Below are 72,089 nucleotides of genomic sequence, written 5' to 3'. Positions count from 1 at the left end.
ACTTGAATTGAAAGAGTCTTAACAGGTGTTGAGGAAACATAGATATTCAATCTGGCTCTGGGTTAGGTTTCTTGAAGTGAATGTGGAAGCAGAATAGTAAAGCAAAAGACTACAGGAGATGGTAGGCCCCAGGTCATAGCACACATAGGAGGATATTAATATCATCACCCTTTCTATTTCCAAGTTGCTTAGGCCTGCAGTCCTAAAACCGAACTCTTTTACCTCTTACTGCAGTTGATTCTGGGAATGGGGGATGATTTAATAGGAAATGTGGAGAAGGCAGAAGGGATAAAATAAGCTAATTAATGATGTTTTTTCACTTTGTAGAAAACACTTTTTTTTAGATGGAAGGTAGGTTTTTCTAAAAACTAGAACTATCTCTAACAAAAGGTGATTATTACTTATTAAGACTCTTCTTTCTTCTAAAGTTGCTCACTCCCTGTGCTATATGCCCCAAATGATATGGATAGCAAAAGGAATCCCTCTAGTTCTGCTTCTGCACTCTAGGCATACTGCACTTCTCATACTTTCCAAACTTATTAGTTTCTTACCAATGGCAAGGAACCAATGAATTAAACTTTATTTGCCTACTACCCAAAAGAATAAATCATTGTACAGCTAACTCTACAAAAGAACATGGTACGTGTTTATCAGGGTTATTCTTTCTTCTATAGCTACTCATTTCCTATGCTTTATTGTCAAAAACTACATGGGTATTAGTATCTCTCATGGCCCAGGCTAGCACAGAAAGAGGAAGGGAAAGGAGTTCTGGTACAATTAGTCCAATTTATCTAAATTCATACAAACCAAGTATGTACCTCTGACATTCCCATTCTGAAGAAAAACAAATTAAGACATTGATCCTGATACCAAAGAGTTCACTGAAAGGTTGGAGAGAATCTTAATTCATCCAGATATGGAGAGAAATGAAGTTGTTTTGCTACAAGGATGGATTAAGAGCACTGAACTTGAACAAGCTTCAGAGTGTTAAAATTTTAATGGTTTTTCAGAAACTCATTCTGGCTATCTGTTGCCAGATTGCTTTCACTTTTAAAAGCAAAACATTAGGGAATGGTTTGTTGATATTTTAATAAGTTTGGGTCCTGTAAGATTCCCTGGTCTTTGTCTTATATCATTTTGTAGAGTGGTGGTGCTGAATGGATAGCAACCAAATCTGCACACAAACCCAGATCCTACAATTCACATAATTATGCTACTTTTCTAAGCCACCTACCACTCTTTCAATGTCTCACTTTTATGTGGTTTATAACTCTTTTAAGCTGAGAAAACCAACAGAGATGCATTTAGAAACAGTAGCAAAATTCCTTGACCATTCATTATATATAAATAATATGTATATTTTATATATATATACATACACACATTGAAGTTTGAGATAGGAAAAAGTACTCAAAGTGTTGGGTTGGGGATGGGTGCTGTGGCACATTCAGTTAAGCCACCATTGGAATGCCCACATCTCTTATCAGCGTGCCCGGGGATCCTATCTCAACTCTACTCTGATTCAGCTTCCTGTGGATACATATCCTGAGAGGCAAGAGATGATGGCTTGAGTATGTGGGTTTCTATTGTCTACATGGGAGACCCATGGAGTTCCCAGCTCCTAGTTCAGGCCTGGCTCAGAACTTGCAGGCATTTGGGGAGTTTACAAGCAGATGGAAGATCTCTCTAGCTCTTTCTTTCAAATAAATTAAAATAAACACATTTTTATTGTTATGCCAAAGCTTCATCATGAAAAGTACTTGCTGAACAGTGTCATCTTCCATAGATTTTCCTTTCTATCTCATTATTAGAATGTGTTTGATCAACTTTTCTCCCTACTCATCCTCAATTTTCCTTTGCTCAATTTTATCTAGTTCGTAGATGCCGTGTATTTCAGACATATTTTTTTGATTTGCAGAGATAGCTTCATGATAACAGGTGATCTCAACATTTCACTGAAGGATTTGTCTCTACAACCCATGTGTTCTATCTCCTAAGTCATCAAAAAGAGACATTTTGGAATCTTTCATGAACAATACAAGAGTACGTAGACAAATTTATGAAATGTTCATTTACAAATAGCAAAGAAACATGTATCATATTACAGAAGAATTTTTATTTGTAATGTACGTTTGATTTTTAGTTCACAAACACAGGCTGCTAAATGCTTGCTGTATATTGTTCTAAGTGTTTTAAAAATGTTGATCTTTCAATCCTTATCACAGATTTCATTTTTACAAACAAGGAAGCAGGGACACTGAGAGGTCATGTAATGTGTTGAAGGTCACACAGCTAGTAGGTGACATAGCTGAATTTGGAACCTTTTTTCTCTAAAGTACTTGTTTTAGCCTTTAAATGCGAAGAAATTCAATTCCCCATAAATTCATATCTGTACTAATTTACATTACAATATAATTTGAATTTTATAAGGAATATTCAAAAATTTTATAGAAAACAAATCTTATGAAGAAAATGTTGTGGATTTCAAAATTTGTAGACACAAAAATAAACTTATCTTTAAACTCCATTTTACCATGAACTTTTTGAAGTGGCCTCATGTACCAAACAGTCAAGAAATCTCTGTAGATAATGCAAAGTGAACTCCGAGAAATGCTCATTTTATGATAACATAGAATCAAATCCTACCACCACCATCCTATTCTATGCTTCTTCTATGCTTCTTCCTATTGATTTACTGAAGTATTCTCTTTTGCACACCAAACATTTTAAATTACTCTGTCTTTCTATAGGCACTTAAAGTATAAAAAACACACAATTCAGACATAGAAAAGATATGTATATTTTATTTAATGAGTAGAATCCTAGATAGCCCAGCACAGGGATTTTTCATTTTCAACACAGCTGATAAACACAAATAAAACTTAAATGCTGATTGCACGTCATTGAATAAGTTTAATAAGTTTAATATCTAATCTAAGGATGTAATGCTTCATTGTTGGGGAAAATTCAATCATTCTTTATGGTCCTAATGACATATGGAATTTTGTTGACTTTAATATCAAATATTGAACAGTGACATAATTTGTTTGTGCAGGAAGTTGTAGCTAAAAATAGAGCTCAATGGACCTCCACAGCTTTTTTAGTATAGAATAGAAAGTCTCTCCTTAATTAATTCAAGACAATTATTAATATGTGAGTATGATTTTTAATTAGAAATTATGTCTGATGACAGGAAATATTTATAATGAGAGCTTATATGATAAAGTAGAAGCAATTCAAATTTTATTATTTATTTCAATTACTTAATAAAGAGTAGTCATGATATGAAGTCACCTATAAAATATTGTTTGCCATTTACTGTGCAACAAATTTTGTATTTCATTGGTTCAAAGCATATGTTACTAGAGAGAACATCAAGAAAAAGCCAATAATCAACACAAGAAAATTTTATCTTAAGTGTAAAATATTTTCAGTATTCTGTGATAGAAATAAAACCACATTGCCTAGAGAAGAAAACTATTAGCACTAAATTTGTATGGTTCAAAAATAATTACATCAAAATGATTACCTATTGATAAGTTTTCAACATTAGTTAAAAGAATTCCTCTTTAAGAAAGAAATGGCATGTATGCACTTTAAATTATAAAAAATACACTATGGGAAAAAAATCTAGTGATTTCTCCACCCTAAAAACTATTAGTGCATTCATCTTGAGATGAATGAACTTCTGAAGTTTCTAATAAACTTCTTTGTTGTGTTTGGCATTTCCTTTTACGTAGTCTCAGCTTTTAAAGCAAAGATTAGATCACTCTCTGGTGTATTTTTGTTTTTCTTGTTTTGTTCATCTTCTTCTCTGATTTGGTTCCTAAAGAAAAGAACAAACAACATTTGTGGTAGCACTTTGAGGCTAAGCAAAATCTTTTACATCAATTGTCACATTTTAGCTTTAAAATAATTAAATGAGAGTAGTGAGAGTTTAATAGTAGGACTCTTTTTGCAGTGATGAAAACACAAGTGATTAGGTAAATTAAATGAGGTGCTAGTACATGGCAGATACAGGAGTTCAGACCCCAGGTTTTTTATTCCAGTATCTGTTTCTCTTGGGTTCACCATCTATAAGCTACTCCTTTCCCCTTCTATTTAAGTAGAGAAGTCCTCAAATGCCTTTTCAGTGTAGCTTCAAAATGTGCTTTAGAATCATGCAGACCTAGGTCTTAATCTAGACTTTACCACTTCTGAGCTGTGTGGTTTTCAAAGTGTGGTTTGGATCTAGCAGCATCAGCATCACCTGGGAACCTGTAAGAAACAGGCATTCTCAGGTTGCACCTGCAATCTGATTTCTTAGTAATTCTGGACATAGCCTCTTGCAAATCTGTTTACAAATCCCCCCCGTTGATCCTGGTATCCATTCATGCTTTAAACCACTGGTCTAGGCCAAGGCAGTTGACTGCTATAAAACTTCTGTTTTTATCTTTAAGTTGGGTCCATGAGACCCACAATATAAAGCTCATAGTAGGTCCGGGATAATGAATCTGAAGCAACTAACACATGTAATGTATTTCAAAAATGGAAACATTCCTGGACGATTGAAATTTCTTGGCAGAGTAATTTCAAATCATTCATTTAGATGGGTTCTCTATGGGAAAAGAAGCAAAAGGTTCACCTTTCCTGGGTGGGCAGCACTATTTTTAAGTTTGGTAGACATAAATAATTCTACTGGTGGGAAACTTATGGGTACACTTTGGCTACATGGGTATTTCAAAAAGTTTGTACAAAATGAAATTCAAAGATAAATTTATTTTTGTACAAAAAAACTTGAAATCTATGCCTACAAAAATGCTCAAAAAGTCCATGAAAATATATATTACGAAAAAAAGATACATTTTTACATCAAAATAGACAGCTCTCAATTCCATTCTCCACAAAGTTTTTGAAATACCCTTATATATTCAAGGTCGTCAGTGACAGTCATTGAAAATAAAGTAAATGGAAATTGGAGAGAAAAGGTTACCCTAATATACTATTGGTGGAAATGCAAATTGGTACAACCCTTGGTACAACAGTATGGAGATTCCTCAGATCATAAAAGTGAATCTACCATACGACCCAGAGATCCCACTCCTGGGAATGTATTCAAAGCAAGTGGAATCAGCATATTGAAGAGATACTTGCAATCTCATGTTTATAGCAGCTTAGCCCTCTCTTTTTAAAATTTTATTTATACAAATTTCATGCATTTCACAATTACAGATTTGGGAACATAGTGATACTTCCCACCCTACCTTCCCTTCTGCCCACATTCCCACCCTTCTTCCTCCTCCCTCTCCTATACCAATTCTTAATTTTTATAAAGATCCATTTTCATTTTACTGTATAGTGTATGAAGAAGAAAACACTGTTCCTCAATAGTAGAGACAAGGGCTGTAAGCAATCATTGAATCTCAAAATGTCAATTTCACACCACAATTCTCAATAGCAAAAATGTCCATCAATTGCTGATCGGATAAAGAAAATGTGGTGTTTATAAACAACGGAATATTACTCAGCCATAAAAAGTGAAATCCTCATATGTGTAACAAAATGGATGGATGTGGAGATCATTATGAAATAAACCAGACCCAGAAAGCCAAATATCATGTAATTTCTCTTATTTGTGGATGTTCATATATAAAGTACAAAAATTGTATAGTTGTCATATCATTTGGCATATAATTATAAATATTGCCTCATGGAATTATACCATGTACATAACAAAATACCCTTTTTCCAATGTTATGATCATTATAATAAATCTCTCACATTATGATATTAATATCTCTATTTTTAAGAAAAATAATATATATGTTTATTATATAATACTTACAAATGGGGCTGGCTCCGCTGCTCACTAGACTAATCCTCTTCATGCAGTGCAGGCACCCAGGGTTCTAGTCCCGGTTGGGGCGCTGGTTCTGTCCCGTCTGTTCCTTTTCCAGTCCAGCTCTCTGTTGTGGCTCAGGAGTGCAGTGGAGGATGGCCCAAGTGCTTGGGCCCTGCACCAGCATGTGAGACCAGGAGGAAGTGCCTGCCTCCTGGCTTCAGATTGGCACAGTGTGCGGTCGTAGTGGCCATTTGGTGGGCGAACCAACGGAAGGAAGACCTTTCTCTCTGTCTCTCTCTCTCACTGTCTAACTCTGCCTGTCAAAAAAAAAAATTTACAAATGAAGTAAATGTGGTAGAATGTTGAAAACTGATAAATCTTAAAACTAAAAGAAATAAATTTATGAAAAAAGAAGTCAAATGAAGCAAATGAAGTCAAGTTAAGTTTTTTTTTTTTAATCTAGGAATTTTAGGAATATTTTGGAGAGTACACAACCACTTATCTGCCACCATCATTTTGTTTGCTGTTCATGTATGTTATTCTGACTGTTGTATCACAGTAGTTTTATGCAATGGCCAGTTCTTGTCCCAGGGTTTAAATTATTTAAAATGTGTATATCTGACTATTTACAGTAGGTTAAAATTCCTCAATTTAAAAAGTTTATATATTGAATAAAAAGACTCAATTACATATTTTTACAAATCTTTTTTTCACCAAGACATTTCAGAATTTTATTCTGTTGTCATTTTAAAGCAGCTGCTTTGTCCTCATGGTGCTATATGAAGGGCAGAGGTGTGCACAGGAAATCAAGCCAATTTCTCCTTCAGATCCCCATTTTTTTCCTCTTCTTGGACCTACAAAAAGCTTCAGAACCACAGCAGGTGTTAAATACCTTCTGTGTGCTGAGCACTGTGCTGTATGCTTGGAGCCGCCCTCCCCTCACTTATCCAGTCTTTTAATGGAGTCTGTTCTATAACACAATTAAGGGGCGGGGGTGGTCTAAGCACCAGTATTCTCCACCTGAGCTTTTTTTTTTCCAGATTGCATTAGGAATTGTCTCGTTTCTGTGTTGTAACTGCTAGGAAAGCAAGCAGAAGTGTGCTTGCTTCCATGCAACTTTCAGAATGCCCAGACTCGTAATGCTAGAAGGGAACCACCCAAAGTCCTTTTTGATTTATTTGTTTCAAAAATTGGGTTTCTGACTGGAGGAGCCAGTGGGGAAAAACGTAATGCCTTAAATTCCTGAAGTGTAAAACTACAGGGTCTCTGTAATTGTGGCAGTCTATAACCCAAGGACACACTCTTAAATAAGCTTAACTGACTGGGAAGGAGCAAAAATATTTAGCTATAAACTAGACTAACAACCCCATGTAACATTTTTCGAAAGGTTAACACATCTCTGTTTACGAAATACACATGTAGATAAAAAGAGTAAAAGGAAGTCACTCCAATATTTACAGAGAACACAGCTCTGACTAACTGAATCTCTAATTACATCACACTCGGGGTAAAGCCAGAATGGGAGACTGCTTCAATACTTCCTGACCCTAGCAACAACTGCTGACATCACCCTAGGTCTGGTCCTGAATTCTGCACGGGTGTTTTAAACAAGGAGACCTTGACAGGGGAACTGGTAGAAGCCACTTCTGTCCAGCCTCAGCTGCCTCATTGCTCCACAAGAATGCTGTTCAATCATTTGTCCAAGCATTCATGCTCCAGGCTCTACCTCGGATTTAATCACTGACTTATCTTCCTGCCCAAGAATTTGTGCTGGTACAACAGAGCAACCTGATCTGGGCACAGCCTGCTGCTTCTGCTTCTGTCCCAGGGGTCAGTGGTAGAAAGGCTGATGCAGTGATTCTATAATTGAATGGGGGTAATTGTTCTGGGTTGTTGTTTTCTTTTTCCCCTTTAAAGAGAATTCTACAGGTTTGAAAGCTCTAAGATAAGAGGAAAGTCTACCTAAAAACATTGTTGGCCATCTTACAAACCTTTACCTAGTAGAAAACAGATGATCTTTGTTACATGTCTGCCGGATAAAATTGCATTCTGTATTTGGGTAATGGAGGTCAATGAAAATACGTGCACATTATTTTCCTAGGGACTTTTCTTTTCTGGCCTGAATTAGGGATTTCATTCAGGCACACAGCCCTACTTTCAGACTGAGTTACCAATTCATTGGGTACATTTAGTATATTCATAAGAGAAACATTTAAAGTCTGTAACTGTTGTTTTGAATTACCAGGCCCTACATCTTCTCATTAGTATTCTGTGATTGATATACCCAGGTGACTAGGAATGTGTTCCTGCATAATTTTGCTATCCCTTTTAGACACAGCACCTGTAAAATGCAATGTCTTCATTTTGTTTAACTCATTTCCTCAAAAATAGCAGGTGACTACTAAAAACTTATTCTGCAGCAGGCATTGTGGTGCAGCAAGTTAAGGACCACTTGGGACATCTACATGTGTATTGAGTTCAAATCCCAGTTACTCCACTTCTGATCCAGCTTCCTGCTCATGAGACCCTGGGAGGCAGCACATGATGTCTGAGTGAATAGGCCCCTGTCACCTGTTTGGAGACCTGAATGGACTTTCAGACATCTGGCTTCAGCTTGGGCCAGCACTGTAAGTTGCAGGCATTTGCAAAGTGAACCAACAGATGGAAGATCTCTGTCTGTCTCTCTCTCTGCCTATCAAGTAGGTGAAAATAAAATAAACATCTTAAAAATATTAAGTGTTAGGGCTGGCATTGTGACATAGTGAGTAAAACTGCCACCTGCAGTGCCAGCATTCCATTTGGGCACTGGTTTGAGTCCTGGCCGGCCCTCTTCTGATCCAGCTCCCTGCTAATGCACCTGGAACAGCAATGGAAGACAGTCCAAGTCCTTGGGCCCCTTAACCCACATGAGACACAGGGAAGACGTTTCTGGCTCCTAGGGTAATATCAGCCCAGCTCCAGCAGTTGTGGTCATTTGGGGAGTGAATCAGCAGATGGAAGATCTCTCTCTTTCTCTCTCACTCTCTCTCTCTCTGTCACTCTCTGCCTCTATCTCTCTAATTCCTCTTTCAAATAATTATAAAAAAAAAACTGTTAAGTGTCTACTATTGTAGGGCATTCATAGACACTTAGGTGCGTGCTGCTGTGCTTGATCTGAGCCTATTCCCTTGAATCATCCAGATGCTCTATTCCATCAAGACTGTTGAAAAGTTGTCCAAATCCTTAACTAGGCAGGTAGAATGCTTTCAGTTTGGATCCAGATGTCGCTGCTGCCACATCTCTTAGGTGACTCCAGCTTTCCCATTTTATAAAAATGTCTTCTTCTCTCCCATCTGTTAGAATATAATTCCCCTTCCAAATGATTCACCCATCTAAGCATGTCTTTCAGAGTTATAGCCAAACCTACTTTTTACATCATGTCTTCCCAGATGAATTAAAACAAGGTATATGTCCTCCACTGAATTCATTCATGGTATCTACTTCCCCTCCTGTTAATACTATATTTTCTTGCAACCATCTGCCACTCATTTGACTGTTATCTACAGTAAAACCAAAATGAAAATATAATTTAGATGATAAGATAGTTTCTGTTTTTTGAACCTTGTCTTTAAATTGCTTACTAACTTCCTGTGTACACAGATCACTTCTGAAAACTTGAATTTTGTAACATCATTACCTTCCTTCAATATAATGGGGAAGTCTAATGAATCACATTTCTTTGGGGCAAAGAATAAAAAATAAAACCTAGGAATGACATATAATAGGATTTTCTAATTGACAGCATATGCTGCAAACAAGTTGAAAATATGCAATATTCATTCGGGGCCCTTCTTTCTCTCAAGAAACCTAACCCCAGTATACACTGAAACACACATGTACACACTATCATACACACACACACACACACACACACTGCCCTCCTTCTGATGCGTCTATTCCATTTGTTCTGCAGTTTGCAAGACTAGTTCTCTGCAATTGTCCTGGAGGGCGTTGAGTCCCTACTATTACTCAGCAGGGCATTAGTAGACAGTTAGAGGCTGCTGTGCTTGAGCTGAGCCTATACCCTCGAATCGTCCAGATGCCCCACACTATCAAAACTCTCCTCTCCTTTATTCACCTTTCTATGCACTATATCCATTTGACTTGAGGGTTGGGGGACATCAATCTTTCAGTGAATTGATGACAAGTGTGTAGCAGAGAACTTCAAAAGGTTCATGGAAAATGAAATTAAAGGTATCTTTCAGTGCAAAAAACTTTTTAAAATTATATACAATTGTCTTCAAAAAATTTCATGGAAATGAATATTGGAAAAAATTATCTGTGGATTTCAACATTTTTTGCTTTAAAATAAACCTATCTTTTAATTCTGTTTTTCCACAAAGTCTTTTGAATTACCCTTGCACTACATCAACCTTGATGAGAGATGAAATTTAGGATAGGTAGGAAAGAGTGTTATTTGCATGATTCATAAACCAGAAAAATGAATAATATAAAAAGTCTAAAATTTGTTCTTCACTATAAATTATATAATTCTAAAATATCTACCTAGAAACACATTGGGATGAACAATAGAAAACCTTTTATTTTTAATTATATTGTTTTAATCATTTTATTCATCTTAGTTTTCATATAGGATCAAAATAACTTAAACAACATCTTTAAGGTATGCTTTTGCTACCATTAGCCTGCATATTCAGAATGTGGAATAAACTATTGGTTTATTCCCCAGAAATACATATCCAGTGATCAGTAGAAAGTGCATAAGGTCAAAGAGCAATATTTTAACATCCATCACCTCTTTATAATGTGACATCTTAAGACTAAGCCAAATACCTAGAGTCATATTTGTGGAAAACAAACCCAGAGTATGAGTTACATACTTGGACATCTAGTTTTACAGTTGGAAGTAATTAAAATACATACTAGTCAATCATATTATAAAGGTCTTCCAGAGAAACACAGTAGGATAGATAGGTGAATGAATGGATAGATAGGTAGGTAGGTAGGTAGGTGGATTGACAGACGGATAAGATAAAGAGGAGATTTATTATGGAAACTGACTCATGCAATTATGGAAGCCAGGAATTCCCATGGGACACCATCTGTTGCTTGAGAGTTAGGCAGGCCGGTGAGTAATTCAGTCTGATTCCAATGGCCTCAGAACCAGGGGAGCCATTAATGAAATATTTAATCTGAGTCCAAAGCCTTGAGAACCTGGAGCTCTGATGTATGGGAGCAAGAGAAGTGGGGTTTCTTAGCTCCAGAATAGAGTGAATTCACTTTTTCTCCGTTTTCTTATTCTGTCTGATCCTGAATGGATTGGATGAAGCCCACTCACATTGGTGAAGATGATCTTTTCCATCAGCTGACTAATACAAATGCTAATCTCTCCTGGGAACATCCTCACAAACAGCTGGAACATTTTATCAGCTAAGCACTCTTTAGCCCAGTCAAGTTAATGAACTAAAATTAATCACTACACCCATCAATTTGCAAAGGATGGAAGGTAGTAAAAGATTCTTCAGAAAGGAAGGGGTAGCTGGAATAAAATTTTAAAAATGTAAAATAGCCTTTCAACTTCAAATACGTATGCCATACTAGTTTCCTAAGGCTGGTATAGCAAAGTACAACCAACTGGATGGCTTAAGAAAGGAGAATTTCTTTTTCACTATTTATTTCAGTTTATTTATTCAGTTTCATCTAGTTGAAAGGCAAAATGGCACAGAAAAAGAGAGAGAGAGAGAGAGAGAGAGAGAGAGAGACGATATCTTCCATCTGTTAGTTCACTCGCCAAATACCCACAATAAACAGGTCTGGGCCAGGTCAGAACCAGGAGTCTGGAACAACATTTAGGTCTCGTACACAGGTGACAGGGGTCCAAGCAGTTGAGCTGACTTTGCTGTCTCTTGGGATGCACATTAGCAGGAAGCTGAATCAGAAGTGGAGGTGCAGAAACTCCAACCAGCACTTTGTCACGAGAGGCAGACATTCTAAGCAGCAGCTTTACCTGCTGTACCACAATGCCCATCCCAGAAGTTTATTTTTTGAGAATTTAGGAGACTAGAAATCTAATCCAGGTGTTGATGGGGTCATTCCTCCTCTGGATGGTCCTTTACACCTTCTGGCGTCAGGTAGCTGCAGCTATTTCCTGATTTTTGGTTGCTTAACTCCAATCTCTGCGTCCAACTTCATGTGGCCTTCTCTGTCCAGATTTTTTCTTACAAGGATGCCAGGCACATTGGATTGAGGCCCCACACCATTGACATGACTGTACCTTAATTACATTTACAAAGATCCATCTCCACATTCAACCTGTAAAAGATGGTGATGCAAAGAGATGGGAGACTCAACATGTTCCTCAGTAAAGAAATGAAGAAGGAATTTGCATTCATTTCCATTCTAATAATTCTTTTTTTCTGTTCTTGGGTTTTCTGAGTTCTTGGATTTTATGGGGTGCAAGACAATACTAGACAAAAACACTTGTTTACTTATTTATTGTATGACTCTTTTATTAGCATGCTGACTGTTCTGTAACTTGTCACTACTATTTGAATTTGACTAGATGGCAGTAAGTAGGCAATCTTAGTATGTATAATAAATGAAATGGAAGAACATGTCTCACAAGAGAAAGACCAAATAAAAAGAAAAAAAAAAAGGAACAATTAACCATGGATTTGGATAAAGGTGAAAGGCATACCACATTCTCAAAAATAGTTATCCCATAAACATGGAGAAAATTGGGATTTGGATATTGACGCAACAGCTCTGACTCAGGTTTTCTTCCATAACTTCTCTTGGGTCCCAGACAGCCCTGTGTTCTGAAGCTTCCTCTATATTTTCCAGACTTCCTAGCCTAAAGAGAAATAACAATAGGAACATTTGCATTTACTTAAGGCTTTGGAAAAAGTCAAAGTGAAAATAAAAGAAACCTTAAGGAGTGTCTCTGTGGAATAACTGACTCAATTATTTTGGCCAAGACTACCTTTTGGTCCTTATTCTCATGGCAGCAATAGCAATATTCTCAGGCAGTGAAGGGAGTTAGTGGTTGGAAAAGTAGGAGTATCAGTTGAATATTCTATGAGAAAACATGTTCTAGCTGAAAAGATTATTGATTAGTCAGTCAGAGTTGCATTTGTTAATTTGAAGTTGAAAGAATTTGAGTGGCTAGCATTAAGTGAAAGTGTGTATTGTATATTCAGATGCCTCTTAGGCTGGTAAGATATTTAAATCACTGTAACAATCCAATGACTCAATAAGGCAATAAGGAAGGAAATACAACCAGCAAACAAGGTGGCAGACATAGTAAAATACCTTTATGTAACATCTTTGTGTTTTAAATAAATTAGAATTGGTAGATTTAACAAGATTGAAATGTATTATACCAATGTCCCCGTAGATACTACAAGAAGTCACACTTGAAAGTAAATACTAAGTAGGAACAATGTCATGTTTCCCGAACATGGTGCTTATGACTTGCCACAGGTTACCAGTTCCAAGAGATGGCAGGAAATATTGCTCCCAAAATCCTTGTATTGCCATAGAATTTGTCCACAGAAAATTGTCATCACTGAGCATTTGTTACAATAGGTTTCATTGAGATCAGAAGGATTTGGGGCCGGCTTTGTGGCACAGCAAGTAAAGCCACTGCCTGAGATGTCGGCATCCTATATGGGTGCCAGTTTGTGTCCTACTTAATGTGCCCCAACTGATGATCTGGGAAAAGCAGTGGAAGATGACCCAAGTGCTTGGGTCCCTGTGACACACATAAGAGTCCTGAAAGAAGTTACTGGCTCTAGCTGTGGCCTGACCCATTCCTGGTCAGTGCAGCCATCTGGGGAGTGAACCACAGATGGAAGATCTCTCTCTCTCTCTCTGTCTCTACTTTTTTTTTTCCCTATAACTGACTTTCTTTCTTTTTTTAAAAAATATTTATTTATTTATTTATTTTGACAGCCAGAGTGGATAGTGAGAGAGAGGGACAGACAGAAAGGTCTTCCTTTTTGCCGTTGGTTCACCCTCCAATGGCCACAGCGGCCGGCGCATCTCGCTGATCCGAAGCCAGGAGCCAGGTGCTTCTCCTGGTCTCCCTTGCGGGTGCAGGGCCCAAGGACTTGGGCCATCCTCCACTGCCTTCCTGGGCCATAGCAGAGAGCTGGCCTGGAAGAGGGGCAACTGGGATAGAATCCGGGACCCCAACCGGGACTAGAACCCAGTGTGCCAGCGCCACAAGGTGGAGGATTTGCCTGTTACGCCATGGCGCCGGCCCTATAACTTGACTTTCACATAAATAAATGAAACTTTTAAAGAGAATATCAGAAAGATTCGATTATAATTACATTCAATACTTGTTTTTTTGCTTTTGGCAGCTCCTGAATAATTTATTTTTTGTTTTATTCAAAAATAAACAAATTTATAAGTATTTGTGTTCAAGAAGTATATATGTGTAAAGTAGCTGTGTCATACTTCGTTTGCCACCATATTGTGCTGTTTACTTGAGAGGCTGAATGATGGTCAGACAAAACAATTTGGACCCACAGTTCCTTTCTTTCTTTTTTTATAATTTATTTGTTTGAAAGAGTTACAGGCTGAGAGAGAGAAAGACAGAGAGAGAGAGGTCTTCAGTCCACTGCTTCATTCCCCAAATGGCCCCAACAGCCGGGGCTGAACCAGGCCAAAGCCAGGATCCAGGAACTTCATCTGGGTTGCCCACTTGGAAGGCAGAGGGCCAAGCACATAGGCTGTCTTCTCCTCCTTTTCCCAGGTGCATTAGCAGGGAGCTGGGTCAGAAGTGGAGCAGCCTGGACCAAACCAGTGCCCATATGGGATGACAGCATTGCAGGCAGCGGTGGCTTAACCCTCTGCATCACAGCACTGGTTCCTTGACCCACAGTTTCTGAAACAACTGTCTTTGGAAGCCCCCTCACCACATTTGCAGCAACTGGCCCCAAAATGGTTAACATTTGGCTGTGATTGCCAGCTTCCATAATTTTTGTCCCCACTTCGAAGTCAGAACAAACCAGAAAAGGAAAACATGCTGCTCCAACCAACCACAAAGGACACTCTGCTTCTGGTTAGCTCAACTTCCATTTCCCATGCCGACAGTTTCTGAACGGGTCACACAGGAAGCCTTCCTTTGTTTCCATGACAAAGCCTTCCCCCTCCTCTGCCTGCTTTTGTGTTTCTGCCAAACTAGATGATAGTACCTGACTCCCTGGTTGCAGCAAGCTCTGAAAAAATAACTTCTGCTTACTCTGATTATGATTGCCTCTGTCTATTTCTATTGCATTTGTTATTATCTCTACACAGATTTTTTAAATAGCAAGCTTAGCCCTGCTCAGGTTTAGAAAATCATTTAGGGCCACCGAATATCAAATGCAACGTCAACCATTCTGGAAGGCAGAAAAATGGTTAGAACAGATTCAACCTGTGTCAAGATTCCTTTGGTCTAACTCAGAACTGTGATTAATTGACATTTGCATTACTCAGTCTTCATTTCAGGTTATCTCAGGAAGAATCGGCGCTTGTGAGTCTCCAGCATACACTCTGGTTGGATGTTCTTGATGTGGAACTGCTCAGAGATGATATGACATTCATCTGTAGACAGTTCACCTTAACTCTACTTCTTTAAGATCTACCTTGCCTTTATTAACTGAGAAGTTCTTGTCTGATATTTAGAGAGTTTCCATTCAAATTCTGCCAACATTTGTTCATCATGTAACTTTAGAAGAATATGTTAACATATTTATCTCAATTTGCTTATTTAAATATCACTATAGTGACAATAGTACCTAATAGGATTGCTTAAGAATTAAAATTCTGTAAAATTTTTACTGAGGTTTTAATAGGTAATACCTATTCAATAAGCTATTACTATAATTATTACTATTATTATTGCATAATATAGAACCAGATAAGCAATCTTTTGTACATCTGACCAGACACAGCATTCAAGGTAAAGATTTGAAAATGCTGAAAGCATGATAATTTTTCAGATTTTATTAGGCATTGCACAGCACTGCTAAAAGAAAATATAGACATTAAGTGATGTGGAGGATGAGGCATCATTATAATTTAGTAGATGGCAACTTTCTACTACTGGAAATCAGGCCTCTCAAAACTAGTATGGTTTGACATTAGATAATTAGGAACATATTTTGACTTCAGCGTTTGCAATGACTTCTACTGATTAAGCAGGTTACAGCTAGTTATTTTTTCACAGTTTTGAGGTATAAAGTATTTTTGAAGACCTAGACTAATCTACATTTAAAAACCAATGCTCATTAAGTGCAGGAAGGTTCATGACACAATCAACCAAAGAGGTAGCATGTCCTAAGGTATTAAATGCTCTTTATTCTCACTTGAACCTCATTGCAGTCAAAGAAATAATCTGAAGTGCTCATTTTGCAGACATGACGTATGCAAGCTTAATTTGTGAATCAAACAAAGGAAAAATTCCTGGACAATTTATGTGCATTTTTGTTAATGTGATCATAGATACAGAGTTAGCCATTCAATCCCAACTGAGACATGACCTCACTGGGGATTTGTTCCTTGACTAAATTACTGGGATGCCCACAAAGGGCAGTGTCAATCGCGCTGCCTGTGTGCTCCTGTCTCATCTCTGACGTCAGTGATTTGTTCCAGGTGGTCTCCAGCAAATGTTTTGGAAACAAATATTTTGTGGGAATTTCACTGTTCCTTGTCACAAAGGCTATTTAGTGATCAAACCGGAAACCGAGAACGGACTGGAATGAGTTACCATATTAAAATTCTTAACTCAAAATAAGTTTATTATGTTTGGTTGGTCTCAGTAGTAGAAATTCATAGAGCAGCTCAGCCATGGTGAGGCATCTCAGGAGCACCAGGAACTCTTTTATAAACATATTCTATTACATTATTGAAGAAATGCAACCAAGAACAAACCCTCAAAGCATTCCCATATAATCTATTTTTCATCTACCCTACAGTGACTATTTAAAATATTTTCCATTCTTTTAAAATCTTTACTGTGTCTTCCAACCACCAACTCTTTCTGTTAAACAACAGAAATTTCATGTCACCCAACCTAGGATCGATTACATCTGAATCCATTGCTTCTTCAGAAATATCCTTGGCACTTTTCCACCCTCCGCTTGCACCTCAGCCTGCTCCCTCCACTGTCCACCCTGAACCTTGGATTCCCTCCCTCCACTGACCGTGCCCCACCTCGGATTGTGGATTGTCATGATTTATTCCCTGAGACTGCACAATGTCCTCCTTACCACCATCCCTATCTCTCATCCAACCAATATATTTTCACCAACAGAATCAGAATGGTAGATGCTGCTTGCTCCTCCATCTCTTTCTTTCAGAGTTCTCTACATTTTAGATCCCAGCATCAAGCCAAATAAACATTTTTATTTTTCTAGCTACCTCCTATTCAGTGCTAACAGTTTATCTGAAGCAGTTTCATTCAGTATGAATAGAGTAGGGGTGAAAATAACACCCTTGGGAAAATGTGACTCAACCACTAACTACTGTAGAATGCATTCAGTAGGGAACAAAAACAAACATATTCATGGCTTTTAAGAAATTAGGAACTCATCCAAGAGTGGAAAAGGTTAAACAGGAAAGTAAGTTTTTTCATTAGTAGGGTTTAAGTAGAATATTTATAGAATTTTCTTAATATACGATAAAGATTTAAATGATTACTGGATTATAAGAAAATATTTAGAAGCTAAAACAAATCATTCTTAATAAAACAACAGTTTAAACTCAGTCTGTTCTCTTTCATGAAAAAAAAATTTAATTATAGCTTAGTGGTGTAAAATAATTGCTCAGAGGTATGCACAATTTAATGAGCCCATACAGTGATGTATTAACTCAATCCAGTTTTATTTCTTGTACTGACAGCAAAGACCATTTTTATCTAATCCAAAAATTAGAAGCCAGAGGCTCTCTGTGACTTTAGATATTTCCGCTCTACATAATAGCTTTGTATTTGAATTTTGAGCTTAACTGGACCTTTTCAGTGAAATTTTGATTGGAATCTGATCTGATTCTGGCATAGTCAAAGAATAACCTAATAATTATGAATTAAAATATATCTTATCTTTTTTTAAAAAAAAATTATTTATTTATTTGAGAGGTAGAGTTACAGACAGTGAGAGGGAGAGACAGAGAGAAAGGTCTTCCGTCCATTGGTTCACTCCCCAAATGGCCACAACGGCTGGAGCTGCGCTGATCCAAAGCCAGGAGCCAGGTGCCTCTTCCCGTTCTCCCATCCAGGTGCAGGGGCCCAAGCACTTGGACCATCTTCCACTGCTTTCCCAGGCCATAACAGAGAGCTAGATTGGAAGAGGAGCAGCTGGGACTAGAACTGGCGCCCATATGGGATGCCAGTTCCAAGGGCGGAGGATTAACCTACTCCGCCATGGCACCAGCCCCCAATATATCACATCTTAAGAGAGCCTTCCTGACAACAACAAGGATATTAAAAAAATGCTAAGACATTACATAGCTTACAGTGTTGTGCCAGCTCCAGTACTAACCCCCAGAGCCAATTGTGTACACTTCTAAGACTTTTTATCAGTAACTTGAAATCAGCCATGATTGGATTATTTATACCCCAGCAATAGGAAACTACAAATAAGCCCTTTCCTCCACCCTAGACAGTCAACTTCTGAGTAAGTTGACCATATGTCCTGTAGTCCTAGTTGATAACCTGCTATTCTGGTGACTCATTATTTTACTATTTATTCCTGGCCTTTCACCATCAAAAGTAGCAGGTAGAATTGTCGTGATCAATATCAGAAATAGGAGACATTGATTAATATTGGTTAGTAGGAGACCTGAGTTAGTAGGTAAGATACAGCTACATGATTCTTATCTTCATTTATCTGAAGAAATGGCTGTTGGAAGTAGTACAAGATTTGTTTTGCAGACTTTTAGGAAATGACATGAGGCCAGGAAAGCCTTGGGAAAGCTTTGGGGAGACACATTTTTATCTGAGTTTAAGGAAGGTGCTGTTGAGTCATCATAGAAAAGGAACAGAACACGTGAGGGTCAGGGATTTCTGGCTGTTGGAAATGATCAAGGAGAGGTTGAGAGTTATCCTGAGAGGGGATTGTAGAGTTCCTGCAATGAATTCTTGTTGTTTCAATGCCCTTCTGATGATTCATATTGCAAGCTGAATTTTCTCATGGCATTGTCTGACTCAGTCATTTTGAAATTCCCAGAGGGTCTTTGCCTGTAATTTGTGTGTTTGTGAGTGGGTACAACGCCCAGCTTGTCAAACAATTCATTCAAATTCAGAAAATGAAAATACCAAACAGAAACTCCTGTGAAGCCTAACTCTTCAGTTTTGGGTGATGTTTGAGAGGAAGGGCACACTAGGCATCTCATGACTGATTTATTTATGGCTTCAGGTTTTGCAATCTATTAGAATAATTTACTGCAACACAGTTTGGCCAAAGGAAGGAAAATGCATCAGTGAGGCTCAAATTACTTTAGAATCATAAGCAGTGGGGGAGACGTTCAGAAGGAACGCACTGTTTAGTAGCGACAACTTTAGACACTTCCTCCATATCCTACGGTATCCAGGCAGTTAGAATAACAGGAAGCCCTCAGGCCAGCAAAAATGGCACCTGTGAAGTTTGTTTTGGTTTGTCTGAAATCATGGTTTTAGCATAGACTCCCTTTTAAGTACTAACTTAAAATTTTCATTGGGTGTGAGCAATCAACTAAATAAATATTCTATCCATTATCTAATGTCTACATGAATAAAAAATCAGTCAGGTTTTTTTCTCTATTGAATTAGTTTGATTATCATATGGTGATCAGAAGAATATTTTGTATGATTTTTCTCCAAGATCAATTCCTTTCATTTGCATACCTTTAGTTTTACCTAACACTCCTCTACCCATGCCCTCAGCCATATAAACTTCTCCAATTCTTTCCATTTTCTGTTTGTCTTTGCATCACCTGTAAAGCTTTATGCTCATCCTCCAACCTCCATGTATTTCTCTTCAAATCTCCCGATCAGACTTACTAAACAAACACTTAGATTGGTCTTTTTTGCCTGTTACTGTGTTAAGTTCTTTTTTTTGTTTGTTTGTTTTTGACAGGCAGAGTGGACAGTGAGAGAGAGAGATAGAGAGAAAGGTCTTCCTTTTCCGTTGGTTCACCCTCCAATGGCCACAGCGGCCGACGCGCTGCGGCTGGTGCACCACGCTGATCCGAAGGCAGGAGCCAGGTGCTTATCCTGGTCTCCCATGGGGTGCAGGGCCCAAGTACTTGGGCCATCCTCCACTGCCTTCCCGGGCCATAGCAGAGAGCTGGCCTGGAAGAGGGGCAACCGGGACAGAATCTGGCACCCCGACTGGGACTAGAACCCAGTGTGCTGGCGCCGCTAGGCGGAGGATTAGCCTGTTGAGCCACGGCGCCGGCCACGGTGTCACGTTCTTTAGAAGTGTTAATTTACTTGGATTTGCTAAGAACTATATGAATCTGACATTTTTATAATATTTCTTTTACAGATGTGGTGGTGAGTCAAGGGGTGATTAAATAAAGCAGCTAAGAACAGGATTCTGGTTGGCAGAGCAGCACTCTGTCTCAATTCTTAACTACTGTGTTGCTTTTTACTGTATTTTATTTATTTTTAGAAGATTATTTATTTGAAGGGCAGAGTGGCAGAGAGAGAGAGAGAGAGAGAGAGCTACCACCTGCTGATTCGTTCACCAATGACTACAATAGCTGGAATACAGCCAAAGTGAAACCAGGAACTAGGTACACCATTAGAGTGTCAGAAATGCAAGCACTTGGTTCATCATCCACTGCTTCCCAAGCACAGTTAGCAGGGAATTGGGTGGGAAGCAGAGCATACTGGACTTGAGCTGGCATTCAGATTTGGAATGCAAGAGGTGGCTTATCTGGGTGTGCCACAATGTCTGTCTCTGCTTTAATTGGCAATTAAACCAATTTTAACATGATTCTCTGAAAAAACAGTGTTAAAATTACTCCCTCCATGAAAATGTGCTATATCACAACCCATTACCTAGAGTCATTTCTACATAATGCATATTTTCATAAACTCTACCACAGACTAGTGCTAAAGTTGATGCCATACACATTTTACACTTGTACTGTCAAGAATACAGTTTTATAGTGTTTAATGAAAGAAATGACATTTATGCATTATAGATCTGACAAACCAAGAAAAAAATTCATTGACTTTTTTCCTTGAGTTTAAGGACAATTATTTCTCAATTTTGCTCACCACAGAACATTTGGCAAAGTTATAACCAGGGATTTGAGTCATACTGGCACCCAGTGGGAAGAGTTCATGGGCATGCAAAACATCCTATAAAAACAGGACGTCTTTTCAGAACAAAGAATTATCTGGTCCAAAATATTAGGTTGAAAGGCCTAGTCTAAGATATTCAGTACAATCTGTGCATTACAAAAATGTTTGAGAGACAGATAAAGAAATTTACCATCTGCTGGGCTATCCTCCCCCACCCCCAAATACCCACAACTGTGAGTGCTGAGCCAGGAGCCAAACATTGAATCTGGGCCTCCATGAGTAGGGGAGGGACACGAGTACTTGACCTTGAGTCATCACCTACTGCCTCCCAGAGTGTGTGTTAGCAGGAAGTTCTGAATCAGAGCACCGGGGACTTGAACCAAGCACTCCAATGTCAGATGTGAGTTCCCAAGTGTGAACTTAATTGCTGCACCAAACATCCCACCTCCATGTAACTTTTAAGGTAAATGGTTATAATTGCATATCTCTTAAGTGCTTTGCTATTCACTCACATATTCATTTTTAAATTTAAAGAAGAAATAAGTATCAAACATCACTGTACACCAGGCAATGTTCTAGGTGTGTAAGTACTTTAAGGTTAGGTTATGCTTAATGTCTGGATTTGTGTGTAGATTACCTTAAGAGTTTCTGAAAATTCATTGTGAAAAGATTTACATCTTTCATAGTTTATGCTGTTTTGCACAATTATAAAAGCAATCAATGTTTTATTTAGATTGAATTAAGTAATCTATTTTATGCACTACAGAAAAAAGAAAGATTGTAAATAGTTGATTAATAATTCATTTTGCACACAGTTAGTTAAAACTAATAGTTACATCACATGCACAAAGATGACCCAGTAATCCACCCAACAGTCATATTCCATTCTTTCTCTATTTCTTCTCAATGAAGCTATGAGAACAAACAGGATATCTTTATGTTAACCAAAACTACTGATTTTTAATAGAAATGGCATGCAGGGAGTGAGTATTGGGCCTCATGGATGAGACCACTGCATCCCATATCACAGTACTTCAGTTCGCTCCCCAGCTCCAGCTATTGGCTCCAGCTTCCTGCTACTGCAGACCCTAGGAGGCAACAGGTGAAGGCTCAAGTAACTAGGTCCCTGCTATCCATGTGGGAGTTGTGGTTGGCTTCCAGCTTCAGTCTTCACCCAGCCCAGCCCCAGCTGTTGGTGTCATTTGAGGAGTGAACCATTGGATGGGAGCTCTGTCTGTCTGCCTGCCTCTCAAATGCCTAAGTAAATCAATTAAAATAAAATAAAGTAGAAGATGCACTCATTGTACATTTGTTTACAAAAAGAAACGACATACGAGAATAATTGAAGAATATTTACTTAATTTAAAAATTAATAAGATAGCAATATTGTTCTGATGTATCAAATTATATCTCCCACATTAAAATATAAGACACAATTTTTATTTGAAAAATAAGCTACTCTTGATCCTTGCGTTCCTTCCCATGTATCACCATATTTTCAAATCCAATTGATAGGAGAATCACTGAAAGTTTGGTGTATGCTCTCTCAACTTTCTGTCCAGCTGTTCTCTTACTTCTAATCTAATCAGGCATTTTTCTACTACACTCTACTGGGACATCTTTCATCAAGGTCACCAAGGACACAACGTTGCCTAATCCATTGGTCAATACTGATGGTCACTTTCCTATTCTTGTAGCACTTTCTTCACTTCATGCCACATCTCGTGATAACGCTCTTACTTCAGACAATCCTTCTTCTTAGAAATCTTTGTGGGACCCTCCTCATCTTCTCAGATTCAGCTTGGATTGTCCCAGATCTTAGTCATTGAAACACCCCTCTTTTCCAAGTGGGATATCTTCCATGTTCCTAGTTTTAAATATCATATATGTACTGATAACTTCCATTATTATGCTGCCATTCTAGAATGTTCTCCTAAGTTCCAGATTAGTAGTGTATCCCTACATGACATTTTCATTGTGTTATCAGAAGCATATCAAATTTACCACAACACAATGTCAACTACTGAGTCTTCCACTTTAAATTCCTTCTCACCCAGTTCTATCATCTCAATAAATAGCACCTATATTTAAAAGTCAACATTTTTATGACTAGCTCATTCTAAATTATAAGATCTCTAGATAGGTGGGAGATGGATGTTCAACAAATATACTTATTCCCTTTCTTATCCCAAGCAAAGAAAAAGCAAACAGAAAGCTACAAGAGAAAACTAGCTATTAAACTTTGCCCTTGAGGTTGAGCTATTAAACTTTGCCACTGAGGTTGCCAACAGTTTTCCTAGGGGTACACACTTTCTTGGGACCTGGATGAAATGATGTTGGGCAAGAGGCTGTTTGTCTTAGGTGTAGAATTGCATAGTCAGACAGGGTGTGTGTTTGCATAGAAAAATCTTTGACAATAATAGAATGCCTACACTTAAGAATATGTTCGGTAGAAGTTGGACAAGCCCTGGAGTTCTTAGGGGGAGAAAATCTAGCCCTATTGGACACAATAAGTAGTTTAGGAGCAATTTGTGGCTATTTTGTGATCTGGGGAGATCCTTGAATAAGATTGAATGAGGTCACAGAGATTGGATCAAAATATGAAGATGTAACTGAGTATGGAGGATGGATATTTCTCCTCGATTCTTCTTTTCTGTCAGCCACCACTGGAGAAACTGTCAACTATGTGTAGGCATGGGAACCAGTTAAAGAAAGTGTCAATTCACTGGAGTGAAGCTGAGAACTCAGCAGCCTTTGTCTGTGGTGAATGTGTGCGGAAAGGCAAAGAGGAGTGAGATTCTCCTGTGGGGCTTCTCATCTCCATGGTGGTAGGTGCCGACAGCCGCAGACAGAGCAGGAAAAGGGCAAAGAGAAAGAGTCCTGAGATGCCTGAGTGCGGTGCTCCTACAAGATGAAAAGGACAAAGGGTTTGAATCTGAACTTCATTATCTGTAACTAAGGTAAGACCATGGAGCGGATTGCAAAATGATCCCAACCTGAACTAATTGCTTGTCTGCTCTCATAAACTCATTCTTTTTGTGGGCATGCCTGCTAATAGGCACCTTTATGATGCTCCCTTTGGCTCAGTAGTATGCTTTATTTCTGTGCCGTCTAGGGCTGGGAATAGTTATTCTTCCTCTCATATAATCTCTGGGGAGTGCTGAACTAAAGAGATTAAGAATGCCAGGGCCATTTATAGATCTATTAAGGGAAGTAACATTCAGAGAGAGAGAGAGAGAGACTAAAAGGATGATGACTTAACCAGCTGAATATTAGTTATTGACGTGGGACAACGTGGAAGAAGTGAATCTTTAATTTCCTGTGGAAACAGTCATTCATAAAACCATTTTTCCCTCTGTCTTCTCCTGCTCTGTCGCAAATTGACAAGAGTGGTATTAAAAATCTGAAACTGCGTGATAAAATGTGTTGCCATCGATTTGGAATTAATTACATCTTCACAACTAAAAATACAGACAGAAATACTGTAAAATCTGTATAGAAATGACTGCTGAAAGGTTGCTTCAATAAATATTAAGCAGCTCAAGTATTGAAGTCTGACTAGGCATAAAAGCACTGGGATTTTAGCTTTCAATATTTTTCTTCTACTTATCATTTTCCTTCCATTTATAATCTGAACTGTTGCTATATAGTAACTAACACCTACTAAAGTTAATACCTTCAGGTTTTCATTTCCCTAGTAAAAGTAACACAGGTTAAAAGAAAACGGCTTGTCTATGTGGAAATTCTAAGACATAGCTGCATGGCCATGGGTTTAAACATAAGGCTATGATTGGTTAAAAATCTTAAGTTTGTCTATTTGAAGTTTGTTTTATTCTTCTTTTGTTTCCTGTGAGTCTTTAAATAATCCTGAACATTCAGAGTGAACCAGGAGGAATATTCCCATGGGTTGTAGAAGCTCACAATCCAGAAGGCAGAACTCAGCCTGGCTACTCAATAGCAATGTGACCTTCCTAGGTTAGTCAGCCTCTGTCTACCTCCCTTACAAAACCACTTAATTGTGTCTATCTCTTAGATAGTATTTAATCTAACTTGATATGATGTCTGACACAAAGGGAACATAAACTAATTGGAGACAATTCTTAGCTCCATTTTAGAGAGAAGGAAAACTCTGATATATAGAGTGATAGTGGGTTAATAGCTAATCCTGGAGTAATACCTTAAATGGCTCAACTCCAAGGAACACATGTTTTGTTCTCAGGTTTAAGAAAACACAAGGCAATTGCAATTCTGTAACAAGGAAAGTAGAGTATAGTGGGAATATCAGAGGTAGTTCAGGCAATTTATACCAGCCCTGACCTGCTTCTGCCATGGTTTTCTGACCAGTGGTATTCAGCTTTTGGTTTTTGGACATCCACATTCCATCCCTGAGCCTCACCCCTCTGATGAGCCGAGTGTCTGCAGGCAATAGCTGAGGTCAGGGAAGGTATGTTGGGATGGGCTGGCAAGAGGGGTAATGAGGGTCAAGAAGAGAATTTTGGCCAAGGACATTCTTTTGTGTGTACATAGTTTAATAAAGACACATAAATTATTTCACATTTCAATCTTTCCTGACTTAATGTGGCTATATTCCAATGGCCTTTTTTTACCATTGTCATTGTGGCTGATTCAAATCAGCCAGGGTAGAAGTTTTGTTTTGTCCGAGTGATTCAGCTTCAGGTGAAAACTACAGACATTTATGAGACACCTACTATTTTCCAATGCTCTCTGATTTAATTCTCATAATTACCCTTTTTAAATGGATGGGGATTAAAGAGGTAAAACAACTGGTCTGAGTTCAGATAGTTGTAAATGGCAGAGATGAGATTCCAACACAAATAAGTCTGACTCCAAAAATCAAATCTCAGTGTTAAGGTAAAGGCATAACTTGTTTGCATTACACAAATAATATACCTGGAATAAGTTGCAATAAGAACCCACTGAGGCCCTTATGAGATCCAGACCATCAAGACCTGAATTTGGTTCACTCCAGGAAGCAGCACCCAGCATCACTGTGGGCCTCAAAGGCACCCTGGAACACATCGCACATCAAGAAACATCTATCCTTGGAAATTTCTCTGTCAGCCACTGTCCTGGATTTCCTTTAACTCTTGCTCACAAAATCCATGATCTAGTATGGGTTTTTTTGTTTGTTTGTTTGAGGTTTGAACACACATACAGAATTCAAAACAGAAAATGAAAATGGGCTAATTTTTTTTTTAATCAGTGAAATGAGAAAAGGCATTGATGCTATGAAAATGTGAAGCAGGATGATCTTTCCTATTGACTTGACAAATACGGCTTATAATTATTTTTAAAAATAGAAGATTCCAGTGTTCTGACTTTACTGAGAAGATGAAGTCATTTTGACATTGCTTATTAATCCTCTAGGAGATTCTGACTGCCACTCATAAAATTGGTGTGAATGCAATTTATTAATTAGTGAGAATAAGATAATATAAAACCTGTATGTCTTAGCGTTAAAACAGAGCTTCAGAGTCTTCTAGTTTAACCTCCCAACGAATTCAGGAAATTGTTGCATAAATTCTTCTAGCTGATTATCTGACTTCTGAGTTAACAGTCCTTATCTACAATGGATTGTTTTCATCAGTGCAGATGCTATTGGTAACAACATTCTTGTTTATAAAGACATTAAATCTACATCCCTACAGGTTCATAGGCAGATCTTAATCTCACCCCCTCCAGCATCACACAGAAGGGTCTCATCTCTATTACATGAATATTGGGTATCCCACCCCCACATTCAAGGGCGTGAGCTACTTGGAACAGCTTAATGTTTTATGTATCTCTGAATATCTAGGGAACACAATTGGTGCTCAATAAAGGCTTTGAATACATGAGTGCATATCTTTTTAAATAGTTCCTCCTTCCTTCTATTCTTCTTGTATGAACTCCTGCTCTACCTCTTCACCTGAACTTCTCTTGACAAACTTCTTGACTTCTCTTAGCTAACAAGACACTACCAAGAGTTAGACACTACACCTCAGATATAAAATCTCCAATAAAACAAATTTTTAGGGTTGATAGTTGACCTACCAGTTAAGGTGCCAGTTTGGATGCCCTGCCCCATATCTAAGACCTGGGTTCAATTCCTGCCTCTGTGCTTCACGCCCAGCTTTATGCCAATGTGTGCCCTGGGACGGAGGAGGTGAGGGCTCAAATGCTGTGTTCCTCTAACCCATGTCAGAGAACCAGATTGAGTTCCAGACTCCTTGCTTTGGTCTGACCCAGCTCTGGCTGTTGTGAGCATTTGAGGATTAAACCATCGAATAAGGGAATTTCTCTATGTCTTTCTGTCTCTCTTTTTTTCTCTTTCTCTGTCTTTCCTTGCAAATGAAACAAAACAAAACATTTATAACTTTCCCTGGAAATTCTGTGTGGGTGAAAAAATATTTTTGTTGAATCTTATCCTTGAATTTCTTGAAAAGGTATATTTTTAACCCCATCCTCTACTCCTTCCTTTCTTGCTGTTCATCTTTGCCAGGCTTGTAAAGTGAATATTGATTGGGTTTTAGTGTAATCAATTCCCCAAATGTCCCTGCATAGGAATTTCTCTAAACCATAGCACTGTATGATCTCACAAGCAGACCCTGGGCTCTATGTTCTGAGATAGATCATTTCTTCAGACCCCTAAATAAGTGGCTCCAAAACACATTGCGGGGGACTCAGCCAGTGGTTTTAGCTGACTTGAGCCCTAGTTTTCTCTTTTTCCTGGATTTAGGCCTAAAGATTCATCTTCATTCTGATTCTGCCTCCAATAACACCTTTTCTAATTAAGGCTTAAACCTTGCCTGTGTGGCCCCAAATGAATTTGTCAAACTCAGGAAGCCTCTACACTTTAATCTTAAAATAGAGATAATTTTGATACTTGGTTCTCAGGGTTACTGGGAAGTTTAAACAAAATCATGGGCATAATGTTTCTTCTCTGGCTGAGAAATGCATCTGCTCCTTATCTCCCTCCCAGCATGGAGATTCTAAACCCCAGCTCCACACCTGGTGCCTGAGGGATTACTTATGGACGTATCCCTCTGGTGTGGGATGCTTGTCTTCCTGGATATCCATGTGTTGCTCACCCTCACTTCCCCAGACAACATTATTATCCCTTCCTCTTGTTCCCTTGTTCTACAACTGGGTGTCAGTTAAGCTGATAAACTAAAGCACTGCCACCCTTCTCTCCCTATAGCACTCTCCAGCAGCTGAGCTGGACTTCTGTCCTCCTACAATAAAAGCCCAGACCTGCCCCAAGTATAGCACATGCTCCACTTTGATGGATTATCCTAAAGTTTGGCTTCGGATTTCAGTAGTCTGGGTGTTCCATTTCCTGTTAATCCATACACTTCCGGTTTTATGCTTACAAGATGGAATTATTGTTTTCATAAATAAATATACCCAGCCATTGGGATCATCCTCTCAGGTCCCCAGGCCAACGAGCTGCAGACAAGGAGCCATGATAGTGGCAACCAACAACCTATGGCCTGACTAGCCTTAGCAATGGACTCTCAAGGCTGAAAGACTCAGAGTACAAGCTGTCCTCAGTCTACAATGCTGGCAGATACACCTCACCAAACTGGAAGGTGCTGCTTTCACCAATAAAGTTCTGTGCTGGGCTGTAATGATAATTTGTGCTCTATCCTCACAGAATGTCTTAGAAAATGAAGATAGAAATGTGCTTTTACCTTCCCAGCCTTAGGTTTAATTTATTTACTTACTTATAATTTTGTATTAATGAATAAAAATTACATATATTCATTGTGCACACATTTTATAATGTGCCCACTTTGTGGGATGGCTGAATGGAGTTAACAGCATAATCTCATCTCACCTTTTGATCATTTTTGGGTGCAATAGGAACATTAATAATCTACTTTTTAAGCAATTTTCAAGAACACAGTGTAGTCACTGTGTTATATAATAGATCTCTTGAATTTATTCCTTCTGTACAACTGAAATTTTCTGTCCTTTGACCAACAGAAACGGCAGGTATTTTTTTTCATCTGTTTTTATCAGCCAAACAGGTCATTCTTAGTCACGTGTGATGTGATGAACTTCCCTTTATTTTTTGATACTGGGCTGCCGTTGACATAACACTCCTTTCATTCTGGCTCATTCTTCCCCACCACCATACTTCTCATATATAATAATCAGCATTACAATCAGAAGGAAAATTTCTGAACACAGTTTAAAAATACCCCTGGGAAGAGCAAGTCAATTTTTTGTCCACCTCAGTGATAACTTGGAGCTTGTGTGGAGGAGAGATTGAATGTTGATCTCTACCTCACTTATCAGGAACCACCCATGCACACACACACTCTTCCTTTGCAGCTGAGTCTTTATGATTAGGGTACTTCTGCCATAAGAGCCAAGCTTCTTGCTGCAGAGGGAATAATGTCAAGATAGTTCTGTGTACATTGGATCCACGCAGTAGGAAGCTTTATCCTTGCTGCTTTCCTCAGGATGCTCTGTGACATCACTCCAGCTGTATTGTTTTTCTCTTTGTGTTAAAACACTTTGAATTCCAGAGGACTTCTGAAGACAACAAGCCTTCCCTCTAGTTCATCCACCAGCTGTTTAACCTCACAATTGGACACATTCTTGTCCAAGAATGTGCATCACCTAGCTAACTCTCATTGATTATATTATCTCAAGTTTTGGTATCTGTTGAACCTTAGAGATTTGATCTGATAGAGGTTTTCTGGTTGGGCTATTTTTTGTACTACAGTGTACTAGTGTGTTTATCAAAGCTCAATCTCATTAGTAGAAGTCTTGAAAACCACCTCAAATGAAGTGTTATATTTCCTGGAGCCTAGTGTCTGGAATTATTAGACTACTATGTAATTATTAGACTACTACATAATCTAATTGTAGAAAACCTGGATCAAGCTTTATATACAGAAGATCTGTACATCCAAGGGCATAATACTAACATTATGTGCCATTTAAAATCTTGTTATGGAAACTTAGGTTGTAATTCCATTTCTTTAGCAAGAATATGGTGTACAATTAACTTAGGCTTAGATTATTAGTTTACAGAAACAAAAAATAAGATATAATAATATTTGCTTTCCAAGATTGCTGTTAGAATTAGAGGAGAGTGGCACAGCACTGAGCTTCTAAAAGAAGAAATCATTCTGGGCTGAGGGGAAAGGGTCTGTAAAAGTGAGTATCAGGAGCACATAGAAACATCTTCATTAGCATCACCAGTTGCCTATGGACTGAACCTCTCAGCTTGCACTCCACCAAATACTAGGTTATACTTTTCAACTTCTGGGCCATCACTGTTTAAATAGTTGAGATTTTAATTAATGCTCTCTTATTGAACAAGCAGAATATTCCCTTAAGAAAAAAGACTAGGCAAACATGAACAAAGAAAGGTGAGGTTGGGAATCTCAGTGCATTGCTTTTCATAAACAGCATGCTTTCATTCCAATGAGGATAGAGAAGATGAGTGGCCCTGCTCTGGAGAGAAGTAGAGATCCGCCTTGCTTGATAGCCCAAGCATGGAAGAACCAAGTGGAAGCTCTGGGGAGCTGGGAGGTGCGGGGCAGGACCTTGTACTTTCTGTGGTTTCCATGAGATTTTAGAGCCATTTAGCTAAGTATAGATGACTAACGGGACAAATATTCACTCAGCCTATTAGACATCTTCTGTTAAATGTTTGTGGGTGTGGGAACTTACATAAACATACTCACAAATTATTGTACATTTGTCTTTGGGGATGAGTTCCTAATTTTTTGCCAACTGAGAGGTCTAATCTATTTTTCTACTGGAAAGTTACATGAGATTTGGGAGTTCAAATGCCAGTGTGTTTATACTTCATAGCTAAGCAGTGCTAAACTGTATGAATGGGAAAAAATTAGTTCGTATTATATTCTTTTCTCATAATCTTTTAAATTCTTGCAAATACACATCAGTTGAGTGAATTATTCATAAATGCTATCTACCACTCAGGGGCACAAAATGGAATTTTGATTAAATTAAAGCAAAGGGTGGGACCAGTGCTGTGGCATAGCAGGTAAAGCCACTGCCTGCTGTACTGGCATCCCATTTAGGCACTGGTTCAATTCCTGGCTGCTCCACTTCTGATCCAGCTCTCTGCTATGGCCTGGGAAAGCAGTAGAAGATGGTTCAAGTCTGTGGGCCCCTGCACCCATGTGGGAAGATGCAGAGGAAGCTCTTGGCTCCTGGGTTTGGATTGGCGCAGCTCCGGCTGTTGCGGCCAATTGTGGAGTGAACCACTGGATGAAAAACCTCTCTCTCTCTTTCTTTATGCCTTTCCTTCTCTCTGTGTAACTCTGACTTTAATAAATAAATAAATCTTTAAAAAAAGCAAAAAATAATTTTATTACCTGAAAAAACATGTTTCTAATTTCTCTTTCCTATTCAATCAGATTTCAATAAAAGGAAACCATGTGAGTTATACTGAAAATTGTTATAAATAATTTTAATAGGATAAGTACTTAAAATTATTGAATTTTCAGAATATATTATAAATTTTCCTCCAAATAGTATGCTTTGTGCATTCATGTATATGAAATAATTTTGATCTAGATATGGGAAATCTCTTTGTACAAGCCAAGCATCACTCAGATTTCCCTAGGGAGATTATCTACTGGATGAATAAGCTCGATTAATTAAAATTAAAAATCTTAAACTGACTTGTGCTTAACTATCCAAAAATTCACTTTGATTATATCTTGTTCTTACAGCATGAAATAGAAAATCAGTTTTAATAGCCAGCAATGTATAGTAATACAGCATTCTGTATTACTATATGTATATGATTTATTCTGAGTTAAATGCAAATTGATGTCTTATTACTTTTTTATAGCTTGCCGATGGTATAATTTACTTCATTAACTTAGAAAATCAATAAATAACCTCAACCACAGAGTGCTAGGAAAGTTCCTTTGCTCCTTAAATGTTTTACAGTTCTCAACCTTAACCACCTTTCTATTGGATCTGATAGCATGATGCTCATTTAGATAATATTCTCCTGCAATATCCTTGTAATAACTCTGTATTCTCAGAAGGAGATGTAGTAAGATTGGGTTGATCAAGAACTTAACCAAGTAGCAGTTCTTGTACTCTTTACTCCTAGTCTTTACAATGCCTCAGATACAGTTAAATATTCATTGAGCTAAAGAAAGCACAAAATTCACTTCCATGATCTCTTCTACACCATGAAAGGCATTGCTATACTTAACTAAATTACACAGAGACTCTTACAGTGAATGTTTAAACATCTTACCATGAAGTTTGAGGGAAAAGTTCTCTATCTGCCCCAAACTCAACTCTCCAGTGCCCATCAAAATGAGTATTTCAGTCAGTGAAACACTGGGAACAGTGTTACTAAAAGCATTTGTATCTTGGGTTGCCACTGTTTGTATAGGCATTCATGGATAATGAAATTCAAACCTTGCAAATCAAGACAAAATGATTCATTCTTCTATAGCACTGTAGTCGAAACAAAAGTGTAACTGGTAGAGAAGCATATAAAATTAGAAGAGTGGAAATTCAAGAGTCTATCAAATACATTAAGTCTTGTCAATTACTTAAATCTTCTATTATCTGTTGTATTTGGCAATACTTCCCAGCCAAATGGCCTTGAGAAGCATGCACCAACAGAAAGCTAATCTTGTGTGACAGACAACATACAGTTTACAGTTTTGTCTCAATATGCTGGGTATCTGAATCTTCCCAGGAAGACCTTTTGTCTTGGACTTTAAGGCTTTTTCAATTTATCTGCATCCACAGGGAACATGGAAATTGAGCCAACAGCCAATAACACTTGCTTTGTTTTCCACCTCAATAAAGATGTCCTGAGTTTTCATTTTGACAGTTGAAAGCCGAAATTCAATCATTTAAATGTCAAAGAAGTTGTAGGAACTATCCAGGGAGTTCCTGGTCTTACAAGCAAATCACATCTGTGAGTTCAATGATTCCCAGCCTACTGAATAGACTAATAAATAGATTCTCTGAAAATTCTCACAAATAGGAAAATAATAACAAATAGAAATAACTTGGATTTTTTTGTTGAAATACCATAAATACCAAACTTTGAGAAAGCCAAAACTCATGAGACGTATGATTTCTATAAATTACATTTATTTTGGAATGAGTGGTTAGGTTTAACCAATGCAGCTCCTAAATAAATCTATATGAGAGCTATTAAGCATAAATCACAGATAACCTGACATTTAAGAAAATAATGGAGTGTGTGCTTGTCAGGTAGCTGAAGAAAGCAAAGTGAGTAACTGGTACAGTGACTTTTCTGCTTAGTAATACCTTCAGTTCTGGGCAACTCTGTCATGTCTGCCTGAAAGAGGATATAAAGGTCAAGGTGTTGAGATGCTAAAAGAAACTCTCCACCAAATCTGGGAAATTGCCAATTTCATAATTCCAGTGGGAAAAATGACAGTTGTCTCTCTTTCTCCCTTACTCAGGCTCTTCATTTGAATCTCTATTTGAATGAAAATGTTGATCTTCGTAAGATGATTCCATTTCTCATTTTTTGAATCATTGGATTATAGTGATAGCCACAGCACAGTGATTGAATACTCATTGAATACCAGGTGCTAGGAAAGGAGATTTGGGAGCATAGCTTTATTCTATTCTCAGCAATCGAGCACTTTCCTATATTGTTTAAATGTGGCTAAAAGGGTTCAGGTCATAGCTTTTGAGATGTGACTCTGACTTTTCAGATGGGCAAATAAGGGCTCAAAGAGGCTGATTGAGTTATGCAAAAAAGAGATCAAACGATCAAGCAGGCATTTGCCCTCAAATCCATGTCTGTTGGAATTCAGAGACTTGGAGATGGTGCTGTGGCATAGAAGGGTAAGCTCAGCCTGCAGTGCAAGCATCCTGTATGAGTGAGGGTTCAAGTCCTGGCTGCTCCACTTCTGATCCAGCTCTGTGATAATGCACCTGGGAAAGAAATGGGAGGTGGCCCAAGTGCTTGGGCCCCTGTACCCACATAGGAGACCTGGAAGAAGCTCTTGGCTCCTGGTTTCAGATCAGTCCAGGTCCAGCTTCAGCCATTGCTGCCATTTGGAGAGTGAACCAGGGGATGGAAAACCTCTCTCTCCTCTTCTCTCTCTGTATCTCTACCTTTTAAATCAATAAATTAGTAATAATTTAAACAAGAATCCTCTTAAAATTTTTAGATAGTAGATCTCAATCTTGAGACATAGGAATCCACTGGGGAGGACCCAGGTGGGAACAGTTGCGGTAGAACTTGAAGGATTTCATGGGTAAAATGCTCTCTGGGAATTCTGAAAGCACATGATTAACAGACTACATTCTCAAAAACATGGTCACACTACACTGCTATTCCACTGAAGGGAGTAGAGTTCCTGAATATGTCATTAGTCAGGATTGGGTAGTGCCAGCTGTTTAGGCAAATCTGCATCATAAATATACAGTTACCCTCCTCAGAATTCATCCATTTAAAAGATATTTCCTTGGGTTTTAAAAGTCTATCAGTGTAGACCTTAAAGCAATAAAGTTGCACAATACCATGATTTTTAACATTTTCTTTTCAAAGTTATTGCAAATATTAAGATAAAAGATTCCTAAAACAGATTTTCCTATACCAAGCCAAGAAATGAAGGTATTGGCAGTTTAATATGGTTTGGAATGGGGAAAGACAAAAGGGGGCACTGCGAGGGGGAACTGTATTTTGATGCCTGTTTAATTCTGACTCTGCTTTATGTAGCCCTGATTTGTTACCAGCTGCTTTCATGATTTCTCCAATTGGTCTCCAGTGGCCAAATCTGATCCGACTCCCTCTTCCCCCCACCTCCTTGTTTTAAATGAGATCTGGTTTTACTTAGATGAATTAAATGTCACTATATTTGTTTCTGTGAATTGTTCCAGCAAAAATTACAGCATCAACGTCTGACTTTAAACGTCTGTAAGAATGTCTGCCTTTCTGGGCTATTTATAGCTGCCTTTTAAAAGGTCTAATAAATGCTTTTAGATTACTATTGGTTTGTTTTCCCTTTATGGAGCCTCAGCATGGGCATGCTTCACCATATTAACTGAAAGTAGCTGTTTTGCTTTTGTAAAAGTCACGAATATTTATTGTAACATTTAAAAAATAGAAATAAGTAAATAGAAGAAAAAAGAGGAGACAAAATATTCAAACCAAACAAACAGGACTTCAACATTTTGTTGTATATCATTCTGTTTTTCCTCTGTGTTCAAATATATTCAAACTTAAAAATTATATTGGACAAACTGTTTTATGGTTCTGTTTTTATTTTTATTGAACCACATGGTTTAAGTTTTTCCTGTCATTCTTCTACTGCCTCACTTTTAATGGGTATACTGTGATTATATGATTGTACCATTACCTATGTGACCAATTTTACATTTATTACATGGCTTGGTCACAGCCAAATTTTGTCACTACAAATAGACCTCAGTGTAGTCGAGCTCTTATATTTATCTTTGATGGTTTCTTTAGGATAAATGTTTTGCCAGTGTACTGCTAAGCGAGGAAAGTATAACACATTCATAAACTATTATCACATATAGCTAACGCACTTTCTGTATTTGTCAGCTTTTATTTACTGTAACCAAAATATCTAGGAGAAGGTATTTATGAATGGAAGTTTATTTCTGCTTACACTATTTTTTTTTTTAATTTGAATGATTGAGAGATGGAGAGAAAAAGACAGCAAGTGAGGGACAGACAGAAATCTTCCATCTGCTGGTCTACTCCCCAAATGCCCACAATAACTGAGGCTAGGCCAGGCTGCATTCAGGAGCTGAAAAGTCAATCCAAGTCTCTGACATAGATGTATTTGAGCCATTATCTGTTGTTTCCCATGTAAGCAATGGTAGGAAGCTGGGATCAGGACTGGACTTGGGTCTTGAACCCAGGCACTGTCATAAGGGATGCAGTTTTCCCAAACAATGCCTTAACTACTGTATCAAACACCTGTCCCCCACCTAACACTTTTTGAGGTTCATAGTCCATACCGGGAAGCCTACTGGTCTGATACCTACGAAGGTGGTGGATGGTGGACGAAGTGCAGAGGAAGGATCACAAGGTGAACCAGGAAGCAGAGGCAAAGGCAGCACAATCTTCCACAGGGTCTCCCCTTATAAAGCCATCGTGAGTCAATCATGGGCCTGTACCCCAGCAGCTCAATCCAATCCCAAAGTCCCCACACTAAGACACCATAATAGTTTCAAGTCTATACCTCTTAGTGCCATTAACATGAAAAACTTTGGCATTTTCACATTGTCATGAGTTGGGGAGCCAAATCATATATAAACTACAGCACCTTCAGAAATAGTTCAAATTAAATATATACATATATTGTTATTATAGCTTCAAAATGACAACTTAATGTACTTTATTATTGAAGGAGTTACATTTTTAATAATTCAAATAACAAATTCAATTAAATACTTTTTATAAAGATTACTTATTTTCATTTTATTTGAAAGACAGAGAAAGAGAGAGAGAGAGAGAAAGAAAGAAAGAGGTATCTTCTATCAGTTGGTTACTCCCCAAATGCCTGAAACAATACGGACAGAGTCAGGCTGAAGCCAGGAGTCTAGAACTCCACCCAGGTCTCCCACATGTGAGGCAGAGGATAAAATACTTAAGCCATCATTTGTTGCCTTCCAGTATATGCATTAGCAGGAAGCCAAATCTGAAGTAGCAATGGCCAGAATTTAACAAGTGTCTCTGATATAGGATATGAGTATCTCAATCAGGGGATTTAAACCATCACACCATAAACCCGTCCCAGTCTTTCATGCCAGGCACATTGTTTTTAGAGCTCTAGATTTCCAGAGATTTCTTCATCATAATAACATGTATCAGTTATGCTGATATTTATTGTCAATATTATTGAAGCTGCTACAAAACCAAATGGTATGACTTTTGCTTAATTGTCTATTAACTGACTGCTGTGAAAAGAGAGGGGTGGGATTAATGGAAGGAGTTGAGAGCTGGTGTTTGGAGAATTGTCAACATTGATGTTTCTTCATTTCTGGGGGTTTGATTCTCTTACTAGTTCTGAAATTTCCTTGAGGATAAATATCATCTTTATATCACTCAATTATCTATCCATTCATTCCTTCAACGTGCAATTACTGAATGCCTTTGTGTCACCTATTGCTCTAGCTGCTGAGAATATAGTGATGCATCACACAACTCAGATTTTCTTCTCCTGAAGCTTACCATTTATTACATGGGGCAATCCAGTCAACAAATAAACCAGTCACCAGGGGAACATATTTGGGTATTAAAGCAGGTTTGACTAACCTTCCTGTAAAGATCCAAAGAAAATAAGATAATAGTTAAGATAATAAATATGTTATGTTTGTGAACCACATGGTCTCTGTTGCAATTACTTGACTCTGCAGGTGCACATGATATAGGGAAGGGAAAAACTTCCCTCTGTCCTTTAAGTCTTAATAACAGAGTCTATTACAAAAGCTGAATATGGAAAAATTAAACAGAAAAGGCATACAAATGTAGTACATGCATGGAAGCACCATGGGAAAGAAAAGTGAGAGAGAGAGAAACAGCCAGACAGAAGGAGAGCTCCCATCTGCTGGCTCACTCCCCCAAGTGCCCACTACACCCAAGGCATTGTTGGAGCCAGAGGTAGATGTGGAGAATGCAGTGCAGGTCTCCCATATGAGAAACAGTAATCCAGTTACTGAGGTGGCAGCACAGCCTCCCTAGGTCTGCACGGGTGAGAAACCCAGAGCCAGGGATCAAACTCACTCTGATGTAGGACGCAGATCTCTTCACTACTGTGCTTAGTGACCTCTCTGGAACATGTTTTTATTTGTTCAATTATTTTCAATTCATTTGAGAGCAAGAGCAGGGAAGCAGACAAGCAATGCAGGTCTCTCATGTGAGTGGCAGGAGCCCAATTATTTGAGCTCACAGTTGACTCCCAGGGACCTGCATTGGCAGGTAACTGGAGTCAGGACCCAGAACCAGGAATCAAAACCTAGACACTCTGACATAGGATGCGGGCATCCTAAGCTCACTACAAGTTCTGCAACATGCTTTGACTTTATTTTTACAAGAGGATGGATAGAAGGGCACAAAAGGTAAATGTAGAAGGCCTCTTGGGAAGTTATTTCCATGATCCATGGAAGACATGGCTCCTTGAAAACATGGTGGTTTTGACAATGAGAATTGGTAAGATTTAAGACCTGCTTGAGGGGCAGGTGCTGTGGTATAGCAGATAGAACTACCACCTATGGCACTGGCATCCTATATGGGTGCCAGTTCGAGTCCTGGCTGTTTCACTTCTGATCCAGCCCTCTGCTGTGGACTGGGAAAGCAGTAGAAGATGGCCCAAGTGTTAGGGCCCCTGTACCCATGATGGAGACCTGGAGGAAGCTTTGGCTCCTGGCTTTGGATCAGTCTAGCTCCAGTCGTTGCAGGTTTTGGGGAGTGAACCAGCAGATGAAAGCCTTTCTCTTTGCCTCTCCCTCTCTCTATCTCTGTGACTCTACCTTTCAAATAAATACATATATAAATCTTTTTAAAAAGACCTGCTTTTTAAAAATATATTTATTTATTTTTATTTGAAAGGCAGAGTCACAGAGAGGCAGACACAGAGAGAGAGAGAAGTCTTCCATCTGGTGGTTCACTCCCCAGATGGCTGCAATGGCAGGAGGTGGGCCCATTCAAAGCCAGGAGCCAGGAGCTTCTTCCAGGTCTCCCACGTGGGGGCAGGGGCCCAAGGACTTGGGTCATCTTCTGCTGTTTTCCCAGTCCATAGCAGAGAGCTGGATCAGAAGTAGAGTAGCTGGGACTTAAACTGGTGCCAGCAGCCGGGCTTGAACTAGTGCCCATATGGAATGCTGCAGGCAGCAGCTTTACCTGCTACACCACAGTGCCATCCCCAAAGACCTGCTTTAAAGGTACACTCACAGGACCTACTGCACAAAGGCATACAGGACAGTGATTAGAGTGTATTCCTGTGCATAGGAGAAATGTTTTAAACACTTGTTAAGCTGAAATTTAACTTATTTTATTGTTGCTCAAGCAACAAAATCTGTCCCTGCTTAACATAAGCAGAGATAACTTTAGGATCAAAGGAAGTATGGATACAGAGAGAACCATATTTGGGCAGAAGCAAATGGTCTCAGGGATCAACCCCCAAGGAACAGTGAATTATGTCTGCTTCCCTGGACTTGTAGGTGGCATGGCCTTGCCACTGGTCTCTTGACTTCCTATAGTTGTAAAAAGGTAGCATTCAGCTCTTTCATTAATTTCTTCAATATTTAAGTCTTCTTTCTGAAGTTTTGATTGGCCACTCATGGTCCATGAGGCCCTGCTCTAGCCTTGGATGCACTGGCATCATCCTCATCCCAGCCACAATCACCTCTCATATAATCACTAAAACAGCTTCCTGGTTTACATCCCCCTCTGCTCTTTAATTTTTGCAGACAATTTTTTTAAAAGAGCCAGAGTGATCTTTTCGGATACAAACGTCATTATCCAGTGGCCTTGTACTTTAAGAGTTTTCTCTGTTCTTGTGGAAAAACGGCCCAAATCTTTGTTTCCACCAACAAAATATTTTACGTTCTGCTCTCTCTTTGTAGCCTCTATTTTTTCACCACCCAACTCCTGTCCATGTTCTTTGGAAAGCAGACCCTATGCATCTTTGAGTTAGAGACTTTGCGAATGCTATGTCCTTGACGTATTTGGTTAACTCCCATTCTTATTTCAGATGATATATTGAACATCTATCTCACCCAGACTAGATAAGGACGTAGGATGATAAGCTACGAGTGGAAAGATTTATTCAAGTGAAGGGTTAAAGGAGGACTATAGAAAGAGAGAGCTTCCAAGGTGCTGACTATGTAATTTCATATTTTTTCACTAATTCTTCACAAAAATATTTTGAGACAAGTCGATGATTGAATGCTTTTAATGCATACAATGAGGTTTAAAGATATTTGAAAGAGACTGATATCACACAACTATGATGTGCAGAACGAGAACCAGAATCCAAGTCTTCAATCCATATTCCCAGTCTTTACCTATTCTACTGTAAGGTAATTATATGGACTGTGTCCATGGTAGCAGGAGGAGAGTTCTTATAGTCAGATTTGGAATGATTACACTGGATGAGAGAGGCTAGAAACTGAGTGAGAAGGCTGTTACACAAACCAGGAGAACCAAGCAAAGAGTGAAGAAAGCCTGCATTCAGTGATAAAATAAATAACGCACGTGAGTTCCTGTAATGATAAGTTCTTTTGAGAACTAGGTCACAAAACTAGCTTAGAGCAAGGGATGCAGCAGCCAAGTTATACCTATAAATAATGATGGCCTTAACAACCAGACAGTGATTGTGCCTCAAACAAACAAAATAGGATAGAGAACAGATCTGAGTGAAGGGCATTTCTACCCACAGCTAGGTGTGAACAACTTGTTCTCAACATGAATACCAGGTATTGGACCAAACCTTCTCAGATGCCCCTGGTTAAACAGCCACCTCCTTCTTTGCTCCTAACATTCTCCACACAAGTGCTCTATTTTGCCATTCTCATGGTAGTTATTACCATCAAAGAGCACCTCGCTTTATTGTTTTCATGTTTACCCGTGCCCAACTCTCAAATGCAGACTGCATGATTCAGCAATACAGATATTATCACTACTGCCACCACCCATAGCATGGATAAATGTACTGAGGACCAGGGAAAAGTGGCTTACACAACATTCTCAGGAAGTTGAAAACTGACCATAACTGGAGTACATTCCTACTTGATTATTCTGCTCTGAGCACCTTAGAAGTGGGCGTCTGGCACGTGATAGAAATTCAGCCTGAAAACATGAATTAAAAATAAAATTTGGATGAGGCAAATCAGGAACAAATTCTCCAATGTGAAATTAAGATGTAATTGGGGGACTGTTTTCTTACACAAAGAAGAGAAATTGAACTGTGGGCTTTTAAAATGACATAAGATCTCATGATCTCTGACTTCTGCACACTGCCAGTTCCACTTTGAGCTAAAATCCAGGCAAGGCAGGCCAGCATCTAACCAAGAAAGGGCAGGCAGGCTGATTTTCAAGATAAGAACAAGAGAAATCTTCAGAGCCACCTTAATAAAACATGTACACACAATTCAAGACGAAGAATTAGCCATGATAATCACCTTGTGACATTTTTTTAACTTGTTAAAACTTTGCCAAGCTTGTCTGTCTTGTTTCCTGTAGGCTCTTTCCTCAGAATAAATGGCAATAAGATTCTTAAACCGAGTCGAAGGTACAGGTGTGTGTGTGTGCACATGTGTGTGTATAGAACAAGAAACAAGGCACCTTCCATATGGTGACAGTTGTGAAAAAGAAAGGGATATTGCCTGGTCTCTCGGGGTTTGGGCAATTTGTGGAAAGATGGAAGTGGCCCCTGTGAGTGACACCATCCCTGAATTAGACAGAAAATCTCTTGGGAGCCACGTACTGTGTTCTGTAGTGTTATGGCAGTGGAAAACTCTTTGAGAGGGTTAAAGCAAATGCTCTGATGTTTTACAAAGCAGGAAACTGAATCCTCATGGGGTCCAGATTCAAGCAACACTTTTTGAGTAATTATACTGTGCCTGGCACTGTGCACAGTGGCTTCCTATTAATGCCTTCATTAAAAACTCAAAGCAATTCAGTGAAATAGGTAATATTACCACTACTGCCACCACCCACACTGTAAATTAGGCGAACAAAATTTCAACATAAGTATAGTAGTTAAACCTGTATAAGTCATAGTCAATATAATTTCTTATTTTGGTAACATTAGAGAAAATTATAACTAACATAATTGGGAATGCGTACCTTGAATGTAAAATATGTTTTTCCATCTAGATCTTAGACTATTTCTTATTAAGATAACTAATTTAATTAAACCCAGATAATTTGGAATTATATTTCCTATTATTTTGGAATTATTTTTAATTTTATTGTCAATAAAATATAATTATCAACATATGTGCTGAGGAATGTGATATTTTTATTAATGTATGATGTGTAACGATTAGATTGATGCAGGCACAATTTGGACATCCAGGAAATAAACATAATCCCATTTTTCAAATTTCTTCTTTATGAAGCACAGTGGTATTTTGGGTGGGGTGAGATTTATTGTGAGGATGTAGGTGTTATTTAAAGAAAAACTGAGCTAGAAGCAGGATCTCTAGAAAATATCAGTGAGGTAAGGTTGATCTGTGCTTCTTCCCGGTTTCTGTTTTCTGCTTCATTGTTTGCTCCTGACACATGATAACCTGTTCTTGTATAACAAACTGGCATAACACTTTGTTATATTGATTTGGGAGGACAAATTGCAATGTTATAGCAGGACAGGGGTGAAATCTGCCATCACTGAGGGTTAGAGAGTAGGATTGAGAGGGAGAAAAGAACAGAGGGAAAGAAAAGCTGTAGGTCCCCCTAGGCCAGTCTGCAGACAGAACAGCTGAGAAAAAAAACCTGAGAATGCTGCAGAGTCTTCCAATAAAGGAGAAACTGTCAGAATTTATGGAATTGGGGGAATTTGGAGAAGTACAGACAGTACCCAGCAGCTTCTGGGTGAAGCAGGTGTTCGCTGGATGAATGCCGAGCTCCACCTAAGTTTTTCTGAATATCTTCAGAGGAGTTTAAGTAAGATAAGGCTCCAGCATAATTCCAAGGCAAGAAGTTGTGGAACAGGTTTTGCACAAAACAGCAGAATTGCCTAACTTTGGGGGGATTTGTCCTAATTAGTTAACATCCCTCTTTCTCTCCTCCCAAGCAACCAGAGCCCACCCATATGTGCCACTTGAATGCAACTTTTCCTGACCCCATTTTTATCACTTCCCTGCTGCTCCCCACTGAGAGCCACCCAAGACTGTCTTCTAGGGCAACAGGCCACCTGCATATGGAATTAGGCCATCTGTTCTACCCTCTGCTGTATCAGCTCTCACATTTCCATCCACACTTACCTATCTAATAGTGATCAGGAAAGTAACTTAATGACAGATGACCTCAAGTGTTAACTAACCTCTCAGTCTGTAGATATTAATAACTGGATTCTATTAAAAGTATTTTAGGTTATTCTTTTGTGGAGCATCTCACCTTATAGAAAATTGACAATGAATATAAGTATATGCTAGAGAAAGCATTGAATATTATCACTAATGTGACACAAGTTTGTATAGTTTTAGCCATTGTGTCATACCTTCAACATGATAGTGCAAAGCTTAGTATCTACAGCAGTAGTTTACCTGAAAAATAGCTGAATTTATGAGGCTATGACAAACTGGCACAAGAATTACTTCAAAATTGATGAGTTTGACTGAGGCACTTGTGTGTTGAGAAATTAGGACAAAGATGTGGGATGCAGAGTTGTTTTCTGAAAATGTTCCCTGCTGTGTTTATAGCCCACTTGAAATGTGCTAAATCGGTAAAACTTTCTCCTTGAATCCAAACTAAGCCTTTGAAAGCCAAAGCTTAAAAGCAGATCCTACTAGTCAAAGTAGATTAGGAAACACTGCTTTTATGTCTGCACTCAATACAATGGCAAGAGAGGGGGAAAGTGGCTATAAGAATTAGAAGGGTTGGATAACCCTTCTAATTTTCTTTCTCTCAAATCTCATCTTGGGATGGAGGTAACCAGTGGAACCTGCATGGCTTTGTAAATAAGTTTGGACATTTTAGTGAGCTTCCATTACATGGTGAGGATTTATCACACTAGCTATGTATTGCCTTTTACTCCAGCTCTATCTATACAAAGAACTCCATGCATGACAAAGGCATCACAATGCTTTGTTATTAATTCCCCGGAAAATTGACTTTACCAGATTCAGCATTTATCTTTGAACTTTATACTCCACAACTTTGTAATTGTAGTTGACCTAATTTCCATTCCAAATTAAAAAATTAATTTTAGGGACCAATGCTGTGGCAAAACAGGTAAAGCCGCTACCTGCAACATCAACATCCCATTTGGGCACTGGTTCAAGACCCGGTTGCTCCACTTCTGATCCAGCTCCCTGTTAATGGCCTGGGAAAAGCAGTAGAGGATGGTCCAAGTTCTTGAGCTCCTGCACCTACACAGGAGACTTGGAGGAGGTTCTTGTCTCCTAGCTTTGACCTGGCCCAGCCTGGACCATTGTGGCCATTTGGGAAGTGAACCAGCAGATGGAAGAGTTCTCTCTCTTTCTCTTTCTCTTTCTTTCTCTTTCCCCCTCTTTCTGCAACTCTACATTTCAAATAAATAAAAAAAAAATTAAAAAGGAATTTTGAAACCTATGAAATAGCCAACAGCTGTCTGTAGAGAGCAGCATGCAAAAAGCAATCCAGAAATAGGAATATTGTAAATGTTTTTTTGTGCTAGGATTGGTGATGACAAGATGATTATCAAAGCACTAAGATACTTTTAAGACTCACTTTGAATCATAAGAAACACAAGTATTAAAAATAAAGTTCCAAGCAACTGACAAGCACTATCCTCTGTTATTGAATGGCAAACAGTTGGAAAAGTGTCCAAGTTTATGTAATATAAGCAAGAGATTAGTAAGTTTTTTAATTATGTCTAGCCATTTTGATGAAGGGGTTTCCATAAACTTCTTGGCTTATTGTGTAGACTGAGAAATGAGTAAGACAGAATACAGTAAGTTTGATTATGAACAATTATTTAGCTTAAACACAATTACATTTTTTTAAAAAAATCATTTTTTGAGATTGCTTTGTAAAAATCTAAGTGCTTAAAAATTCAAAGAATAGAGGGAGCGGGAGATGGGAGGGTTGCGGGTGGGAGGGAAGTTATGGGGAGAAAAAGTCATTGTAATCCATAAACTGTACTTTGGAAATTTATATTTATTAAATAAAAGTTTTAAAAGAAAGATTCAAAGAATAGATAAAGATAGTATTCAAAACTACTCCAGTCTGAATTCTCATCTTTGGATAAATTGGCATTAAAACGCATAATAATGATACACAGCAGAAGATGTGGTGAACTGGGGGCAGAATTTTCACAGTGGTAACTTGTCTCTGTGGAACAGTTACGCTACTCGGCAAACAAATTTTCTACACACTCCAATTTTCTCACTTTGTATTTGTATTAATTGAAAATTCATTCAGTAATTAGCACACTTGGGAAGGTGTTTTAAAAGTGGTTTGTTTCTAACATTTGCTGGCACCACTGGAGTCCAGAATGATGCCAGCTGAATGCCATTTCAAAAAAAAACCTTTTTTTCTTTTGGCAATGGGAAAAAGCAGAGTCATACAGTAGCTCTTGATTTATGAACTGTGTTTTCTAACTCTCTGCCTCCCACGATGTGTGTAGCTCCCTTTAGGGAATGGGTTGGAAGCCTTTCACAAAAAGGCAACTCTATCTCCAAATCTGCCTCCTGATGTGAAATCCTATGTGCCTTTGATTAGGATTCCCTCCATTCTCAGGCCTTGTAGGATTAGGTGAAAGAGTATGAGGACTGAGAATCCTGTAACAGCTTCTTCTGTTTGTCAATTGTCATCCAATGATAAGACAGACAGGCACCTTCAATGACTGGTGAATGTCACAGACAAAATTTGTAAGAATATTTTTTGTTCCATATTCTAGTAAGCATTTTGGCACCTCTGGGTCATGTTCTGGAAACAGAAAGATCAAAGACAGGATGGAACTTCTCAAAACCCATAAGGAGGATGGGCAGGTGACATGGCTGAGGGGTAGGCGACAGGACAGAGAAATCCACCCATGCACCACAGGAATTTTTTGCCTGTAAGCAGAGTCCATCCTGGCAAGTGGTTCATTAAACAAAGAGCTTATTGTAAAATGGGCCTGGTCCTCGGAGGAGAAAAATGATTCTTTTTCACTGAAGAGAAGTTAACTCTGCCCCTTCCTATCCAGGAAGGTGCTGGATAAGTATTTAGTGATTAATTTCCCTGGCTAGTTCCTGGGATTTCAGTGTTAGAAATAGTATGGACATATACTGAATTTTCTATGCAGCAGAATGACAGGATCCTATAGTTTAAAGTATCCTTTTTACTTTCCCTTTTTCCATCTAGTAGAAATTCACTGTGTAGGATTTCTAAGAATTACCAAACTAATAATTACCAAATTCACTAATAATTACCAAACCGTTGAAATTGGGCTGTAGTTACTTCACTTTCTCTATTTTAACCTGAAATAACCAAAGACGATTTTGACATGGCATTTTTAAAATCTACTTTTTGACTTTAGTTGGGAAACCTTTGGCCTATACTGCGGATGCTAAAAATGACAAGAACTATATGTTTTCAGGACTGAATTTTTGGAGGGAGAAAAATTATTTTGCCTAGGCATGGATTGAAAGCATCATAAAAACACTGAAGAGCCAAAGAGAAGAGTCAGATTGTATGCGCCCTTTAAGAGAGGAAAGCAAGATTAGCAACTTTGGCAAATTTTCGACTTCTATTCAGAGAGAAAGAAAAGAGTTGCCAGTGTTGAATACAAAAAGGATGAATGTGAGACAAAGACAGATGCAATTTTACACCTTATTGAAAGCTTCCATGGGAGTGGTTTTAACTACTCTGAGGTTAAAGATAATTTTTCCACTGCAGACTAAAGGTGGAGCTAGGGGGAAAGAGGTTATTCTGGAATGAGTACCTCTGTAGGTTCTGTGCTGTCCTGGGAAGTGCAGGAAGAAGATAAGGCTCCGTGCAAGAGAGAGGACGGGACAGGTGCTGAAGGTGAGGGGCTCCCTATGATAGCAGCCAGCATATAAGCTCCATCATACCATGAAGGCAGAAACTCTTGATGGCACCCTTTTTTTATGAAACACCATATAATTTTAACAAAAAGTTTATAAGACCGCAAGGAAAAATATCTGGCTTCTATTTTGTCTTTTTATATTATAGATGACTCTGTTTTCTAAATGGCCTCATGCAAGAAGAGTCTACAAAAGTAAAGCAAATGTTTTTATTTATGTCAGGTCAGAAAAGGCAATGAGGCGTCATTTGGGATAATGATAGTGTTTATTCAAGCTTTGTGCATATATAAAAATGTTATTTTCTCTAATTGCATATTTTGTTGCTGTAATGATTGAGTTGAATTCTGAACTGAAATGAGTAATCAATACTGAGTGTTTCCAGGGTTCAAATGCAGGCTTAGCTGTTTTAGATGGCATAAAATTGCTCCAAATTTGGCTAATTGCTGTAAAGATGGAAATTGAATGCTAAAGCTAAAGTATGTTTAATTTATCATTTTTTTTTTTCTGTTTTTAGGTTTTAACTGAAAACTTGAATACCGACTCAACCATAACTCCTAATACAAAGCTTACCTGGGTGCCTTAAGAATGAGCTATTACGGCAGCAGCTACCAGGTAGTAAACGTGGACGCAAAATACCCAGGCTACCCCCCAGAGCACATCATAGCTGAGAAGCGAAGAGCCAGAAGACGTCTGCTCCACAAAGACGGCAGCTGCAACGTGTACTTCAAGCACATTTTTGGAGAATGGGGGAGCTACGTGGTCGACATTTTTACCACGCTTGTAGACACCAAGTGGCGCCATATGTTTGTGATATTTTCTTTATCTTATATTCTCTCCTGGTTGATATTTGGCTCCATCTTTTGGCTGATAGCCTTTCATCATGGAGATCTGCTAAATGATCCGGACATCATGCCTTGTGTGGACAACGTCCATTCTTTCACAGCAGCATTTTTATTCTCCCTTGAGACCCAAACCACCATAGGGTATGGGTACCGTTGTGTTACTGAAGAATGCTCCGTGGCCGTGCTCATGGTGATCCTTCAGTCCATCTTAAGTTGCATCATAAACACCTTCATCATTGGAGCCGCCTTGGCCAAAATGGCAACTGCTCGGAAGAGAGCCCAAACCATTCGTTTCAGTTATTTTGCACTCATAGGCATGCGAGATGGGAAGCTGTGTCTCATGTGGCGCATAGGTGATTTCCGACCAAACCATGTGGTAGAAGGGACAGTGAGAGCCCAGCTTCTCCGGTACACAGAAGACAGTGAAGGGCGGATGACAATGGCCTTTAAAGATCTCAAATTAGTCAACGACCAGATTATCCTGGTCACCCCAGTAACTATCGTTCATGAAATTGACCATGAGAGTCCTCTGTATGCCCTTGACCGTAAAGCAGTGGCCAAAGATAACTTCGAAATTTTGGTGACATTTATCTATACTGGTGATTCCACTGGTACATCCCACCAATCCAGAAGTTCCTATGTTCCCCGAGAAATTCTCTGGGGTCACAGGTTTAATGATGTCTTAGAAGTTAAGAGGAAGTACTACAAAGTGAACTGCTTACAGTTTGAGGGCAGTGTTGAAGTGTATGCTCCTTTTTGCAGTGCCAAACAATTGGACTGGAAAGACCAGCAGCTCAACAACATGGAAAAAGCACCTGCAGTCCGAGGATCCTGCACATCAGACACCAAGGCCAGGCGAAGGTCATTTAATGCAGTAGCCATTGTCAGCAGCTGTGAAAACGCCGAGGAGACGACCACCTCTTCCACTGATGAGTGTAAGGAGCCACCTTATCAGAAGGCTGTGCTGACTTTGAATAGAATCTCTGTAGAATCACAAATGTAGCTTACCTTGTCATTTTGAGGGCTCCCACTCCAACCATTTGACCTTCCTGCCAATCACTGTAAGGCAAGTATGTGTACACAGAGCTTTTTAAAAATGCGATAGCCATGTCTTATGGGGACGATGGGTATGTAGAGTAGGTGAAACTTCACAAAATAGGAAATTAAAAATTCCATGACTTTCAATGACTAAAATTTGCTTTTGCTATCAAATTTTTTATATTAGGAATACTATGAAGAAGCTTAATTGATTAAATTTCAGCTCCTTTTATTAGATCTTTTATTATGTATCTTAAATTAGAGATGCAACATTGAATTATGAAACATAAAGCCAACATGAATAATAAATCTTTAAATGTATCAAAATTAATAATATAAGAGTGAGTTCCCATAAAAGCGCCATATCATCTAACCAAGGTATGCAATTCAAACTATACATTTAGCAGAGAGTACTGTTGAAATATGTAGCTCTGAAATCTACTGACCAGTTCAAATCACTGTGTTTTTCTCTCATAGTGTTTTGCTATCAGCAGGCAGAGGTAGTAGCTATGGGAAACCAACAATGCCACCAAATCAGTTTCCACAGCCTCTTGTCCAGTCAATGCATTTTCAATGAATTCTAGAAGCTGTTTTTTTTTTTTTTTTTTCTTTAATCCATGCTGGAGAAGAAAAGTTGGCATCACTATTTGGAGCAGTGTTTCACTCTTAAATGTCCTTGTTGACTCCAAAAATCGGGGACAGAAACAAGGCAACCTTTCTCAGTTCTCTGATAAGGGCAGGTCCTAGCTCACCTCTCACTTCTTTAAGGCACAGGGTAACAGAGGTAAGGTAGCTATTGCAGAGTCGCAATAAACATTCCCAAATCCTTTGGGAGAAAATGTTATTTTCCTGTGTCCTGAAAAACTAAGCTTTTGGCTGCTACATAAAGGATACAACCTTTCTTTGGATGGGGGAGAGCAAGGGAGATATTTATTTGTACTCAGCAACAATCACTTTCCATCTTTATCACCTTAAAGTAGGTAAATGACTTGAGTTTACGATTTTGAGAAACTCTGAACTTGCAATAGTAATTTAAATGGGCAATTTTGTGAAATATAGTAAAATCAGTGTGTTCTAATGCACATTAATTGGATAATCTGAGTCCTATGGAATTGTTTAAATTATAGGACTAGAGATAAATATGTATACTGTATTTCCATGTTAAATGAGATGTTAATCATAATTACTTTAAGTAAAAATCCAATCACCAAGTCACTTTAAGCTTTGTAAATTAAGGAGTTACTGGGTACATTCAGATTTATTTGTGCATTTTTAAAATTGTTACTGAATTGGCAGTAATTATATGCTATCTCTTTTATTTGTTTATTTTATTTAAATACACACACTGTCTTTTGTATTTTCTGGAAAGTTTTTTTTTTTCCTTCTCTCTCTCCCTTTCAATGTGTGTGTGTGTGTGTCTGTATGTGTGTATGTTAATTTAAATTAATCACACATGTAAACCAAACTGAATAATATAGTCCAAGATTGCCAATAAAAGCAAAATATATAGATATGAAAAATACTTTTGTTTTCTTTCTTCTTATTTCTTCTTCCTCCCCCTCCCTTATTCCTTGCCTTTCTTCCTTCTTGCGTTTCCCTCTTTCTTTTGCCTAGGAGCAATAAAGCTGCATTTCAATATACATGTATATGTTCAAATCTTTTATTCCTATTGCTTCATGAATAAAAGGTTTAGGTTGTAAATTGCTAAACAGTCCTCAAGGTTAATATCACAAATCTAAATAATGCACTTCTCTATCTTAGTTCGGGAATGCCAACTCCATTTTTAAAAATTTTACACACAGTGTCAATTTGGATTTTCTATCAGCAATTACTTAGCTAGAGTACTACAGTCTCCTCAGTAGGAAAACAATCACCATGGCAGTAAGCAAAACTGCTTTTTTCCCCTTTGTTAGCTCGTTCACTCACATCTGGTTTTATTTTGGTTTGCTTTGCTTCTTGTACTTTGCCTGTCCATGATGCTTGCCTTGCCGGTATCATAATGGGGCACTAATAGTCAATTAAATATGTCCTGCCGTGCTAAGTGTCCCCACAATCCAATCTTCAAAGCCCAAGTAGAATGTAAAATCAACATTCACATGTAATACTCATCTTTAATTTCCAAGTAGATTTATATCATACTTTAAAACATAGCTTCAAATGAGCAACTTAATAAAGGTCTTAAAACAATGCAGAAAATGGGTGCATATAATCCTATCCCCCATTGTACAAATGCTTTCATCTGAGCTGGTCAGCACTGGGTGCAGTGTACCAAAAAAGAGAATGCTACTTCATATAATTAGAGCATAGGCATCATCATAAACCATTTTTATGGGCTTTTAACAGCTTGTAGAACAGCTATATGTGAAATAACAATTAGTTGCTTATGTAAGCATTACCAAAAAAAGCCCTGTGCAAAATGACATTTCCAGTTTCAGACACTCTATCAATGATAAGTACACTGAATATTGCTTAATATGCCATTTACTTTGTCCCTAAAAAATGAAATTATGTAGTGGAATTAATTAGGTGGAAAACAAAGTGTGGCATCAAGGCATTGATCCACTGTGTGTTGTGGTCTGTGAGTGGGAACCTTGAAGAGTGAGTAAGGAAGGGGAGAGAAGGAAAAAGAATTTTTTTATGTCACCAGCTCTTTAAGGATTACTGTTTTATAGATGTATTGAGTTCCCACAACAAGACATTCCATCAAACTTCCCAATTAATTTGCTTTTTCCAAAAATAAATTCCTAATTGGACAACAATGTGCTTAGATTGAAAAAATTATGATCATGCTTTCTAATCCCCTTGCGACTGGGGGGCTGAAGTGGTGCAATCCTAGACCATGAGACGTCAGCAGAAAGTCCCGGGTGTGGTCTTTATGAAAGCTTTTGTATAGACGCTGGCAGTTGGCACTGCCTTTTCACTCTCCCCAGAGTCTGGGCCTCGACTTGATAGCTGACACCCCTGCGGCCATTTTGTGAGAATGTAAATCGAAGACATCTCCTACAAGGGAAAAGGGAAAGACAGAACAGAGAGCAGTCGGGGATGGCTTGCCTCCAGACTCCTTTTGCACACATAAACATGATCTCTAACGGACACAGTAAGCATGGTGTCCAAAGGGAACTATCCAGGAAATAAGGCTGCTGAGAGTAAAATGAGGTGCAACTTAAGTGCAACTTGTACATGACGTTTGATGGAGTTGGTCACTGGGGAAACCACATATTTTCTGGGAAGCTGAGGAAATGCCATTATTATTGTAAAATAAACACAAATTAATTGCTTTTGGCCTGGAAATCCTGTTAAGACAGGGATGACTGAGTGGCCTGGACAGAAGTCTGCTGTCAGACGGCGCTTCATCTTCTCCCTTTCCCACTCAGAACGACATTCCAGGCTTTCCTGGGACTTTCACTTGAGCTAATGGCCTGAAATCCACAGAGGTCCCAGAAAAAGCAAGCATTGGAAGGCTTCGGCAAACAAGAAAATTCTGTGGTTGGGTGTCATGGGGCAGCAGGCTAAGACACCCCTTGGGACACCTGCATCCCATATCCAAGTCCTAGCTCCCCTGTTTCCAGTCCAGCCGATGTGCATCCTGGGAGGCAGCAGAAGATGGCCCAAGTGCATGAGTCCCTGCCACCAACATGGGAGACCTACATAGACTCCTGGCTCCAGTCTTTAGCCTGGCCCAGCAAATGGAAAAAATCTCTGTCTCTCCCTCTCTGTTCCTCTGCCTTCCAAATTAAACAAAAAGAAGAAGAAAAAGAAAAAGCAAAGAAAGAAAAAAAAGAAATCTTAAAAAAAGAGAGAAAACTCTGCTAATACTGTCTCAAGACGCCCCCTTTTCTCCTATAGAGAGCAAAATGCATCAGTTTAGCATGTTCAAGGAGAGTTGAAAGACACGCCAAGGACCCTAGGACCTTATTCTAAGTGCTTGCATGATTTCTGAATGCCTGGGCTGTGTGCAAGGGCCACTCCTATTTAAATGATTAAGTACCAAATTTTACTCAATTTAAAGTATTCTATCAGTCCCATCCATTGCAAACCCTGAAGTTTTTTGTTCTGAATGTCCTGCAAGGCCTGTGATGAGTTCTCTGTTTTTTAAGGTAAGCCTTGCCTGTGGATTTCTGCAAACCATGCCTACACACCCACCGTATGCTCTAAATCACAGAGCCCTGACTTCGTTCTGAAATCACTTTCATTCCTCTCACTTTCATTTTTAAAGGAGCAGCATGACCTACACTCCAGAGAAAAGGACTCTGGGCACCACATACCCCATGCAAGTAGGGAGGAACACAGCATGCACAGACTAAGCAGCAGGGGCACTTGGCAGATGCTCTGCAAAGCTTCTCCTGAATATGAGACCTTTGGAAATGAAGGCAAGTAACCGAGACTCAGTTCAGATACATTTGCAGGCACAGAGAAAGCAAGGCCCCAACAGGGGTCACTGTCCTAAAGAGACAGAATGATAGTGATGCTGGGAATCCATTGTCGGTCTGCACTGCTTTGGAGATTGTCTTCAGTAGGGGATACCTAACTCCTCGTGAGTTCCCGCTCTTTCACTGCTGTCCACTTACTAAAGCAACTTAACACACTTTTCTAAGGACTATGTTGCCAGGTTCCAAGATTTTGCGGGGGGGACACCATCCAACTCCATGTTCCTTTCCTTGGGAAGGTCTGCACCTGCCGAAGGGCTGTTCTGTGAGGAGTGTGGAAGCTTAGATCGGCCCATATATATTTCTGCATTTCCATAGACTCTGTGTTGCTGAATACCTAGCAGAGAAATCTTTAAAAAATGAATAAGATAAGCTCCTGCCTTTGGCTGTTGGATCGCATTGATTTATTCTATTTTATAAATACTTTAAGGGAAAGGGATACTGTGGCTAGAATTGTCTGTCATCCCAGGCAAAAAGCAGCTGGCTGAGACAGAGAATCCTCTAAATAAATAAGGCAAGCTGTGCAGGGCACTCACTCATCCCCAGCCCTGGGTGGAAACTTTGAAGACTCCTCAGGCTGCACAGAAACAGGTTAATTATTGAAAGAACTTCAGCAAGCCCCATGGATGAAAACTCAAACAAATAGATTAAGTCTTGCTAAATTACATAGCCTAAGAAAACCTTTTTCTCTATGCTATCATTTACCTCCAGGGGCCTATAAAACATCCTTAATCACTATCTAAGTAACTTGAACTTGAGACAGGAAAAGGCCCAAGAGGTTTAGTCACTGTGAAACCGTCTTTACAAAAAGTTATCAGAAACCTTCAAATTTCCACATAAAATACTTCAATCCCATGCAGTGCTCTCTGTGGTTAAACTCCCTTTGCTTGAATTAGAAGCACATGTTGCAGATCAATTATTTATGGTGCTGCTGGTTGATGCTGTCTGACATTAGTTTGCCTGGGGAATGAAGAGAGGCTGGCCATAGGGGCCAGGTTAAGGGCAGAGATAGCCTCTGCCTGCTGCCAGTTCTAGGACCAAGATTTGTAGGACATCAGTGGGACATCAACTTATTCAACCAGATCTGTCTACAAAGGAAGAAGCCTCCTTTTGTGTCCAAAGAGAGACAACTTGAGTGACAGAAGCATGGTTACCAATGACCAACCACGGGGCTCTTTGAATCACTATAGGAAATAAACAGTCCTCATGCTCCCCAAAGCTGAGATATTGTTATTCTAAGTCATTAAAAGAAATGACTATTCTAAGATTCTTTGTTAAGCACAAGCTACTACCAAAGTGTTGATTGGCCCAATACTTTATGGAGGCTGGGCAAGGAGGGAAATAAGAGAAATAGGTGGGAAAGTCACCATGAACGAGGGTCATCTTTTCCAAAACGTATTCAAACAAAAGCGATTGAATAAAAACAAACTTGCCCCTTGTTGGGGAAATGCTGATGCTTAGGAAAGCACATCCATGTACAGGGATCCGTTGCTGCCAAGATGTTCACCTTGGAAGCGGGAACATTCAGTCCTCTGGAAGGGCCAGCTTTAGGGAGAAGCAAACACAATGAACACAGGTTTTTCTTCCAGGAGCCCGACCTGAGAGTGACAGAGACTTGCGCTGGCAACAGCTGCTCATCCTACGAACTGTGGGACCTGGGGCAGCTCAGCTGGCTTCCCTAGTTTTTCATTTTTTTTTTTATCTGCAGCTTTTGTTGCTTTTGAAAGCTACCATTAAAAGTGCAGGGTTAATTGCCAATGCTTGAATATGATTTCTATATATATATACATATATATTTTTTACTGTGTGACTTTGGGTAATTTACTTAACTTCTCTGTACTCAAGTTTCCTCAGCTGTAAAATAAGGAATATTGTAGTCCCCACTTCATAATTGCAAGGATTAAGTGAGAAAATATTTGTTAAGGCTTGAGAACAATGCTTGGCCCAAAGGAAGAGTTAATAAAATATAAACTATCAGTACTATTGCCAGCAGCAAATTCATTCTCTTTTAGGCTTTGTCATTTTGCATTTTTTCAGTTTTTAACATTGAGCTAGGCCAAAACATAAGCAAACAAACAAAATTTAAAAGGAGTGATCATGCAGTTATTTGACAGAAGGAATATAAATTATTCCTATCCTAATGTAAATGATTCCTGAACTGTCTTCCCCAAATCAGTTCTGATTACCTAAGTCACACTTCCTCTTCATGGTTTGGGGCAACACGCTCAGTAAAATCGTGATTTGAGAGTAAAATTCTACTCTACTAAGAGACATATAAAAGTTAGCAAGCAATAGCAAACCAAGGGAGAATCAAAGGGATCACATAAACAAGACTAGTGTCTGCTAATACTAACTGATAGAATTAAAAAGGGAGAGAACGATCCAACATGGGAAGCAGGATACACAGCAGAATCATAGAGGGGCAGATGTCCTAAACAGCACTCTGGCCTCAGAATCAGCCCTTAAGGCATTTGGATCTGGCTCAAGAGCCCATGAGAGTATTATAGGCATGGAAAGCCAAAACACTCTGTCAAAAAAAAAAAAAAAAAAAAAAAAAAAAAAAAAAAAAAAAGAAGACCTAAATGAAAGATCTCTGCGAGTGAGATCCCAGTAGAAAGAACGGGCCATCAAAGAAGGAAGTACCTTTCTCTGAAGGGAGGAGAGAACTTCCACTTTGACTATGACCTTGTCTAAATAAGATCAGAGTCAGCGAACACAAAAGGCTTCCATAGCCTTGGCAACTCATGACTGGAGCCTAGGGAGATTACTGATGCCATAAACAAGAGTCAAATTGTTAAGTCAACAACAGGAGTCACTGTGCACTTACTCCTCATGTAGGATCTCTGTCCTTAATGTGTTGTTCAATGTGAATTAATGCAACTAGTACTCAACAGTATTTTACACTTTATGTTTCTGTATGGGTGCAAACTGTTGAAATCTCTACATAATATATACTAAATTGATCTCCTGTACATAAAGAGAATTGAAAATGAATCTTGATGTGAAGGGAATGGGAGAGGGAGTGAGAGATGGGAGGGTTGTAGGTGGGAGGGAAATTATGGGGGGGGAGGAAGCCATTGTAATCCATAAGCTGTACTTTGGAAATTTATATTTATTAAATAAAAGTGAAAAAAAAGAATAAAGGTATAATTAAAAAAAACACAGCATAGTCCTCCTTCATTGTTTACTTTAATTGAAGTCATTTATATTTTCTTCCTATAATAGTGACTTATTTTTATTTTTAAACTGTGGGATATGTTCCAATAAATCAGAGGGGTCCTGAGAGGATCAGTTAGTTGTCCAAAAATGATCCATTGCAGCCCCCAGAGAAGCTGCAGCTACCTGAACCTGGACAGCCTCGCTGTCTACAATTGCTGGTGGGTCCCTTGAATCTGCAACTCACTCAGAACACCTAGAATCACAATGTGTGTTCTAGGAAAGAAGCAACATGTTGAACTCCCCTGGGATGGGGGAAGAACAATACATTTTTCTTTAAAATATGGCATGTTTTTGTTAAAATCAGGAAGGAGTAGATTCAAATTCCAGATGTGCCTGCTTGGCAATTTGTTAATTCCCCTTTAGATTGGCTTTCTTCACCTTGTGGACTGTCTTAGTTTGTTTTGTGCTGCTGTAACAGAATACCACAGAATGACTAATTTGTTATGAACAGAAACTTATTTGCTCACAGGCTTTTTTTTTAAAGAGTTTACTTTTTTTTATTTATTTGAAAAGCATAGCAACATAGAGAGAGGAAAAGACAATGGGGTAGAGATCTTCCATCTGTTTGTTCACCCCCATACATGGCCACAACAGGTGGGACTATGTCAGTATGAAGCCAGGAATGAAGAACTCCATCTAGATCTCCAACATGGGTGGCAGGAACCCAGTTCTTGAGCCACCATCTGCTGTCTCCCAGAATGCTCATTTGCAAGAAGCTGGATCAGAAGCAGAGCTGAGACCAGGATCCAGATACTACAACAGTGTGATGTGGGCATCATAAACAGAGGTGTAACCTGCTGGGCCACAACATCCACCCCAACTGGCTCACAGTTCTTTGAGGCTGGAATTCCAAGATTGATGGCCAGCATCTGGTGAGAGCCTTCTTGCTGTATCATCCCATGGTGGAAGATAGAAGTGCAAGAGAAGGCAAGACAGAGAGGAAAGGAGTCAGTATGTCCCTTTAGGTATAAACCCTTTCATAGAATAAATGCATCAGGCCGGCGCCGTGGCTCAACAGGCTAATCCTCCGCCTTGCGGCGCCGGCACACCGGGTTCTAGTCCCAGTCGGGGCACTGATCCTGTCCCGGTTGCCCCTCTTCCAGGCCAGCTCTCTGCTGTGGCCAGGGAGTGCAGTGGAGGATGGCCCAGGTGTTTGGGCTCTGCACCCCAGGGGAGACCAGGATAAGCACCTGGCTCCTGCCATCGGAACAGCGCGGTGCGCCGGCCGCAGCGCGCTACCGCGGCGGCCATTGGAGGGTGAACCGGCGGCAGAGGGAAGACCTTTCTCTCTGTCTCTCTCTCTCACTGTCCACTCTGCCTGTCAAAAATAAAAAAAAGAATAAATGCATCAGATTATTCAGGAGAGTGTGGCCTGATCATCTCTTAGAGGCCCTGCTCTAAATACTGTTAAAATGGCAATTAAATTTCAGCATGGGTTTTAGAAGGAGACAAACATTCAAACCATATCATAGGTTAATTATAAGAGTATATTCAGATGCCCTTGTGCATACATACTGATAGGTGTCTATGTACTTATATGTATGAAGATATGTCTAAACATTCTTTGAAAAATGAAATTATAAAATAAACTTTTTAAAAAGATTGATTTCGTGTCTCGCGCTGCGGCTCATTAGGCTAATCCTCTGCCTGCGGCGCTGGCACCCAGGGTTCTAGTCCCGGTTGGGGCGCCGGATTCTGTCCCGGTTGCTCCTCTTCCAGTCCCGCTCTCTGCTGTGGCCCACGAAGGCAGTGGAGGATGGCCCAGATCCTTGGGCCCTGCACCCGCATGGGAGACCAGGAGTAAGTGCCTGCCTCCTGGCTTCAGGTTGGCGCAGCACGCCAGCTATAGCGGCCATCTGGGGGGTGAACCAACGGAAGGAAGACCTTTCTCTCTGTCTCTCTCTGTCACTGTCTAACTCTGCCTGTCAAAAAAAAAAAATTGATTTCTTTGAAAAGATGAGAGAGAGAGAGAGAGAGAGAGAGAGAGAGAGAGAATTCATATCCACCATTTGTTAAATTCACTTCCCAAATGTCCACAACAACCAAGGTTGGGTCAGGCCAAAGCCAGGAGCCAGGAGCTTCCTCCTGGTCTCCCCACGTGAGTGGCAGAGATCCAGGTTTTTGGACTGTCATCTGCTGTCGTCCAAGGCACACCAGCAGGAAACTGCTGCAGAAGCAGAGCAGTCAGATCTAGAAACAGCCCTCCAATATGGGATGCTAGAGTCACCAGCAGTGGCTTAAGCTACTGCACCACAGTGTCAGCCCTGAAAAGCAAGTTTATTTTTGTGCTTCCATACTGATGTGGTCGTTGACGTCTGAGGTCATGTTTCCAAATGTACCCTTTCCCTGATCTCAAGAGAAATTGGGCTTGGTTCCAGCCCTGCTACTAATATACTCAACCTCCCTAGTCTTCTGCTCTGACCATTTATGACACAGATGTTATTTAGATCTTTTCAAGGTTCCTTACAACTACAAAATGTAATGGTTTTTCCTCGCTCCATTTCCAGCTTGCTTTTTTTCCTGTTGGATTTTTATGCTTTTTTCCATTAGTACATTGCTAAGTCTGAATGTGTGTGTCCACCAAGTACATATGTTGAAGTTCTAACTCCCAAGGTGATGGTGTTAAGAGCTGAGGCCCTTGGAGGTGGTTTGTTCATGAATGCAGAGACCTCGTGGGTGGGATTAGCGCCCTTTCAGAAGAGCCTTGCAAGAGATTCCCCTCACCCTTTCTATGATACTGAGGCAGTCAGAGGCTGTGACCAGACACTGAATTGTCCTTGATGCTGGACTTCGCTGTTTTCAGAGCTGTGAGAAATAAATTCCGGCTGCTGATAAGCCATTCAATGTATGGCGTTTTGTTATAACAGCCTGGAAAGAGTGAGATACAGATGGAGCTTAGTGCCTTTTTTCTCCCATTTTCATGATTACTATCTGAATTTAACTGGAAAGTTTCAATTTCATATTATTTTCTGCTTCTTTTTAAATCTTTCTTTAACATGCATGTAATGATGCGGTATATTTTATACATCCCATGATAATAAATTGAAAGTTCAGTTAAAGCAGTATTGCTTGAATTTAGTTTCAGGATCTCAAATTTGAACTATTTTAAACAGCAAAATTTAAGGGACTTAAAAATGTCACACAGTCTGACTTTTAAAAAAGGATGAAATACTGTTTTCTCCCCCATTGCAATGGCAGGAAGCAAGGAGGGGAAGAACATAGGAACTAAGGTAGATCACTAAAATTCTGATCAGGGCAATATCCTTTTGTGACATTAACAAGGGGCAGTAATCATGCTCTTATGTTCTGTGAAGTGCCACAGCTCTTAGTCTGTGGGAGCCAGGGGAAAATGTTCATTCAAGGGTGCTATTCATCCTTTACGGTATTAGTAAGTGGTGCATGTTCAACTGGGTGATTTATGCAGTGCATGATGAGCAATCATACCCGGCCAGCCAGTGTTCATTTCTGTTTGGGAGAACATGGCACAGCTCTTTCTCATCTTCACAGCAAGTATATCTAACTTACAATACTATAGGTATATTACCATGCATGATGGTGTCCTAGTTCCCTGAGCATGAAGAAAGATGCTTCTCAGAGTGAAGAAATCAAAAGAAATGGAGATCACATTGGAATATTCTGAGTGCTCTTCTCAATATTATGTCTTGCATGAAATCCAGAGAGAAATAGCTATTCCAAAATAACCAGTTTGAAACTTTACTTAAGACAAAGTTTCTGGAATGATCTTTTTAATAGTATTTATTTGAGAAGGAGAAAGAGAGGGAAAGGGGGAGAAAAAAAGAGAGGGGGAGAGGAAGAAAGAGAGATCAAGCTCCCATCTAGTGACCTCTCAAATGCCCACGGTGGCCGGGACCAGGATGACACTGAAGCTAGAGCCTGGAAAGTAATCTAGGTACCACATGTAGGTGGCAAGAACTCAATTATCTGAGCCACTTCTACTGCCTCAAGGGTCTGCATTGGCAGGAAACCAGGGTCAGGAGCTGGAGCTGGAAAATGAACTCAGCCACTCAGATGTGGGAAGTGGGTGTGTTAACCACTAGGCTAAACACCTGCTCCCAGAATGACTTTTATTTTTATGTTACTAAGAAATGTTAGTGTAATCACGGAATAACCAAAACCAAATTGAGAGCAAGATTATATCCATCAAACATCATAAAATTTTGCTTATCCTTATCCATAAATGCAACCTGTTATCTACATTATTCTTTGTTTCAAAACTTTGGGCAATAAATCAAAATAAAGCATCTGACCTTTTGAGGGCTGATGATTGGAAGAAAGCAAAATATTAAAAAGGAAGAAGACAAAAAATAAATAAAAGCACTATTTTAAACAAAAGGCGAGAGTAACATTTTAATGCTGTTCTTTCGAAATACTTAATAATAACAATTACGGAAATGCCTCCGGTAACTGCATTTCTGTTAGGAGGCTGAGGATTCTTGGTCACCATTGTGCCACCTTGTGGTCACAAGAGAACACAAATTTTTTTTTTTCTTGAAGTAAACCCATTAAGTTTTTATTCCCCACTTCCCCTGCCACGCCCCCCCCCCCCCTTGGTTTGGGATAATATTTGGAAGAATAACTGGAAAATATGTTGCTAATGCCTATAAACAAAATATGATGGACACCGCTCAAGTCAGAAAGTGGCATACACTGAAAAGCAACAAATGACATGGTCTAAGTGTAGATTCCATGAACTGAATTTTCTCCTGGCTATCTCAACGTGGGTTATATAATTGTAAGGCAAAATTGGAGTTAGTTTAGGCTGCCATTCTCAATTCAAAAATAGAGACATGGAAATCTGGATAAGGTCTGTTGAGACTCTAGTAAATAATTCAGCAATCTATGCATTGCAAAATGAAGCAGCCAGAATTCAGGGACCAATTACCAATACTGCATGAGAATAATCACCATAAAACATATATAGAAACAGCTTCATAAACACAATTTTAGTAACACGAGTAAAAAATTTCCTTTGTCGATATGTCTGTTATAATTTCACGATTTTTATGCCTTGTAACGAGTTTTGATATTTGTTTAAAGGATATTTCTGTTTTCAGAATTCCACTAATGTCTGTATCCAGATGTGAAGAATGGAGAAAGATAGGGCTGGCCACCTTCCCTCAGAGTATTGTCTTCTAGGGACTAACATAACTGGTAATGAATTATGAAATTTAGTGGCCACTGTTTTATATCATCAGCGCTTGTTTGATCAAGGGTATAGATTTTTTTTATCAAGGATGAAAGTATTAAAAAGAAATAAGTTCTAATAATTCACTTATCTTACTTAAGAAGAGAGAAAGTGTGTGTGTGAGAGAGTAATGAAAAAGAGAGATACATAAGAGTTTAACGTGTCTTCACTGATGTATTGCTATACTAGTTTTGGTTTTAAGTGTCTCCAACCTTCTCAGTCTCTGCTCTCCACCTCTTTGTTTCAGTTTCTTCGACTTTATCAGTATCTCTGTTATCTATTCTTTTCTATCTCTTATTCTTGATCTCCATAGTTTCTCTGTCTCTCTCATTCTCTTTGTTTTTTTTCATTTCACTCATTTAATTTAGATCAAAATCGAGCAGGTGCACTGACCTAGATTGGAATCCTAGCTTTGTGCATTATTGGTGGTGTGGCCTTAGGCAAATTAATCAGACATCCAAGCCTCAGTTTTCTTATCTGTGAAACAAGCTTAAAGCACTTTTCTCATAAGATTATGACAATTTCATAATGATCCATTGCATGTAAAGGCATTTAAAACAATACCTAGCAGAGAGAAAATGGCCAAAACAATATGCCTATTTTTATTGGCTGAGAAAATATATGTTTTTAATTTCTAATCCCTGTTGTTACAAAATGTCCCAACACATCTTATTTGTATGTATAATGTTACCATAAATTACAGATACATCCCATTGAATTTTATAACAGCATCTTTCATGTATATCTACGGACAACTTTATCAATGAAACATTAAAATAAAAAAGTATCTTGCCGGGGCCCAGGCCATGGCTCAATTGGTTAATCCTCTGCCCGCGGCACTGGCATCCCATATGGGCTCCAGGTTCTGGTCCCAGTTGCTCCTCTTCCAGGCCAGCCCTCTGCTGTGGCCCGGGAGTGCAGTGGAGGATGGCCCAAGTGCTTGGGTCCTGCACCTGCATGGGAGACCAGGAGGAAGCACCTGGCTCCTGGCTTCGGATCGGCGCAGCTCTGGTCGTGGTGGCCATTTGGGGAGTGAACCAACGGAAGGAAGACATTTCTCTCTGTCTCTCTCCCTCACTGTCTAACTCTATCTGTCAAATAAATAAAAAAAAAGATGTCAACTTCCTACACATCCATCTATGTATGTGCACAAATGTGCCATAGATTTAAAAATATTCATAGTTATTATCAGCTCACATATAAATGCTATATCTGAATAAATATTACTTTAAAAAAGGAAAAAGAAAAAGTATCTTGCCTACAATCACATAAGTAGAAGAACTGATACAGGAATCTACATCTTCTACTTATACGCTCTTACACAGAGTTCATTACAAAATACAATAATTCTCATTCTAAATCATGACTTCATTTATCTTCCTCCTCCTTTCTTTCTTCCTAGACTACAAATAATACAGCCAGTGATATCAGAGTTTTCTGTTACCATTATCTGCTTTTCTAAAGTTCATTAATTATATGCTCATATATTGAGCGTATACTCAGGTAATTTATAGACATTGTGAAGACAATATGAAACTAAATAGACAAAAGATCTGTGCTTACAAAATTTAAAACATAGTGAGAAATATAGAAAGCAAAGGAACAAATATATAATTTATTGTTTGGTAATGTAAATGGCTATGAAAATAACACCAATTTACTCATGCGAAGGATAGCAGGATTCCAGTTTAGATCATCAGAAGATGTCTCTCAGCTAAAGTCACATTCACTCAGGTGAATTCAGTCACATTCACTCACCTATAATAGAGAAAGCACACCGTGAGGCTGCCGCAAAAAAGTTCTAAATCACTCAAATGGCCCTAAAGTGGAATTTAAGAATCTGAATAACAAAAATTAAGAATTAATAATATAGATTATAAAGAATGGACCTGGTGTGTTTTAGATTCCTATTTGGTACCCAAGCGGTACAAAGGGTAGAAAGTTGTATATATGAATTTTAAGTTGTTGGAGAAGAAGGACCTGCAGATATCAATTTGGAAGCCATCTACATAGGCAAATATTTAAAGACACAGTAGGCTTGGGCGAGATCTCCCAGGAATTAACTGGAATAACTGGTGTTACTCAAACAAGCCGGGGCACTGCATCATTGTGATGTTGAGATATAAGGACAACTATTAAAAGATGATGAGAAGGAGAAACAAAGGAAGACTGAGAATATATGGAGTGGTTAATTAAAAACCAAATAGAGAAACTGATGCAAGGTGAGAGAGTGATGGATTGTCAGTGTGATGGAACCAAGCATCAAAGACAGTCTGGGGTAAAGGCTTGGCTGAAGGAAGTTCAATAGAAAACAGAAAGTAAGAACGCAGAGACAAGTTTTGCGAAGTTTTGACATAAAAGGGAGAAGACAAATAGCAGGAGGGAGATGAAATCTCAAGGGAAACTCTCTCACCTTCTTTTCCCTTTCTTTGCCTTTTGCTCTCTTTTGTTAGTAGAAGATTGTTTTTTATGTTTATCAGCAGATGGGAATGATCCCCCTCTAAAGAAAAAATAGATAATGTAGGAGAGAAAGGACAAATAAAGAAGCAGAATCTTTGAACAAATAAGAAGGGATGGCATCTAAACCAAAGGTAAAGAGAATGGAGATAACTTAGCTACAGACACAGAAGAAAAAACAAGGATGTACCATGGAGATGTAGAAGCAGAATCCATGTTGGGGTAGAGGTGACTGAGGATGAAGTCTTTCTCTTGTCTCTGCTCCCACTTTTTCAGTGTAATAAGAAGTCATCAGATGAGAATGAATATTATTAGACATCTGAGTGGAGGCATGGCAGGAAGCTTGAGTGGACTGGGGAAATATAATAAGATTGTCAGGCAGTTACAAGGGGGTGAAAGTTTGAAAGTTTATGACCGTACAAAGTTTCTACAAAAAGTTCATGGAAATGTACTCTATAAAAAATGCATACACTTCAAAGTTTTTGCACCAGAATGAACTTATAAACTTTTGATTCCATTTTCCATGAACTTTTGGACATTGTTTTGTACTTTTAAAGTAACACTAGCCAAAATGTCTGTTTTTTTTCTTCTTTTATAACATCTATTATAAAAATTAATTTTCAAGAACTGATCAAGAACTTGAAAAAGATCCAGCTTTCCAAAATAACATATTTCGTTTTTGTGAATTCACTCATAATTTAGTACAAAAGATAATGAATTTGATCTTTCATTGAAATATTAATTAAGAGGATCTAGAAATAAATGACTAGATCCTCATTGTGGTTCACCTACTTATTTGAATTACCACTTAAAGTGTACTAACAAGCAAGAACCTTCAACTCTTTGCAATATGCCAGCTCCATTTGACCACATATTACAACCAACTGTCGAAAGGAAGTGTGTGAAGCATGGCGGGACTGTCAAAAATACTTATACTAGCCCATGGGTCTGTATACTATTTCACAAGCTTTTTAGTATATCATATAAAGCATAGTAAAAGAGGCTGAGTGCTGAATAACCTGAGTTAGGGAACTATGAGTCTGCTAAAACTGAAATTGTTCAAAACCAATGGCCACACGACTAAAGTAGGTTGCTGACAGCAAAAACCAATCAACCAAGAAATGGAATTTTCTAAGCACCCCCGCCCCCCACAAAGTGTTCATTTGAATGATGGAGCAACAGAGAGAGAGAGAAGGAAAGAGAGAGAGGGAGGGAGGGAGGGAGAGAGAGGCCTTCTTTCCCTTGCTTTATTCCCCAAATGCCCGTAATAGCCGTGGTGGAACCAGGCCAAAGCCAAGAGCCAGGAACTACATTTAGTTCTCCCATAAGGTGGCAGGGACCTCAGTGCTTGGGCCATCATCTGCTGACTCCCAGGTACATTAGCAGGAAGCTGGACCTGAATGTGGAGTTAGGACTCAATCCCAGGCACTCTGATGTGAGATGCAGGGATCCCAAGGGGCAACTTAACCTGCCACACAACAATGCCTGTCCTGAAAAAATGGAAATTTCAATCAAATGCAATCGTGTATTGCTTCTTAAATCCCATTCATGTTCATCTTCAATTTTCCTCCTCTGTAATGTTTCTTCATAGAATCAGTTCTGAAATTTTTACCCATATATGCCACATGATTTGAATGGCTGATTGTTCTCTATAGAAATACAACAATTAAGTGACTTTATAAACATTAAGGAAAAATTTAAGAAATCAATATTAGGTAAAAAAAAAAAGTGATCTCAAGGAAAATTAGTATTTTCAGGAAGATTTCAAGTATTTTCAGGGTTTGTGGATTTAGTATTTCATCTTGTTAATCATGCAATGGCAAATCTAGTGCAGAATTAATGGTGAAATATACTCTGATCTGTTTTGCCTTGAAAGAAAGTATTCAAATAAGTAGATGTCCAAAAGCCTTACTTATTTAAATGGGATTTTGACATTGAAATAGACTGACAGTTTGACTTTCATGGACTAGGATTCAATTAGGCTTACCGGTAAATCTAACGGTGTTCATTGAGTGAAGACCACACACTAATCTTCATGCTTAGAAATTTCTAGTAAGAGTGAGTCTTCGGTGCTTTTGTACCTACATTCCTAGAAGGGTTTGTCTAAGCCTTGCTTTCTGTGAAGCATGCTAGTAAAACCTGCACAATGAATGATGGTGAAAATGCATATTCCACTTTTCCTGTTTCCTTATTAAGCCAGTAAAGAACTTTCCTCCTTTACTGTGGTCTAGAACTCACTTTGTCCTCATCCATTTAGTAGCTGAAGAACAAAATGGGTGCATGATTTAGTGGCATTTCTAGACAGATAAAAGATTTTTTTCCTGATGAGTAGAAAAACAATTGCTAAGTCTAAGTGCATTGGAAGAATATTTACCCAATTCTCTATGTGGCTATCTCAAAAAATTAAAGATCAAAATTTTATCATGGCCTTAGTAAAGAATATAGACTTTAGAGAGACTATAAAAGGCATCATACCTTCTTTGTATAATCACAAATAATATAACATATGAGGTTCTGCTCTTTGTTATGAAATGATAGAAACAGAAGTATCAGAAAGTATGAATTAACAGACACATAAAAATAAGTTGTAGTTACAGAAAGTAGGTCATTGTTAAATTATGTATGTGTGTATACTTCAAAAAGTTTATGAAATACAGAATTAAAAGATAATTTTACTCTGTAAAAAAACTGAAATCCATGCAAATATTTCCTTATACACATTTCCATGAACATTTTTAAGACCCCTTTCATGTATGGAATTTCAAAGTATTTTGCACCAAAAGAAAGTTATCTTTTAATTTTATTTTCCACAAACTTTTCGACTCAGCAATAATGCCATGGAGCCATCATCCATCCAACCACAAAGTGCCTACTCCTATCATAGGCTACTATGACTAGTCTGAATATGTATCTATAGATCTATAAATGACCTATTTTGCTTACCATAAATTATTTTGCATTGTCTTTGTATTATTTATTTAGCTTTTATTTTATTATTTGACAGAGTTAGACAGTGAGAGAGAGAGAGGCAGAGAGAAAGATTTTCCTTCCATTGGTTCACCCCCCAAATGGTCACTACGGTCAGAACTACGCTGATCTAAAGCCAGGAGCCAGGAGCTTCCTCCTGGTCTCCCATGTGGGTGCAGGGGCCCAAGCACTTGGTCCATCCTCCACTGCCTTCCTGGGCCACAGCAGAGAGCTGGACTGGAAGAGGAGCAACCGGGACTAGAACCCGGTGCCCATATAAGATGCCGGTGGTGCAGGCAGAGGATTAACCAAATGAACCATGGCACCGGTCCCCCATTGTCTTTGATTGTCTTTGTTTTAAAAAGATAGTTTATTGGCCGGCGCTGCGGCTCAATAGGCTAATCCTCCACCTAGCGGCGCCGGCACACTGGGTTCTAGTTCCGGTCGGGGTGCCGGATTCTGTCCCAGTTGCCCCTCTTCCAGGCCAGCTATCTGCTATGGCCAGGGAGTGCAGTGGAGGATGGCCCAAGTATTTGGGCCCTGCACCCCATGGGAGACCAGGATAAGCACCTGGCTCCTGCCATCGGATCAGAGCGGTGCACCGGCCGCAGCAGCCATTGGAGGGTGAACCAACGGCAAAGGAAGACCTTTCTCTTTGTCTCTCTCTCTCACTGTCCACTCTGCCTATCAAAAATAAAAAAAAAAAAAATAGTTTATTGAAGTATTACTCACCTTCATTATTGTGAGATTATTTTGGTATCTTTAAGTGTTACAACTGAGATGAGTATTGCCTTACTTGCCTTATCCTAATTCTAGCCTTGAAGACAAATATAGAAAGAGGCGCAGTGTCAAAGGTTAATATAAACATATGTAGTTTTTTTCCAAGAAATGGAATCATGTAATAGCATTATCTTTTTCAGAATTCAATAAAATTCTTAAACATTTTATAGGGCTTTTGAATCTACATAATTCAATTTATTCAATTATTTATTGGGTTTGGAGTTATTTTTCAATCAGTAAGCACTCTCAAGTGCAATACTTAATGATTACTAATGAGATCAGATTGAAGAAATACTGGGTGGAGCAACCCAAAGCAGGAAACCTCATTGAGAGTTTCACAGACCCTCAGGCTGCTCTGTGCACCAGCAGGCTTAAAACAGTCTAGGTGCAGGGTTGTGAAAGTCAAGAAAACACAGTATTGAAAAATAGGTCAAAATTTAACCTCTATGGCATTAGTTCCTACACTTCTTCATTTTTAATAATTGATATTAATAATAACTTTAAGTCTATTTTATGAACTCACTTGGAAGGCACTTAATTTTAACATGTAAGAATATTTATCAAAACATGTCAACTGTAATTACTTTGAATCAAAAACATTTACTGTTTGAGTACATATTTAGCAATGATTATATGGTATATTGTAAAATACATCTAAGGGCATTTTTATCTCTGCCTTAACATAGAAGTACCAACAGTTAAATAAATTGTTCAGTTACATATAGTCAGCTTCCAAGAATCAGAGGTAAGGAAAAGCTCTTACACCTTTTACTTGGTTCCACCTGGTATTCCATAGCATTTCCCTAGGTCAGTACTCAGCAAATGTTTTCCATAAAGGAGCAGCCAGTAAATGTTTCAGATTGTGTGGGCCACATATGGTCTCTGTATCATCTGCTCAGCTCTGCTGTTGTAGCTTGAAAGCTGTCACACACGATCTGTGAACAAATGAACATAGCCGTGTTCCAATAAAACTTTATTTATGAAACAGACATTTGGATTTAATAAGAGTTTCAAATGTCACGAAATGGCATTCTTTTCCCACCTCAGAAGTATAAAATAAAAGCTTTAGCCCATAGACTGTATAGGTGGGGAGTCCTATTTGGTCTATAGGTTTAGTTTGCAGAACTGTCATCTAGAATCATGAAGAGTGGCAGTCTCAATTTCAAATATTAGAAAGGCCCAGAGTTTTACTTTATATGAACCTAGTCTTACAAAGATATTGTGCTAAAAAGCACATACATCTCTGTTCTGGGTCCTTTTCATAATCTAGCTTATTTTCCATTAAAAATGCTCAATCCTGTTTTGAAGACTGGCTCTTTAAAACCAATAATAATAATAATAATAATATGATATCTGATGTTTCTTTATTGTTCTGCATTATTATCTTTCCTATTTTTATTCATTTGAGAGGCAGAAAGGCAGAGTCAGATACAAACACATGTATGCACATACTTACACATACACAGAGCTCCTATCTGCTAGTTCACTCCCCAGATGCCAACAATGGCTGGGATTGGGCCAGGTAGAAGCCAGGAGCCAGGAACTCAATTCAGGCCTTCCACATGGGTGTTAGGAACCCAATCACTTTTGCCATCACTGATGACTCACAGAATCTCAATTAGTAGGAAGTTGGAATCAGGAGACAGAAGAAGGAATTGAATCAATATACTCCAGTGTGTGACTGAAGTCTTAACCTCCTAGCCAAATGTCACCCCTCCTTTTTCCATTTTAATTCAGTATTTTGTTAGCACTTTTAATCAAACAGTAACCCAAACTTCTCAAGCCAGCTCTCCTAGCTGCTTTCTACATATGTGTGCCCTGTGGTCAGGAAGCACTGTAGAGGTTTTCCTGGAGAAATTTGCATGCAGACAGCAGGATGAGTAGAGGAAAGGGAGTAAAGAGGTGTGCATTGGCAGATCTTGCCAGGGCAGCTGCTGTGGTGCCCTGACATCGGGGGTGGGGGGTAGCAGGAATCCTCTGCCACCCTATCACAGCTACAGTCAATGAGTGTAACTTTTCCCCATGCCCCCGCTTTGCAGCTCATGAAAAATTTCTGGAAAAGAAAGGGGAAAGAAAGAAAGAAAGGAAAGAAAAAGGGTTGCTGAGTGATTAAAGACTGTGAAGAAAGAGGAGGCCGCAGTCCACCACAGCCCACTTTATGCTGGCCAGGGACACGCACTACTGAGAGTTCAGTTTGCTACCAATTTCCTGGGGTGAGCATCTGCTTCACTGACGACTCGGTACATTTGACTTCATCTACAAAGGAAAACCAATGCGTGTCCTCTATTTGTCCCCAGCCACTTCTGACTTGCTTAGATGAGACTTTTTCTGTATTTTGTAGAACGAAATGGCAAAGCACTCTGCTTGATGAAAGGCGGTAGTATCACAGCCAGCTTGCTTGCTTTCTTCCTTTTTTTTTTTTTTTTTTTAACTGAAGCCACTGCAGTGGCTTTTATCTGCTCATAATTCTTTCTAGAACCAATGCCTCTGGCTATTCAAACTATCCCCCTTCCAAGCAAGTTAAGATTGGGACAAAACACTTACAGTTCTAGAACTTGTCAGCCAGAATCAGAGCACGGCAAGCCAATCATACAAGGCCGCTCCCTCCAGCACAATGGTGGAGGTTATTTTTCCATGATGTAATGAACATCTTAGATCCTCTGGAGAGAGAACTCACCAGCTACTGCATCTCTGTCTACAGGTCCTTTCTAGCCAGAAGGTTGTTGAGTGGGTGAAAACACATCCTTTGGGAAGAAGGTTTTTTAAACCAGAAGCATTAGTTATGGAGGTTGTCATTGTTCTTGTTCCTTGCAAGGAAGAGAATACAAGTGCACCCACACTAGGTCATGTGTAAATTTATGCTGTTTTTACTGGCTCTTAACCCTTTTCCTTCCAGGAATTGTTGAGTTCCTTTGCAGTCATATATCAGCCCTTGAGTACGTTCTCACCGAGGGTGACTGATTGACGGTAAGGTCCCTCAGTAGATCAGCAGAATACAAGTCAGGTCATGCATCTGATTCCCTGGAAATTACGTAAGACAAATAAATACCCTGGTATTTGCAGAGAGGAAATTATGAAACTCTCATAGAGCATGAACTCAGACTCTCTTAAACTCTCCTGTGAGAAAATATTTTCTCGGTTGGAAGGGGTCTTCAGTGACATGAAGAGTAAAGTCTTTTGTAGGAAAGATCTCAGTTTCCATGTGCTTGAACAGGGCTGCAGATCAGGCTGCCTCTGATGGAGACTCGGAAGGCGGTCAGGAGACAGGAGAAAGCATAGAGCACCTGCCAACGCCTACGGCTCTTGCCTTTCTCTTTTCTTTCTGTCTTTTTTTATTATTATTATTTTATGTCAAGGTCTATAAGTCAACTCACTGAGAGTTGCTACCCATGATGGAGAAATAATTCAAATAATGATTTTATTTCTTTTTTTTTTTTTCCCTACCGACTGGACTGTATCAGGCTGTGGGGTATGGCTTGGTTTTAGAAGATCAAGTGTTATGGTGCTTTTCTGGTATGTTCCTTTGATAGGGATTGTTTTTCAGTGAACTGGAATCATGTAGGTCTTTAACTGCAATTCCAGAGGTGAATCAAATGCTGAATTATACTCATAATAAAATTTGGAGAGCTCTGCTTGGATCAACAACTGTGTTTGGGTCCCGATCCCCTTTTTGTAGGACTTAAAATAATATATGGACCATGGAGAAGAAAAATGAACAAAGACAACCAATGCAGGAGAAATGAAGATAGGGCCTAGAGAGCAGTAAACTAATTTCTGTGCTTAATTCACTTAGGGAAGAGCACTGATTCATTTTGAGCCCAGGATTAAGGAGACTTGCATAAATTTCCATTATACTGCCTGGATTTTGAAACTATGGATACCACATTGGTGATTAAGCCTGTTGTGCTAAATGATGCTTTGACCAGGTAAATGTTCAGATTACTCTTGTAAGGAAATACAAAGAATATTTTCCTTGTTTTCTACTCTAAGGGGATGGCTTAAGTTATGCATTCTTAGCTCCTGATTTACTGAAATATTGAAGGCATTTAACCTCAGAGATTTGTAGTTTCTTCTTCTTTTTAAAAATACTGAGAGTTATCATTACCTATTTCTGAACTTTTCATATTTTCAGTGCACAAGAAATGTGTGTGCAATGAATGAGTAGATGATGTTTTAAACTGAAAATTGTGAAATGTAGCCAGGCTGTAATCACCATAAAATCAGATTCACGAAAGCAATTTACTGAAAAAGGGAGTATTAGAGCTGATCACAGCTCTTCTGTCAGAACATATCACTATGAATCAAAACTTAGCCTTCTGCCTCCTCT

General features: G+C 38.9%; 1 protein-coding gene across 2 annotated transcripts; it reads left to right on the top strand.

Annotated features, from left to right (window-relative positions):
• Window positions 1-21,520: 21,520 nt before the first annotated feature.
• On the top strand, window positions 21,521-48,821 carry KCNJ16 (potassium inwardly rectifying channel subfamily J member 16). Of its 2 annotated transcripts, none has more exons than XM_062216676.1 (2): window positions 21,521-21,567; window positions 47,341-48,821. In XM_062216676.1, the coding sequence occupies exon 2, from the start codon at window positions 47,412-47,414 to the stop codon at window positions 48,669-48,671; it is 1,260 nt and encodes a 419-aa protein (XP_062072660.1). In that variant the 5' UTR covers window positions 21,521-21,567; window positions 47,341-47,411; the 3' UTR covers window positions 48,672-48,821. The 2 variants fall into 2 exon arrangements, with proteins under 2 accessions (XP_062072660.1, XP_062072659.1); XM_062216675.1 differs by lacking the exon at window positions 21,521-21,567 and adding an exon at window positions 23,555-24,064.
• The last annotated feature ends 23,268 nt before the right edge of the window (window positions 48,822-72,089 follow it).

The sequence above is a fragment of the Lepus europaeus genome, chromosome 18 (genome assembly GCF_033115175.1).
Source record: "Lepus europaeus isolate LE1 chromosome 18, mLepTim1.pri, whole genome shotgun sequence".
Classification (NCBI taxonomy): Eukaryota; Metazoa; Chordata; class Mammalia; order Lagomorpha; family Leporidae; genus Lepus; species Lepus europaeus.
The sequence above is the reverse complement of the archived record's forward strand: the minus strand, read 5'-3'. Positions and strand labels throughout refer to the sequence as shown.

What these genes read in the sequence shown, in the direction of transcription:
- KCNJ16 (XM_062216676.1), top strand. Translation starts at nt 47,412, where the DNA reads ATGAGCTATTACGGCAGCAGCTACCAGGTAGTAAACGTGGACGCAAAA.